This window comes from Primulina eburnea, chromosome 4 (assembly GCF_022965805.1).
Source record: "Primulina eburnea isolate SZY01 chromosome 4, ASM2296580v1, whole genome shotgun sequence".
Lineage (NCBI taxonomy): Eukaryota > Viridiplantae > Streptophyta > Magnoliopsida > Lamiales > Gesneriaceae > Primulina > Primulina eburnea.
The window spans coordinates 3447261-3519349 of NC_133104.1; the positions used below are offsets into that span (position 1 = coordinate 3447261).

The following is a 72089-nucleotide window of genomic DNA, read 5'->3' on the forward strand; positions in this document are numbered from 1 at the left end:
AAAATTATGATTTAATCGATATGAAGATGGTTGAGATTTGAACTTCAAACGAATAGCAAAAGGAGGCAAGAGATCCACGCAGTTAACTTTATTGGATATTATGTTATTCTCATCCGGTCCTGCAGGTTTTGTACATCACCAAGCCTGAAATTGCTATAATTCACGCTTAGCGATGTTCCACACTCGAATTTATCACCGTTTTGTTCATGTTATCCATATAAATATATGACATATGTGTTGAGTTGATAAATAATGCTGAGTGGATAAATCATCGTCACTCATTCAATCATGATATATGAATGAGTGATCATTATTCATCACTCAATACACATATTATATACTAAATAAATAAAAACACCACCCATATAGATAATATCAACCTAACATTTTTTCACAAACAAATTAAAAGTCATACTTAAAATAGTAATAAAAGGCTGGTATTTCAATGTTTCTTATTTATTGACTAGAGTTGTTACCAAACCACTTTTTGAAATCCCACCTCACTCCAATATTATATTATATATATATATATATATATATATATATATATATATATATATATATATATATATATATATATATATATATTAAAGCTATTTAGATATATAAACGATTCGAGTCGAGCCGAAGAATATCAAGCCCGAGCTAATTTGTTTAGAGTATATATAGGTTTTAGCTCGATTCGAACTTTTATAATGAGGTTCGAGCTCAGATGATTTTAAAACTATTAAGCCAGCGAACAACTCGTTTATCATGTTTAACGAGTCTATCTCGAGCTCAGCTTCGAGCTTTTATAATGAGGTTCGAGCTCAGATCGTTTTAAAACTTTTAAGCTTGCGAACAGCTCGTATATCATGTTTAATGAGTCTGTCTCTAGCTCGACTTGTCGAGCGGGCTTGTTTTCGAGCTCGTTGAGTATTTTTTATCCAAAATACCTAATAAGACATGAGAATTTAAGGCGCTTCTCATTTTACAATATTTCAATCACTTCACTTATACTCAGATTTCAATGTTGGACAATTCAAGTTATTATTGTACACTCAAAGCCCAACAAATTAGTCGAACTCCCGTTCGTGAACATGCTCGCTATTTTATGTGTCGAATATCGTTAAACTCGAGCTTAGTTCGATAAAATTGTCGAATTCGATAAGCTTAAAGAACGATCTAAATCTCGAATGAGTTTTTTTACTAAGTCGAGCTCCAGTAGCTTACGAGCTGCTTGATTCGTTTACATCTCTATATTTATTTACACTCCATAATATTTATGTACGTCACTGAATAACTGAAAAAATATCTAAGCACATGAGGTATCATAATTAACCACTATATGAAACATGGTTTAATTTACTATCATAGGTATAACGTGGTGAAAAAAATTTATTAAATTTAATTGTCTGAGAGCGTACTTCACTTTATTTAAACATAATCATGAATCAGTAATCAAATTCATGGTTAACAAGCATCTAAAATTTAATAAATTAAATAAAGTGGGTGGGAGTTAGGCTAAAAGTCACATTTCCAGCCTAATCAACGTTTAATTCACATCACTTCTATCATGATCATACGAATCCCTACGTTCGCCTCATATCAAAAGAAAATCTTTTCACATTTGAGATGGAGATGAATCGAACTTTTGGAGACAGGGAATAAAATGAGTCAAACAATAATAATTAAATCGAAGGACAAAGTTCATCAATAATGTACCCAAATTGGTCCTAATGTTTTTTAATACTACTTTTCTCCTACATCGTGTTTTCCATGTTATATGTTAATTTCTTACTTGGAAATTAATAATAGTGTTTGATATTCCTTTAATCATCACTTTGAATAGAAAATTTGGGTTGATGTTGGAAAAATATGCTGCCTAATTCATAATGGTGATTGATTAAGGAATAAATTATAATTCCCGATTCAGTGATTTGGGCGTTGGTTATTTGTTAAGAAAAGGATATCCAGATTCTGTGCTTGAGTCAAAGCATTGTGTAAATGTATACATTTCAACCTCACTTATAGCTGCCTCATGCTGCCTATTTCATGTTGCTAAACAAGTCCTACAAGTTAGAAGTATGTTTCAGTTTCAAATCCGTCGTTGGCGACTACGCTCGAGCAGTTCTTCCCAATCGATGAAACGCTCCAGCAACTCTGTTTGGTTCAACACCAAACAATCATCGTCCTTCCCAAACCAGTCATACCGTCGTTTGGCAACGTAATCATAAACAACGTCTCTCAAAGGAGTGGGGATGATCATGAGGGAACTCAATGAAGAATAAGGAAATGGCAAGTAAGATAGAACCCTCAAACCAGCTGCAGAGAAATTGGAATTGAGAAATTGTTAGAATAAACTACTCCACCGTGGAGCTATCTGTTTGAAAATAAGTATGAAAACTGACAAATACTTCGATGAAGATAAGACAATACCTTTACGAAAACGACAATAACTACTAATTTAACAATATCGAACAAGAGTGTAAATGGAAGAAGGAGGATTCATTATGCAAACCAAGTAAAAGCAAAACCACAAATCAGCAACAAAAGCAATTAAGCGAGATTTATCTGAACGGGATTTTAATATTCAACAGATTATTTGTCAGCACAAGACATCGTGATCAGTTAATGTTAATGTAGTGTGAGGATCAGTAAAATAAATAAATTACCAGTAGAGCCTTGATGATATAAACCAGGTCCTTCAATAAACAGGATGCGACGAAGAACATCATCTACGATCAACTCCACTCACTCGCATGTAAGGCTCAGCAGCTTTTGATTGTAGGCAACAAAACTTAATTTTCTTATCCTTGTCAGCCCGAATTATCCATTTCACTCCTGCATATTGAAGTATTAATAAGAGGTGAACAGTTCTGAGCAGGAGCGTCCAAGCAAGATAAGAGTAACAATGATAAACAACAAGAGTTACTTGGTGGACCACAACATGTTAACAGTTAACACACAAAAGCAGCAATTGAGTCGTTAAATCTTGAAAATCTTTGTTAAGTGACATTGGAAGAGATTGCATGCATTAGAATCCTTTCAAATTTGCAAGAAACAATGTTTATCACCACCACATAACAAATTTTGGAAGGCATGATTTTGACACCTCGACAGAGTAGTATAAATACATACATTTTAAGGATTTCTAAGGATCAACCACCTAAATTGACTGATCCAAGCATCTTTATACAAAAAATCTATTGCTGATGACAAAGGATCGTAAAGTCATAAGCAAGACAATTAGGCAACAAACACCAACTTCTCACCTTAAAATACATTACCCTTTCTTTCTTTTTTTTTTCGTTTTCCATTTTTCATTTCAATACCAAGGGACCTACATTGGTGACTAACTGGAGATTCCCTTTGAACAATTATCAAATATGTTTGGAAAAAGAAAAACCGACACCTAATAAACATAATTAACTTCGATAGAAAAAATCATCATGTCAGCAAGGCGTGCCATTGACAAAGCATACCTATGCAATATAAATGACCAGTAACAATTGACATAGCAAGATAACATAGTTGGAGCAGCGACCATTTCAGATAGGAGACAACATATAAAGGGAGTCAATCTAGATTACAAAGGATGAAGCACCAATATTGGCGGCAGATTATGGATCATGCTGTAAATAGTATTTTTTTAGTTGATTCCATAATTTCAATCATGTCAGTGCCACAGATCAAATTAATGTACACAACAAGTAACTTGTATCATTTCTATAATTCTCAATGGTTCTTCTCCACTCCTTAATACCATGATATCTCTTCTGCTCATCAGAACTCCATTTTTAAGGAGTAAAACACTCACCCGAATAATGTTCCCGCTATCTACATGCAAAAATTTATCAAGGAGAAAGTAGGCCATATGATATCGGCCAGCTAGATTCCATTGCGAAGTCACTATACTCATTCATCGCCATCTCTTTATAGCTCACAACAATGAAAATGAAACAATGAGCTGAATCCATAGGTAATCTCATCACCAATCAGAAAGTGGAAGAATCTACTAGCAGACCATTATATTTTAATTAATCCCAATGTCCACAGTTCCACGTCTCCAAGAAGATTTGATTGGAATCATCCGGTAGCCCTTTAATCTTTCTCAAGCTCCAATAATACAATCAACTCATTTATCGCACTATAAGCAGTTACGCATCATAACTAATATTAGTATTCTCAGCTCTCATTTTGAATATTTATTCTCAATTCGAATTTATCAGCTCTCTAGACTCTAGTTATCGTTTTCGCTTTCTCAAGCACAAGAAAGTTGAAATTGAACTAATCCTATGCATTCGCATTTCAGAACTGAATAATCCGCCTGGCTCACAGCATTAATTCATGAAAAAAGAACACAGGTAAATGACAGAATAGGAAGATGATATGCGGACTCAAACACGGAAATAATAATAATAAAGTGAGAAGAGTACCACTGTGGCAGAGGTGGCAAACGCCGTCGTACACGACGACGCGTGGCTGCAGCAGAGTAGGCGCCATCTCTACCGCATCCACAACCACCGCAGCATCCGATTCTTCTAGCAACATCGGATCGGCCGGTGAGGACAAAAGCGAATACAGCGAATCCGTGGAATAGAGGCGGCGAATCAACGGCGTCGAAGTCGCACTCCAGCTCTCCCTTCCTACAATAAACGCCGTCAATGCAGCCCGGACGCCTCGCCTGAGCACCGCCATGTCTCTTTCTCAATGTGAAAATCGATCGAGGATAGAGTTAATCTTCAAACGATATCATATTCAGAATGGTAATCGATTGGATTCAATGCTTTTCGATTCTTTTCCCGAAGCTTCAACTCGATCTCGTGATAGAGAGAGTTGATCGACGGTCAGGATCACTTTCGCTGCTGCCTCAACAGAGGGAAACGAATATCCTATGCTTAAAACTGTAGGAAAAGAATTTCTTAATAATAACACATACATACATTATACATACATATACGAATTAAAAATACGTCTCCACACTCAAATAATTAGAATAATTTTTTTTAAAAAAAAATTAAACCCGTTTAGTTTTTTCCTATTTAAATAAACTTAAAAGTAATAATTACCCTCAGAAGATATTTTTCAATGTTTTGTGCTTGGAGATAGATATGCAAAATAATTAGTTCACCAGTTTTTCGAGACGAATTTAAATATATTTCAACTTTTTCCGAACCGGTTCACAAGCTTTTCAGGTCAAACTCGAATATATTTGAACTTTGTTCAAACAAACTCAAAAGTCAAACCTAAATTATATTGTTCGATAGTTGGGAACTTACAAACTTTGATATTTTAACATAATGTGAATATATATTGAATAAATAAATTTGATCATTTTAGATATTTATTTTCAAACAATAGTTCAAATAACGCGAATAAATTTCAAATTTTTCTCAAACTCGAACCCAAACCTTCAATTTTTCATCATATTCAACTTTCAATTCATTAACCCCTATTTGGTACTGCCAATGGTACTACATAGCAACAACATTAGTTGAATTAATGGAACAACCTCCTAATCTGAGCCAGTGAGATTCTAACGATGATGCATAATAGTTGATAACATAAGAATTCAACCGCGTTTTTAAGCATTCATCGAGGCTCACAAGCTTGTTCGGCAGCTCATCTTGCACATATGGTGGTACTTCTCTATCTGGCCACTATAAGTCAACTAGGCAAGAAAAAGGTGCAAAAGACTTGCTGCTACACTGTAACAAATTCATACCAAATTCGTTCATAACACAATTAAAATTCGCTCAAAATGAAAAGCATTATCAAAAATTAAAATTATAATAAAACAAAAACATTTCGAGAGTCGAAGTAGCGACAAAAAGCGGTTTAAACAGACTCCCAGCATATTAAAATCTTCCACAAAATCACTCAGTTGTGTGAAACACCTGACGCACGGGCTTCCGTTTGTGACCTATGAAAAACCAAAATTGGGAAGGCAGTGCATTTAAATATCTATGCATGGTATGAAAAGGAATGGTACACAATACACAGAATAAAATTAGTCTATTGCTTTTTTTTTTGGGATTACCTTTATGTAACTAACGTCTGTCTGTTTTCCCAGTGGAACGCTTGCCGGAGAACAAGTGTTTCGGCTTCAGTGTAGGAATGACTCTATCCGCCTCTCCTTTACGAGCATCTTGTTTCTCTTCTTGACAGACCGTTTAGCCATTTTTATGGCCTTCTGTTTCTGAGCAGTATCTTTGAAACCCTCTCCAGGCACAACTTCACCTGGTGGTCGTGACTTTGACCTAGATCTTGAAAGAGATCTTGACAACCGCATCTTCTTGTTTGGTTGGTTACCATCCACATCCATAGAAACGGCACGATCATTGCCATCTCTATCAAGGGATCTCTCCCTTTTACGACCCCTGGATTTACTCCGGGCACGGTTAACCGCCATGGTGGGATCAAGACCCAAAGATGATAATTGTCTGCCCATTCTTTCAGTTGTAAATTGTTTATCTTTATCAAACTTTCTGGGCACGACTGGTCGGCTCTCAGCAGTGCTCTTTTTGATCCTATGCTGTTGGATAAGCAAACTTTTCTTCTTCCTGATCTCTGCCAGCGCTAATTGTTCTTCAGGGGTCAACTCGGCTCCATCCATCTCAAAATCGTCATCCTGCCCCTAGCCCCTGTTGGACACCTTCTTCTTGCTCCAACTCCTCAAGCCTCATTAATATATCTGGGTCGATAAAGTCGTACACATTGTGCCCATCAAGAATTTCTGGCATAATATCTTCTTTCCACTCATCATCCGCTAAAATATAATGCTTCCTCAAGCTTGCGGAGTATACACCAGCACCTCCATTCTCTTCCTCGAGGTCTTTCTCTAGCTTCTTCCTCTTTTGTTTCTCTGAAGTTGCCTCGGCTTGCTTTCGTCGAGCTTCCAAAACAGCTTCAGGTATACAAGGTGGTCTCTCCTTCTGGTCACGAGGCTTGGGTATGGCGACGTGGAAGCGGTTCAGGCAATCATTTAACTTTTTCGACTTCATTTTCATTTCCACTCTCTGATTCAATAATCTCTCACAAGCTGCATTCTTTACAGCAATTACACCTTCCTCATTCAAAGTGCTCATACTCAAAAGAACACCTTCTTCATCCGTTGGCTCACCACCTTGACCTATTACAGTTTTCATAGCTTCTGCTTTCATCTCCATCACCAACTTCTTATCATCGTCAGAGATCCCTTCAATTGGCTGCAAATCAGTTTTGTTACAGACAATGATCAACGGTTTGTTCATAAATAATGACTTGATGCTGTGAAAAAGAGCTGCTTGCTGTGCAATACTGTATCCACATGAACCAGAAATATCGAGGAAAAACAGAACAGCAGCTCTCAAATGGGCAAGAGCTGTGATGCTGCACATTTCAATGATATTACGATCCTCAAATGGTCGATCCAAAATACCTGGAGTGTCAATCACTTGGTATCTAAGATATTTATAGTCTGTATGACCAACAAACAGTGACTTCGTGGTGAAGGCATATGGCTGTACATCAACATCAGCCCTCGTAATTTTGTTGATGAACGAACTCTTGCCAACATTCGGGTACCCACAGATCAAGACCGTCCTAGTATTTGGATCAATTGAAGGTAGCCTTGCCATGTGTTGTCGTATCTGCTCAAGATAAGCCAAACTAGGCCCAATTCGTTTAATCACGGTACACATACGACCAAGAGCAGCAACCTTCAGTGACTTACATCGATAAAGAGAATCTCCATACTTTAATAATCTAACATAATCCTTTGCAATCTTTCCAATCAAGTTCCTCGCTGTATTAATTTGTCCTAGAGCAAGCTTGTAATGGTCTTTGTTATATAGAACATGGAGAAGATCCCCATAAAAAGGATGTATACCATCAAGCCGAGGGAACTCATCAATAATGGCAGAAAGCTTCTCATGAAAATTCTGTTGCGTGAACTTCACTTTGCGCATGTAAAACCGGCGAAGGCGTGATATGGCATATCCTTTGTGAACTTGTGTTGGTGTTCTTCGTTGAGTTCGAGACAGGATAATATCAACGAATTCTTTCCCCGTGGGGACAACAGTAATCTTCTTGAAATTGTATTGAACCATCTTGCTTTCCTTCACAATATACAGGGAACAGAAAAAAGAACAAAATTAGAACACAGTATACAAATAATCAGCCTACTACATTTTTCATAATAAAAAAAAACAGTAATAACAAGGAAGCAAAAGATACCTCAACAGTATTGGAGATAAAATTATAACGACTAATTATAACTAGAGCCTGCATTTCATGAGTCATGAGACTCATGACTGAATATCGAGGCTTGAAAACAAAACCCAAAGAATATTATTAAAAATTAAACAGAAATGCTTCTAGTTTATGGATCCAAGTTCAATACATACAACTCGGAATCAAACATGTAACACGACACAAAACGAATAAAAACTATCAAATACGGCGAAACCGACTACTAACTAGCTGAATTCCTTGGAAATGATCAAATAGTTGTACAAATCTGTTTCTAATTCTCGTTCACAAGCCCTAATCAATCAAAGTTCATAGATACAATGTTACAGACGGTACCTTAGGCAACAAAAGGAACCACAGAGAAACTTGAAAACGCACGGTTGTTCGGCATTAAGAGGCACACGCTAATTTAAACACAAAATAAAACTAACATAGACTCCAGAAGATATCAACGTTACGAATCCTTACCGAAATACAAGCAATTCAGAAAAATAGGACTTGTAATCGGAGACTGAGCGAGAAGAACCGAGGAAATCTTCGACGGCGGCTCCAGGGTTTTTGCTTGTAGAGGTTTCATACTTATACTTGTCTAAGTGTTCAGGCTTTGGGCTCATATTGAGCAATTTTTATTTTTGGGCCGACCCAGTAAAATAAAAACCCAATAGACATTTCTTCGGGCCCAATCGAAAATTTAATTGATGGGGTAAATTGCATTGATATAATATTACGACACTTTGATCTAAATTTTTTTTTTTTTTACTAACATTGGAATACAACATGATTTAAATTATTAATATAAATTACATCTTGATAACGTCCTAAACACTATTACAAGATTTTTGACGTGGACTTAATGCTCAGCCACCCACTATTTTGAAGATTAACTAAATGGTACAATTTTTTGGTAACCAAAAACTGTGTCAACTCCGCGTATGCCGCAAGTGGTATGTCTGGTGCAATGGTAGTGCCGTTTACCCAACTAATATGATTTTTAAGCTATTGCGTTAATCCAAAAGTTTATACTATATACAACGAAAACAACTGTTAAGAATGGAACTTTGAGCTAACTCAACCCCAAAAGCTAGTTCAAGGGGAGAGGATTGTCTAAGCCCATATACACATAACGGTGGAACCCGAGCTCTGATACCATGTTAAGAATGGAACTTGGACCTAACTCAAACCCAAAAGCTAGCTCAATGGAGAGGATTGTCCAAGCCCATATATACAACATCAAGATTATTTATCCAACCTCTATAGGACAATTAACAACAACAACTGTGATTTTCATCGTTGTAAAAAAAATTTGTAGTTAACAAGGTTTTGACCACTCATCTAGACATTAATTAATTTTGGAATTAATTTTTGGGTTAGCCCAAATTTGTGGAAAACTGGGTTACACTAGGGCCGTAAAAACAAGAAACTAGCCCCGCGTATATGGATTTATATTTCCTTCGAAGTAATGTTTTCGGATTGAACTGGTCTAACCTTAAAATAAGGATTCAAGCATTCAAATCGATTCAATTAGATATTATATCATTTATATCGGAAAAAAATACGATTGCTGAAAGAAAATAACAAATCATTACAATATAGTTAGACACAGAAACTTTAATACTCAATTAAAAGAAGCAGACCGAAAAATATATAATATTGCTATCATACAATCATTTTCTTATTTTATTTGTAATTTAGTTACTTAAAAGTATTATATTTTTTAAAATAGTTATAAATATTACTTATGTGGGGACCCGGACGCTAATCATCTTTTTAATCGTGATTGGGACTAATTAATCAAGTATAATAAACAGGATCTAATTAATTTTTTTTTTTAAATGCGGAAAGTAATGGAATCCAACTCCTATACATATCAGTATAAAAGTATAAATCTGGTAAAATATACAAACATACATACTCAGGTTCAACAACTACTATCAAGTGTTTAAACCCTAGCTCTAGTCCAAGTCCGGTATCACCACTCTAATCTCAGTCTGTCTTCATCTCTGTGACCCTGTACCTGTCCCACCTGTTGTCATGCACACATACAAACAAGACAACAGCCAGATAACTCCGGTGAGATATAAATATCCCAGTATAAACAATGTATTAAATGCAATCATATAAAACATATATAAAAGCATAAACAAACATCGAAGCATGTATCTAATCTGACTACATGAATCAATGACTCGTGATCTAATCTTATCTTATTTCAACTCTAGGGATCCCAATCTAAATTAGACTTTGGTATGCTGTATCGAGTGTGTCTGAGATAGACGTCGATCTACATCTGAAGCTCGTCGATACACCGTAAGTCTAGAGTCTTATCGGTTCTGAGAAAGACTCGGCGGTTCTGCCCTAGCTAGGCTGTCAGCCCTAGACTCGGACTCTGACTCTATTCTAAGTCAATCCATTAACATATCAATCTGATAATCTGCAAATATCTATGCAATAAAATAAAGTATGTGATTTAGGGAAACTCAAGTCAAACCTAACTTGAGTTGTGCAATCCCAACTCAACATTAATTTATACCTTTCTTGCTGTCAATCTGATACAATCGAAGTCTCGATTCAATGTCTGTCAATACTCAATCTGGCAATGACAATACCAATATTCTGTATTAATATTCAAATCAAATCACAACACTTCTGTTTAATCAAATTCTGGCGGTACAACGGTACAATCTGACTACCCCGGTACTACTATATCAGTATATACCAATTCCAATAATTTACAATCAACCACCGTACAAATCTGACATCATATCTCAGTCAATTTCATTCTAAAATTCATAACAATTCCAGATGATATCCGTTTCTTAATCTGACTTCGATTTTATGATGTCTACTATGTCAGGAACACTATATATGAATCGTATCTGATTCTGGACATAGCATAATTTCAAATCTTAACAAAACGTAACAAAACTTACGTCATGTTGAAGCCTGCGTTGCTAGGAACACGGTGCCGTACTCGGATTTAAATTCAGACGGCCGGATTGCTCGCAAATCAAATTGAACCAAAATTCCTCTGAATTTCCGTTTCCTTCTTTTCTGAATGTTGCTTTGCATGTATATATATATATATATATATATATATATATATATATATATATATATCAACGTACATGCATAAGCCAAGTGGCTCAATTTCAGGCTGCATGCCGCGCGCATATGCGCCCTCTACGTCGCGCATATGCGCCGATCCTTCTGGACAGGTCGCGCATATGCGCGACTTATCTCGCGCATATGCGCCGAGATGTTCGGCCGAACATCTTGAGATGTTCGGTTGAACATCTTCGCTTTTAATGTAACGATGCCCGGCTTTTTCATTCAAGTTTGTATAACCTCAATCATGTCAATCAATCAACATCTGATTATAGCAATTAAATCTCGGGCATTACAACTTCAGTACCGAAATATCGAATTTTTCAAAACTCAATATCGATATAATACCAATAATTTCGATATCAATATTATTCCATATCAAAACTTTTATCAAAATATTTATATTTTAAATTGTTTCAATACCGTAACTTCGATATACCAAAATTTTTAATGTTTTTTCACTTTCCTCCGCCCCTATAATTGAATGTGCTTTACTTCAATATCATTGTGAAATATGGAGTTTTCAACACCGTGCATATACCTTCCAGGTTATATATAAATATTGAAAAATCTTAATGTTAAGTGTTGTTTGGTAGAGCGATCGAACATTGATACTTGAGCTGTTGTGCGGTTTAAAAGATTTGAGTTGCATCCAGGGACGGATCTAGGAATAAGAGTTGGGGTGGGCTTGAACTCAATATGATAAGTTATATATTATTAAAAAAAAAGTACATTATATCATTCAACGACGTTGTGCCTTACGGGATTTTAAAACATAAAATTCATCAATAATAGAATTTACATCAATATGTTTAGCTAAATCTCGTTCAATATAGAGTGTCAAACAATCGGCAAGAAAGTCATCCTCCATTTTATTGCGAAGTGCCGTCTTCACATGCTTCATTGCTGAAAAAGCCCGTTCAATAGTGGCAGTAGACACAGATAATGTCAAAACAAGATGAATCAATCTAGTCAACATAACATAAACACTTGACCGTCCACTCTCGGTCAATTGCTGACACAACTCAACAAGTGTAGAAACCTTTAAATTCTGCATCACATCGAGTTTATAAATGTATCAATTCATACTTCAAAACAACAATTACTTGATCTGTGAAATCTCCAGGATAAAACTTCTTCGCAAGCTTGCAAATATCATCACTGTTAAATGAGTCAATTGAATTTTTAGGATCTAAAGCTATACTAAGAGAAAGAAGTTTCACCGATGACTCATTGAACCGAGTATTTAACTCCATCAAAATGAAATCTATTGCTGCATTAAAAACATCAAAGTGGTAATGATGTTCTATTGAATAAACCGTCGCTAATTAAAACCGCTGATCCACCTTTTTTTATTTTTTAATAATTTAGCGACGGTTTTAGCAATAACCGTCGCTAATATTTGCGACGGTTTTTGATAAAACTGTCGCCGATCCACATCGGCGACAGGTTTACTAAAACTGTCGCAAAAGTAGCAACGGTTATCCAAAAACCGTCGCTAAAACCGTCGCTAAATAAAAAAAATGGGCTGGGCTACAGCCCAGTATAGCCCTAGCGTAGATCCGTCTCTGGTTGCATCATTACCACCAGCTATAGCTTTTGGTAAAGCGAAAAACACTCGGTCTTATAATTGGTATCAGAGCAAAAGTTACGGGTTCGATTCCCATTGAATGCAAGAAGTGTAATTATTGAGAGAGATTGTTGGGTGCAATAATTGTCCCAGCTTGGTAGAGCGATCGAACCGTAGTGTTTGAACTGATGTGCGGTTTAAAATATTTGAGTTGCACCATTACAACCAGCTATAGTTTTTGGTAAAGCTGTAAGCGTTCGGTCCTACACTTAATACAATTAGGATGAATTTTTTAATCGTCATATGATATTTATAAGGTGTAATTAAGGATCAATAACATTATATATAAGACTTTAGTACAAATAAAAACATTATCCTAAAGTCTTCGTTTTTTTCCCTTTTCCTGAGAAATGAATATTCAATCACCGTAACTTTATAATAAGCAAAATGTCATTTTCTATGTTACCTCATAATTCAACATTTAATATGATAGTCATTATCTTAGCACGAACTGTAGACTTATACCACTGAACACCACCTCCAAGTTTCATTGATTTGATGTTTCAACTTGCTCTAGACATAGTTACTACTAAAATATGTATTCGTTTACTTTTGAAAATATAAAAAAATAATTAAATGTTTATATTGATTACGACATTTCATTAAATTGTTATTTGGTTTTTGGGTTTTCTATAATTTGTAAAATTAATTGAATGTTTTATAATCAATTTAGTTGATTTTTATTTTAGGTAATTACTCAAACACTCAAATTTACTAATTTTAGTTATTCATTACATGTACTAACCAAAGTTCTAAAAAGCTTGAAGCGTCCCGAAGCGTGGATGTCGAGCTCCAAATTTTTCAAGGTTAAGCGAGATTAGCACAGACTTAAGCGTGAAAAAACGTTTTTTTATCTTTAGTATAATTGTAATCATTTCAAACCAATAAATAGATAAAATAATACATAGATATAATAAATTTAAGTCTGATGCATTAATTCTCATATTTATAAAAGCATAAAAATCTCAAAATTACAATCTTTATTTGTTTTTGCAACTATATCACATTAAAAAATACTAAATATTTGTCAAATCATTATCAGATATGCTTAATTATAATTAAATTTAAAAAATATACATCTAAATTATAAACCTAATTTATTATTTTAAAATAAAAAACATATTTTCAAAATAAAAAATTTAAAATAAATAAATACGATTAATTGTACTTAAGCACACTTAATTAATTAAACGTCTTAATTACGTTTAATTCGATCAAACTATAGTTTAACTGCTTTTTTTCGCTTTTCTCTAAAACATGACGTTTTTGTCGAACTTCAAGCTTAAACGGACTTTTTAGAACACTGATAATAACACTCTGTGTATCACGCGTATGATATACTAGCAACCGTAATAAAAATAATAGTATTTGCTCTGAATTTTGATTGAGTGTTATCAATTTGAGGGCCAACAAATAGTAATAATAGTAAAACATTATAATTATGGGTGATATATATTGATGAAAAAAGAAAGAGTCACAGGGAGCTGAATTATTTATTGTCTTGAAATTATAATTTATTTAGTATGTTACACACTAGTGTTCTAGTACTCCAAAAATTTGTCCTAAAATTACAGCTATAAAACAAAAAATGGGAAAATCATTTTCTTTCTTTTTGAAATTATGGATGAATAATATTGAGTGAAAAATTTTAAACCACATATTCTAGAGTTAATGCACTGACCTCCCAACCGTACAAGTGGATTGTACACAGTATTAAAGCATCGCCAGTTTTGCTTGGAGAAAATAAATAATTTAAGCCTAAAGGTTAAAAACAATAAAAATTAATATTGAATATTGAAACATATAAAATAATATAATGACCTACAATCTTGATGGATATAATTAAAATACGAATTTCGCATGCAAAAAATATGTAACCTTTTATTATATCTCTATTTGTTTAGGTGTTAATTACAAATTACTCAAGTTAAGGAAAAAATTTAAACATGAAATTTGAATTATATTATAACAACAACGGTAATTTATGGTAAATTAGTAAATATATTTTTACAATTGATATCAAAATTAATATCGCATATTTGATTATGATCATATGTGCGTGCACGTGTATTTATTGCAATAATTACAATTATTGAAAGAAAAATTGTTGTGGTCAATGATTGTCTTTATTGATAAAGTAATCGAAACATGTCGTTTGAACTGTTGTACAATTGAAAAGATTTTATTTGTACAAATAACTACTAATTGGTAAAATAATCAAAGCTTGATTCTAGAACGTAGGTTTTTTTTTATTCAATAACTTAAAATACGAAACATTTAAGAAATTTTATATTCCAACTATTATCATTATTATTTATTATTTCTCATATTAATAGTAAAAATAAAATAAAAAATAAGTGGTCCAAACACATACATTTTTTTTTCAAAAACTAAACAACACGTATTTAAATAAATAAAGAATTTTTAAAATATTACAAATAATACATTTTTTTGAAAGATAAATCACCTAATATTTTATAAATAAAGATTTTTTTGGAAAAAAATTTGTTGACCGATTCATCATAAGGTGATCTAACTTTCAAATTATTGAACTTGAGTTTCAAGATTTATTTTTGGTATATTGTCTCAACTTTCAAGTCCCATATATATATATATATATATATATATATATATATATATATATATATATATATATGTGTGTGTGTGTGTGTGTGTGTGAGTGTGTGTGTGTGTATAGAAATGAATGTGGGTATGCCATTGGACAACTTTTAAATGGACCAATGAGAATAAATGGACTCAACATACTCATCCTCCCGAACAGGACAGAAACATTTTTGAATGCTTAAAAGTCAAGCATGGTGGCCATGCATCAAAGAAATACAATAAATTCAGCCCTAAAAATTTTAATGAAGCATTGATTTTTAAAAGATTTGATGTCCGAAGATAAAGGAAAAATCCTCTGAATCTTTTTTGTCCAATTCTGACAGTAAGTTTCAATATCATTTCATTTTGCAGTAAACGTTCAAACTGTGTATGCTTAAATTGGGGAGGAACATAGATTTGCATTAATTTTTTTGATCTGACATGACAAAATATAAATAAATAGACAATCGCGCATGCCAAGTGAAATTCCTCGGTTTTACTAGAAATAAATAATATATGAAATATAATTAATTAAGTCGATTGCTTCAAATTTAATTTTACTACTATGAAAATACAGATTTATTACAACATCTTTTCCAAGGTTAATGAATAAACAAAACATATTTTTATGTATCCTAATATACTATATATATTCATCTACAAAAACTCACATGAAGCGATCTTGCGAATCAATTTTGTGAAACATATTTCTAAACAACCCTACCATCTCGTGAAAAATTATTAGTTTTTATGTTAAAAATATTATTTTTCAATATAGATATGAATCAGATCAATCGGTCGTATATATCGGTGTTCAAATCTATACATTTTCGAGGAGGAACGATAAGATATCATAAATATATAAACAGTATATATATAAATAAATATTATGAATGATAAGGTGTTGTGACATATAAATAAATATGTGTATATTATAAATATAAATTATCGTTACTTTGATGCTACAAAACAAACTTGTACAGTATATTATTTTAATAGAAAAAATGGTTGGAATAATACATGCCAAAGGTGAGTCCATGTGTTGGCAGGCATTCGGCTAGAGGTATGCGCATATTTTATATCCACAATATACGTAATAATAAAGATCTTTAAACTATATAATAATTATTATTTATATCCACAATATACGTAATAATAAAGATCTTTAAACTATATAATAATTATTATTTAGAATTTAATTGGTCAAATCATGTCCACGCTCCAAGAAAAAGCTGAATCGATGGGTTTGGATTCCCGAAGGACGATGGTGAGTTTTTTAATTAATTATTATGTTCTTAACATAATATATATATATATATATATATATATATACCCCTTCGACCAGCTGTTTAGTCGAGAAATGACGTTTATGAGTGATTTTTTTTTTTTTAATGAATGTATGTTTTTAAGATAGGTCCCGGTAAAATCATTTGTTGTTTAATTTTTTTGGTATATCTTTGTAAATTTTTTTATGTTTTAAAAAAATTCCATAAATAAAAATTATATTCTAAAATTTAAATACCTCATTTTCTTAGCTGAGTTTATTTGAATATGGTATATCGGTTGGAAACTTTGCGTAGCTGTATGTCTTGAGGTTATATGTTTTGAAGAACAAGTGCGATAGGTCTAACAATTGCACATATCATAATCAATTGGATTTCCAAGCGTAAGATGAAACATATATATATATATATATAAATATATATATATATATATATTGTGAATATTTAATTTGTTGATTGTTCCATTAAGGAAAAAACATGGAGATATTTCAAGGCTCATTTGAGTCGTCGGAAGATCGAACGTTTAATATTTTATTAAATTTATAATTAATTAATATTGATAATTTAATTATTTTTGCATGAGTGTGGTGGTTGGGAGGGATAGTAATGAATATGTTTACAGCTTACTTCCTATGATGTTTATGTCTGTGGTGGGGTCATGATTAGAAAATATTTAAAGATTGACTCGGTCCCAAATTAAATACTAATAGGTGTGAATGTTCGATTAAAATCGAATATAATTTTTTTTCGACAAATCGAACTGAACAAAATTTTATACGAAATTGAACAAACAAAACCCTAAAAAATCGGTTATTTCGATTGATAATTAAATTAACCGAACTCTTAGATTTTGTTTTTTTCATAATAAAATTTTGATTAAAAAATGTATAAGATCTAACGTTTACAGCTTTACCAAAATTTATAGTCAGTAGTAATTGTGCAATTCAAATAATTTAAATTATATAGCAGCTCAAATACTATATTTTGATTGCTCTACCCAACAAGATAATTATTTTACTCAACAAAATTTAATATTAAAATCGAATTAAATAAATTTATATTTATTATTATATATATATATATATATATATATATATATATATATATATATATATATATTTTTAGGTCTAGTTCTATTGTCCAATAAAATTTTATTAAAAATTTATAATATTTAAATACTCATAAACTTTATTACAAAATTGAATAATATTTTTTTATATATATAAATGTTCGGCTTATTTGGTTAATCGATGTTTTAAAAAACTGAAGTCGAACTTCCAAATAAATCGAACCAATTTCTCACATTAATTCAATTTGGTCGAAATCGTTTTTTTACTCACCCTTTACTGAATTGATATTTGCCATTATTTTTAATCCAAAATGGATATTTCAATTTTTTTGACTCTTAGGAGCCATTCTTGTCAAAGACCAAAGCGAGTTCACATCATTTTTTTAAGTTAGTTAAAAAAACTAATACATAAATTTAGACAAATAAAAATAATATGGACATTAATAGGAAACAAAAAACTTGGTACATTATTCAAACTATTATGCTCGAATTTCAAATCATCGATAAATTATAGAATAAAAAATATAATATATGATTCAGATTGAAATTTTGTATAATTTGAAAGGTTATTTACTTTATTTTCAAAAAATCAATACTTATAATTATAACACTAATTCATACCAAAAAGCTAAAATTCTATAAAAAATTTAGTATTAATATAAATAAAATAGATAGTAACTGGATAAAAATATTATCATGCAGTTAGCTCAATTTAATATATTTATGTGTTAATATAAAATGTTCTAAAAATATATTTAGAACTTAAACCTAATTTTAAGAATTAACTTATACTAAGTCCTAAATATTTAATTATATGTATTTGTAGAAGACCATTTAAAAAAATCATCTAGTTAAAAAATTCTTCATGTTTACATGAACTAGTATTTCACCCGTGCGTGAACGGAGTGTTATTTTATATAATTAATTATTCAATTAGTAATTATTATTGTTTGAATAATGATTTAAAATTATTGATTTAATATAATGAATATATTTAAATTTTAAATATTATTATCGAAAATTATTATATCAAAATATTAATATCATTTGAAATAACGCTCAAATGATGATAACAATATTTTGTCATTAAATTGACTTATTATCTTGGTTAAGTGGAACTGTTATAAATAAAAAGATATAAAAATATTTTTAAAAAATTATATTATTTTGTTTATCAAAATTTTATAGAATAAATAAACGTTTTTTAAAAATTCAAAATTTGTTTTTTCATTTATTATATAAATAAAATTTGATTAAAAAAGTAATTATTATTTGGACATGTTAAAAAATTATATTAAAATTCATATTTTAAAGTTCAATACAAAACAATAATAACAACAATTTACTGACATTCTTTTAAAAAAATTGAAAAACATAATATTATATAAAAGATTTTATATTTTATGTAGTATGATAGAGAATAATAAACATAAATTCTATAAAAGTAACACATAAATTAAAACTATAATCGAAATTAAATAGGATGATATAATCAATACAAATACTTAAATGTAGTTTATAATTTTTAAAAAAAACATCAAATTTAAGTTTTAATTTTAAAAAATAATTTGCAAACAATTCACATTTAATTACTTATTTATTTTCTATTTGTTTCAAATATTAATGTAGTATGTGAATACATTAATAATGATATTTTTTATAACATATTCTTTTTGACGAAAAACTTTCCATATATGAAAAAAACTTTATTTGTATATATGTGTGCGTGCGTGTGAACTATATAAAATAAAGAAAATATAAATAATACTCTTAAATCAAAAAATACAATGTCTGGAAAAAACATTAATAATAAAATTTTGATAATGAAAAATACATTTTAAACTTGGAATTTCTGTAGTATCCATATGCTGGTAGATCGGAACTAATCAGAGTCTAAGTGCTAAATGTATTTTTGAATGATTTAAAAATAGTTTATATTTTCAATTGAGTTCAGTTTCAATTTGAATAAAGAACATAAAAAACAAATAATTCATATATCACATTTAAATTGATATAAAAATGAATTAAATTCAAATTTAAACTAATAAAAGAATTGATATAATTAATTCAAACAATAATTGAAGTTTATATTTTCAAATTCAGTTCACATTTATATTTTTTAAAAAAGAAAATATATCATTCTTTATTACAAAAATATTAATAAAAATGGCAAAAATTAATTGTTTTCAATCCTTTATTGCAGTACACCTATGTCTAATTCTTCTAAACTCTCCAGAGATCTTAGAGAGATCCAAAAGATGAGGCAAAACTATGACAATCAGCTATACTATGTACCACATAAAATTGAAGAAATACTTGAAAAACAAGAAAAAACTATTAGAGCATTAAAAGATATTCAAATAAGAATCCAAACTGTAGAACAACAAAAAGTTATCGAGAATTTTTATGCAGGACATGTAGAAAAGTTCTTTGGAAAGCTTGGCCTAAAAAACAGAAATCATCATCTAATGTATAAAGTTTCCAAAAAAGAAATGGTAAGCCCAATGGAACTGACTGGAAACCGGATGGAGATGCAATTTATTCCTTCTGAAAAAATTAACGAGGAATTACAAAAAAAAAAAAAGATATAAGTAGCACGAACCATGTCTTGGATTCATATCGAAGCAATCCAGATTACGATAAAAGGTACTTTCAAAGAAGAAATAAATTATCCGATTGACAAAGCTTTTCGATAATATGAAAACTTAGACCACCGAAAGGATGAGAAATAAATCAAAGGCATATTTTATATTACAAGACAGAGAAATCAATTTCATTGTAATACTATATACTATTTGGAACAACATATGATATAAACTTACCAACGAATGATCAATACTGGGGAATTGGAAGTTCATATTAAAGAAATCTCAGAAAAAGAACTAGATCAGTTGGTCCTTGAGCTAGAGTTTCTCAAAGAACACAAACCTTGGAAATTTCTAGAGAATGAAATTGAATTCATGGCAGATGATAGAATGTGAAAAATCCAATAACCTCGAGCTCATTCTCGGTATATATCTCAGCAGGGATGTTATATGAACAATATAAGACATTTGCTGCTTATATTGATTTCGGAGCTGGAATATGTATGACAAAAAGAGGAGTTTTTTCAAAAGAATTGGAAAAAGAATTATCTTAGATTGCTCGAGGAAATTTCTCCAAGCGAATATTAATCTTATTAAAGGGATTATGATGACATAAATATTAATCAGATATACTGGACAAACACTTTGGTACGATGTGAAAAAGCCATCAATTTATTTTCATGATACAGAAGCAGAAACTCTACTAAGAAATAATTTATTACAAATGTTTAAATCTTATACACAAGAAAATGAGACTAGAAAATCAGTGTTCACAACACCATGTGATCACAAAAGTTATAGTCTAGAGACTAAAAGGGCATTTTACAGAAAATTATCAATCCAGTTTCGCAAAAAGCGTGTTGATGAAGGAAAACTTCTGAATTCAAAAATAAATGATTCTAGACTGTTTGGAGAAACAATGCTTCAATTAAGAGCATATCAAAACCTCCAACAAGAAGAAATAAAATTCCTTAAAATATCATTACACCAGAAGTATGTACAATTTTAATCAAAAGTATCTCTAGAAGATGTAAAAAAAATGATAAAAGAAAACTACAATGAAAATCTCTTGGCATGACAGGACATAAACCAACTCAGAGTCAGCATTAAATATAAGGAAGACAAGGAGTATGAGTTCGTCAGATGCATGCCTATCCCAATGTACATAATAGATCCAAAGGATATGCAGATTATTATCAATGAACATTTAAACCCTGGTATAATAAAAAAAACAATATCCGCATATAGCAGTCCAGATCATGTTCTCTAAATTCAATTATAAATCCAAATTATATCAAATTGACATAAGAAAGAAAGAAAGAAATTCACAGCTTTCTCCACACACAAAGTCATTATATTTGGGAATTATTACCATTTTGATGACTAATTCGCCCCAGATATTTAAAAGAAAGATGGATAATCTATTTAAACATTATTTTAAATTTATGTTTGTTTATATTGATGATGTTTATCTAAAAGTATGGATGAACATTTTATATATTTAGAGATTTTCTCTAAGCTTTGTAAAAAAAAGACTACTCTTATTAGAAAAGACAGTCATTACAGCAAGAAAAATTGAACTTCTGTTCATAGGAATCGACGAGTCGGAATAATTATGCAAGAACACATTGTGGAATGTACAAAATTAATTGAACTTCTGGGAATAGAAATCGACGAGTCGGAATAATTATGTAAGAACACATTGTGGAAAATGTGCAAAATTTTTCAAAAAAACTCAAAGACAATAAACAACTTCAAAGTTTTTAAGAGTTGTTAACTTTGCTGTAATGTTCGTAAAAAATATAGCAAAACAAATAAATTTGTTCAGTTCATTACAAAAGAAGGATGTAAGATTCCTATGAACAGAAGAACACACAAAATGATTAAGAAAATTACAATGGAATATTATTAGATGCAGAAGTGTAAGATGGAATATCAACGAAAATGAATTTTAAGCAGTAAAAATGGCTTTTGAAAATGACCATTATTTTTATTTGCAATGAAATTTACCTTAAAGGTTGATAATACATATGTAAAATACATCTTGAAAAAATAAAATTGTCTAAACCCGAGAAAGCTAGATTATTGAGATGACAGGATTTGTGTCTCATTTATAATTTTGTTATTATTATTATTATTATTATTATTATTATTATTATTAAATCTCATTAAAATATATTTGGATTTCTTAACAAGAGATGAACAGAGTTAATGTCGAAACCATCGTGAAAACGCAAAGACATTTGAGGGAACACATTGAAATGCTTCAAACCGAAAGTTTGCCCCAAATGCAAAAGTTGTTGGTAGGCTACAACAAGTAGATAAAACACTGTCTCTGATCGAATAACAGGTTGTTCAAATGCTTATACTTAGCTATGGTCTGTATTGCAAAAGCTGATCCTACAGGTATTTGAGAAGCCACTGGTTTCCCAAATGAAGAGTTTTCGAGTACTTGACTCTATACCTGGAGCAAGAGATTCAAGTACCCCTAGTACAAGTGTTAAGTCGAGATCATCTTTAGATGAGTCAGCCAAGAAAGATATTGAAGCTCCGGATCCTTATCTCGAGCCTTCAAGTCACTCGGGGATTGAAAAGTGAGATATCAACCTTAGACCTCGAACTGACAAGGAAAATCTAAGGTCGGTACTAACGAGCTTATATTTTATCCATTTCAAGTATACCAACAAAACTGAAAGAAATTGAAAATAATAATAAGTATCAACCCAACCACAATCCGAATTGATATAGTTGAAAAGTATCCTAGAATATGGATGAAACCAAAGTACTATCCCAATGAAGTAAACTGTGGTATGAATTTGGGGCCCTTGCTCAGTTAATACATCACCCAGCTTCTCGGAAATATCTGCACTACCAAAATGAATTCAGGAAGCTTTTTATGACGTGGGCAAATAATGATTAAGGAGAGATATTATTGAGCTTTACTTTATTAGTACAGCAACAGAACCAACAGAAAAAATTACATGCTTTGTAGAATAAATATTTGAAAAAAAAAAGAGAAGAAATCTTCTATATATGGAACAATAAGCTGCCGGGAAGTAAAGAAACTTGTCAAAATTCTGCAATATGGCTCATGTGTGAAGATTGTCAGGATAAATTTGCCCAGAATGCTCAAACCATAAAGTGCCATTATTAGGGAAAGTTTTTTGGCCCAAATCTGACCGAAAGCATAATGCAGAGACAAATCCAAATGGTAAAGGTCCACACAAGTCTGCTTTCCTTAGGACCATACAAAAACAAAAGGTTCTTTGACAAATGTACAAAAGACACGTGATCCAACCACTCTATTAGTGAAGAATGCCCCACTCAAGTACCACAACATGATAGACCACTAACTGGTGGTACACCAATTAAAAGATGTTTCCGGCCACAAATGGCAAAGCAATTCACACGTTTGAAATCCGAATTTTAAATCAACCAAGACTTCTATATATATCATAACAGAAGGAAGATGAAAATATCATTCAACCTCTTCATTATTCTTTCAAAATAAAATTTGTAATATTTAGATTTTATATGTGTTGTAATTCCAGCTACGATAAATAACTAAACAAATTTATCTTCCTCTATAGGAGATTACTATGTAATAATATGTTGTATATTTGAATAAAAGAACCAAGACTTACAGTCCTTATTATGTATTATTTTCAAAATTAAACTTCTTTACTAAACACCATGATGTATAAAACGATAAATACTAAGTGCAGTTAAAAGAATCTATGTCAGGAACCATATGTTGCGACATCGTGATTAGGCTGTGAGGAATAATCAGTAAAATCCGGTGGATAAATCCAATGACATTCTGGTCAAAGAAGTAAATTATTTAATTTATTTTACGGAACCATGATGAGTTAATAATAAAAAAATTAATTTAATATATAAGTTGGAAATCTTGCGAAATTATACATGTTTAGGCTATAGACCTTTAAAGAACAAGCTCAATAGTATAACAATACTATGTACCAAAACTTCAAATATATTTTTGGAAATTGTAAATAATTAGAGAGTTCAAACAAAATTTAAAAGATTAGAGACTAAAAATAAAACGAGTTTTAAGTCTAAGGAGTTATTGACTATTTGATGTAAAACACTTATTTTATTTTATTTTTATAGAAGAATAAGTTTAAGGAGTTATTGACTATTTGATGTAAAATACTTATTTTATTTTTTTATAGAAGAATATAATTTTAGAGTAGGTTTTTTGTGGGACGGTCTCACGAATCTTTATCTGTGAAACGAGTCAACCCCACCGATATTCACAATAAAAAGTAATGCTTTTAGCATAAATATTAATACTTTTTAATGGATGATCCAAATAAGATATTCGTCTCATAAAATACGATCGATAAAACCGTCTCACACAATTTTTTACCACATTTTAATAATAAAATATAGAATAGCAAGTCCTCACTATTTATATGTGCAGAGCTAGTAGAACGGAAAATTGGAACGAACAGAGTACAGACAAAACCATTGTCATCTTCTCTCTCACGACCCCTCTATTTCAATTTCATCCACGGTATATACCGGCGAATTCCCGGCAGCCTTCAAAATTATACCCAGGATGAACAGAAGAGAATGACGAGCGATTGGCGTTCTCATTCGCCATGTCACTTTCGTGCTCCGAATGCTTCTCCGATCTTCTCTGTGGGGAGGATTCCAACATTATTTTTTCCGATTATGGTGATGAAGCGCCGGAATACACATCGGACCTTGAATCTCGGCTGCCGGAAGTCGAAGAATCTATCGCCGGGCTGTTAGAAGACGAGAAGCATCTCACTGAAATAAACGTCCATCAATCGGTGGATGTCTCTGTTAGAGCTGAATCTGTTGCGTGGATTCTAAAGGTATCTTTCTTTTTCTCCTATTCCGATTCCGAATCCGTGGTGTTCCGGTATCCTGCTCATTCCTTAAGTGCCACTTCCACACTTGCTTTCATATGGGAGGCGCACTTTAGCATGGCTGGGATGCCATTGCTAGTATGTGCCTCTCAGACTCGGAGTATCGCGATGGAACAAGTTATCAGCAGCGTATAATAGACCTGTGCGCCGTTTATGGTTGGGATAGAGTCAACTGATTATTTTACTTATGCAGGTTCATCAATATTATGGGTTTCAGCCATTAACGGCGTATCTCTCCGTCAACTACTTCGATCGTTTTCTTCACTCCCATAAGTTGCCGGTATGATTTCCGTCACCGTCAAGTTAGTGTATCGTGCCATGCGTGTCTTATTCAGACGAGTATTATTGGATTTTATAATCCTACAGTAGAAGATATCTTTAAAAAATAAAAACAAATTAAAATTTTTATATTCTCTTGATATAATACCCGGACAAAAACTTGTGTGAGACAGTCTTACGGATTGTATTTTGTGAGACGGATCTTTATTTGGATAATTCATGAAAAAATATTACTTTTTATGCTAAGAATATTACTTTTTATTGTGAATATGGGTAGAGTTACCCGTCTCACAGATTGTGATCCGTGAGACGGTCTCACATGAGACCTACTCTAATACTCAAACAAGTTTTTTACATAAATGTAAAATTTTTTTGGGTTTCATGAATGTTTCATTTGGTCTGGTCAACTGCAATATATGTATATATACACTTGTTACTGATGAGCTAAATTAATGTGTGTGTGTGTATATATATATATATATATACACACACATTAATTTAGCTCATCAGTAACAAGTGTATCCCACCAAACTATGGCTTCATATATACTAATATTTGTAGTGTTCTCATTTACTCAACGACTCAGTCCATGTGAATATCATGAACAAAACCCCAAATTAGGGCGTATTTACTTAAAGTACGTAATGTACAATAATAAATTATGAGTTGAAAATTAAAGTACGTAGTACAATAATAAAAAATGAGTAGTACTAATTGGTGAGAAAATTGTCATCTCTATTTGTATTATTTAATTTAACGTTGAAGAAGGTAAGTTAACCTTTGGTTTGTGTATGAACTCACTGGCTATTTAATAATATGCAATGTTTGGTGAAATGTTGAACATTTAATTGTCACACTTATGGCATACATATAATAAATGGAGTTTCTGTTCATTATTTAATAGAAAATAAGATAATAGACTCACGTACTTTTCATCTTTTTTACATTATTAATCAGACATATATTACTGTGAACTAAATTATTTCAAATTATTCCATCTACCAGTTTCATAGATCCACAAGAATGACCGTATGTGTGTGTGTGTGTGTGTGTGTGTGTGTGTGTGTATGTATGTATATATATGTGATATATATAACACGCATGTTGAATAACTGCAGATATTGAATGGATGGCCGCTGCAATTATTGTCCATTGCATGTTTGTCATTAGCAGCTAAGATGGAGGAGCCTCTGGTCCCTTCTCTTTTGGATCTTCAGGTAAAATATTATTTAAATTTTTTTCCCCATATTATTATTTATTATCGTATATATTAAATAAGGCGACTCGAAATTTAATTTATCCGAGAAAAAAAATATGATTAATAGGTTGAAGGTGCAAAGTTTGTTTTTGAATCAAGAAATGTCCAAAGAATGGAACTTCTTGTGCTGAAGGTCTTAGATTGGAGACTTCGATCCATTTCTCCATTTTGCTATCTCTGCCTTTTCGCACTCAAAATTGACCCAGCTGGAAGTTATACCGGGTTCCTTATATCGAGGGCCAAAGAAATTATTCTGTGTTATATTCAAGGTACTTGATTAAAAAAATAAAAGAATATGTACGTATTTTCATATCTATTCTTTTTACAATACAAGCACATGCATCTCTGACTGCAAATACAGACAGCAACCTCAGATATTTTAGTTGCAAGGATGGTATAATATAATTAAATATCATAATTATAAAAGTGTTACATATAATATTTGAAAAATATTGTACACCATAGTGCATCAAATTTTTTATTACTTTAATTATTTAGCAGTCTATGACTCATAAAGCTAATTTTGACTTGAAATGTTAATTCTTTTATGTCGCCAGCAACCAGCTTCCTTGAGTATAGGCCATCATGTATTGCTGCTGCAACAATTCTTTGTGCAGCAAATGATCTGCCTGATTTCTCTTTAATCACAGCGGAACACGCCGAGTCATGGTGTGATGGACTTGACAAAGTAAGCCACTATTGATTGTACGTGTAAATTAAGGGTTTTGTGTTGCATGTATTTCAAGATTTTGTGTATTGTGCAACTTTAGTGAAAAATATTACATTATTTTGCAGGAAAATATAATGAGTTGCTACCAATTGATGCGGAGAATGGTGTCCAATAAGCCGAAGAAGCAACCGGTGGTGTTACCACGTTTCCGGGTCACGACTTGCTCAAGTACCACCTCGTGCAACTCATCATCGTCATCATCCTGCAAGAGGAGGAAACTGAGTAATAACTATTGGGCTGATGAAAACAAAGGGGAGACCTAATTGAATGGGTCTTAAACTTAAAAACAGAACCAACAATTAAACAAAATGGTGGGCCAAAGTATGTCAGAAATCCTCAATATTTTTTGAAAGAGGGTAGTTTGATTACATTGACATGCATTGTAGATAAATAGTAGACATATAAACCTATGCACTATGTTTGGACGATTTGGGATATGTTATTGTGGCCCTTTATTGGTGGGCAATGGCCATACATGAATGTCCATGCAGATTCCCTAGGGAAGGGGATTTGCTACATTGGATTGTTTAGTATGTAGTGGAGTTATATATGGAGTGTGAATTAAAGTGGGGGAGCTGTTGAATTCAAAGGTGTAATGAGTCCTTCTCAATTGGAGGAGGATATTCAAATTGGTGGGGGCCAAATTCATAGTGAAAATCAACAGGGTTGGCAAATGGGAACTTTGAAGTTTGAGCTAAAGATGAGATGCAAGTCAAGTTCCTCTTATAGACTACGTTGATTATGCTACAAGCTCCTGTTTGCAAATAGAGAAGCGGTAAAGGAAATGAGAGAGTTGGATGAATTATAAATTTGTGTGGTGTTTTTGTGGATTTGTGTGTGCGTGTGGGAGAGATCAGAGGAGAGGAGATGAGAGTCCCTTTCTTGTATGGCCAAAAGTTGGCCGAAGAAGGTCTTTGGGGCCTTTCTTTTTCTGTACCTTAATTGGGATGTAATGTAAACTCATGCTTTATTTTCTAGTGAAATTCCTTAATATCTATATCCCCTTCAAATTAAGGAAAAAAGACTTGAATGTTTGATCAAGTATGAATTATATATATGTTTTATAATTGTTTATTATTTATTAGTGTGGGAAAACTAGTACTCATTTTATTTGGGGGTAAATGTGAGTTTTATGATTTCGACTATAATGAAGTAAGCATTAGTCGTATCTTTACACCAAATTTTTTATTCAGGCCATATTTATAATAGTTGCATGCTAAGGAGGAGAGGAGAGGATATTTGGTTGGGAAATCATTATTTTTTTGTTCATTAACTTGTTTATAAATTTTGGGTTTTGGTTAATTAAGTTTTTAAAAGTTAGTTTTGATGCACTAAATTTTAATTTTCGCATGTTTTAGTCCAATTTTCAATTGCTGACATGAAATTTGACACGTCAAGTAGTTTTCGATTTTACGTTAGCAATTTTCAGCGTTGTGTGGCATTGAAAATTAACATATTATCAGATGTTATGTTAGCAATTGAACCAAAATAGCAAAAAATTTAAATTAAGTATATAAAAATCAAACTTTTAAAATGTAATCGACCAAAACCCAAAATTAGTCAAATTAATGGGATACAAAATTCATTTTTTGTATTTGATTTTTATTCCATAAAATGCCAAAGCAATTATATTAAATAGGCGGAAAATCATATCACAATCATACCTTAAGATATGAAAGCCACTCATCGCGTATAAGGACGTAAACAAATCGAGTCAGTTTGTGAGCTTTTCGAGTTGACTCAAAAAATATTTGATTTGTACTTTTAATAAATCGAATTCAAGATCAAATTATTTTGATTAATAGTTTGCAAACTTCAATATTTTATTAATATAATATAATTATATATTAAATAAATATAGATTTTTTTTATTTATTAAATTTGACTAATTTTTTTATTTTGAGTTTTAGTCCACAAAGCTTTTAAAGTTTAGTTTTAATGTACTAACATTCATATTTTTTTTTTGACTTACAATCCTATTTTTCTGGAGTGCTAAAGTGACACAATTAAATGTCGATTTAGCACCGGAAAAATTGACATGACATTGAAAATTACTGACTTTTCTGATACCACCACATCCACAATTGGACCAAAACAGTTGAAAATTTAAAATTAGCGTATCGAATCAAAATATGAAAACTTAATGGACTAAAACCCAAAAGTAGAAAATTTAGTGAACCAATTTTTTTTTTCACATAAATATTTTTGAAGTGCAATAATTATAACAGCTTGTTAGAGCAATCGAAACATTTCGCTTGGTTTGTTGTACTATAATGCCCCATGGTCTTACCGATCTTTTGGGCTTGCAATCACATCTCTCACAGTATTACATGTCATTACTCATAGTACTATCTCACTCATGGCAGTTGTTTATTTCGTCTATTCCAATACTCAAACTCACCACCATGTTAAATACATAGGTTTTTGAGTGTGAGTGTCAATTGAGCTACCATTCTATTACGCCTCGGGCCCAGACCCGTGCCTGTGCGACCATGCAATAGGCGCTGGCAAAGCATAACTGAGATATACTCGAAGTAGAGTTTAGGATGCTTGAGTCTAGAAACAAATAAAATGATTGTTTATGTATTTGAATTATTTGCTATTATTTATCTGGACTTACTTGAGTTAGAACTATTAGTTGACTAGGCTTTAAACTTAGTTTATAAATTGACTATTAGTGTCACGCCCCGAGACCAGGGTTAGTTGACACCGGCGTTATCTCGCAATCACATAATTGCAAAACAACTAGCCTCGTAGTACAACATATACCAAACCAGTTTATTGTCATAAATTTCCCAAAAGTGCAACGTTTTTACAACTCATAAAGAAATAGAAACATGCGGAAGCGTAAATACATAATGCTGAAATCGTAAATACATGATACTGAAATCATAAGACTGAATAATCAATCGATCACGAATTAGACTGCTCTTCACCATCCCCAAAAGTATTCTTGCTCCTCATCCTCAATTTGCTTCTCATTCTTATCTGGGAGGGGAGGTAAGGGGTGAGTATTTTGGGGGAAAATACCCAGTAAATGGGGGCCAATCGTGCATGAAAAATATCGAGGTTATACATATAAACGAATTGTCACAATTTCAATATTTAGCATGTCGAATCAGATAAAAAAAAACGGAAACAACACTGAAATCATCTCATTTTCGATGGTTTTTTTAACTGATCAGTCCCCTATATGTTACTCCTCTAAGGGGCGAGGCCAAAGGAACGGTTATTATAACCCACCGCATCAGGGCCTAAACAAAGATTTCAAAGTTCGGAATTTCCTTTATCATTTCTAAGTCGAATCATTACAGTGCTTAACAAATACTCAACATGCTTTCAAGAAACGAAAATTCCAAGAAGCAGAACGAATATATAACGAAAATTCCAAGAAGCAGAACGAAAATTCCAAGAAGCAGAAATTTTCCAGAGCCATAGCTATTTTCGAAATATAATATGCCAATCGAATTAGTAGCAAAAACCACTTACCGTATTTTGATTGCTCAAAGAAACGTAAACACGAACGGCGAGATTGCGGCAGAGCTTCTAGAGGGCGAAGGGCTTCGAGACTACAGAGTTGCTAGAGAGGATTTCGAGAGTGGAAGTGCCAATTCGAATGAGGAGCCCTCCTTTATATAGGCATGAACAACCTTCTACAAGGTAGGCTCCAGTCGCTCCATGAATGACGCTGCGTTGATGGCTCCCTGAATGACGCTGCGTTGATGGCTCCATGAATGACGCTGATGGCTTGATCAATGGTTGGTTGCATTAACTTCTCCCGGATGAATGTAGCCACTTTTTGGTCCAAGGTGCTCACTCGATTTTTATGCTGAAATGGAGTGAATTCGGCTGGAGTGATTTCGGCTGGTGCATGGTCTTCACATTCTCCCCTCCTTAATGTAAGTTTCGTCCTCGAAACTTGGATCATCTCGTCCTTCGAAGAGGTAAGGGTAATGGTTTCTCATTTTCTCTTCGAGTTCCCAAGTGGCTTCTCTTTCGGTGTGATTGGACCATTGTACTTTGACGTATGGAATCGTTCGTCGTCTTAGCACTTGGTCCTTGGCATCCACAATTCCGATCGGGACTTCCTTATAAGTAAGGCCTTCATTCAAGTCTCCCTCGATTAAGAGTGGTTCAGCTTCGAGGATGTGGCTTGGATCCGAAACATATCTTCTTAGTTGTGACACATGGAAAACATTATGGATTCTAGACATACTCGGTGGGAGTGCCAATCTGTATGCAAGTGTCCCCACTTTCCCTAGAATTTCAAAAGGTCCAACATATCTAGGGTTCAGTTTTCCGGGTTTGTTGAATCGAACCACACCTTTCATTGGTGATACTTTCAAGTATGCTTTGTCTCCCGCTATGAATTCTACTGGTCTTCTTTTCAAGTCAGCCCAACTTTTCTGTCGGTTTTGTGCCACTTTAAGTCTCTCCTTGATTGTAGCGATTTTATCCACTGTTTCTTGGATCAATTCGGGTCCAGTGATGGCCTTTTCTCCTACTTCATCCCAATATAGTGGTGACCGACATTTTCGCCCATACAGAGCTTCATACGGCGCCATTCCGATGCTGCTGTGAAAACTGTTATTGTAAGCAAACTCAATCAGAGGCAGATGTTCACTCCAATTACCGCTAAAGTCTAGGTCACATGCTCTCAGCATGTCTTCTAAAGTTTGAATTGTCCTCTCTGTTTGACCATCGGTCTGAGGGTGGTAGGCCGTACTGAGGGTGACCTTAGTTCCCATGGCTTGTTGAAAACTTTTCCAAAAACGAGATACAAACCTCGGGTCTCTGTCTGACAATATGCTGACTGGGACTCCATGTAATCGTACGATATTATTCATGTACAACGTGGCTAGCTTGTCCAAATTATAGTTCATGCGGACTGGTAAGAAGTGCGCAGATTTGGTGAGTCTATCTACGATTACCCAGATGCCATCATGGCTTTGTCTAGACTTTGGTAGCCCAACCACAAAGTCCATGGAGATGTGTTCCCATTTCCATTCTAGAATTTCTAGAGGTTGAAGAATTCCTCCAGGCCTTTGGTGCTCTGCTTTGACTTGTTGGCACACAAGACATTTGGAAACAAATATCGCAACATCCTTTTTCATTCCACTCCACCAGAAATTCTTCTTTAAGTCTCTGTACATCTTGGTACTGCCAGGATGGACTGAAAATTTTGACTTATGTGCTTCTAACATTACTTCTTTTCGAAGGTTATCTACGTCTGGTACGCACAATCGTCCTTTCATCCAAAGGACTCTTTTGTCGTCGATCTGAGTATCTTGAGACTTTGCTTCCTTAGCTTGTTCCTTAAGTTTTGTTAGAACTGGGTCTCGATCCTGGTTCAACTTGACGATTTCTCGCAGACATGGTTGAGCGGAGAGTGCAGCTAAGGTAACCTTACTCATATTCCTCCGACTCAAAGCATCAGCTACTTTGTTTGCCTTACCTGGATGGTACCTTATAGTCAAGTCATAATCCTTCAACAGCTCAATCCATCGCCTTTGTCTCATATTTAATTCTTTTTGGGTGAACAAGTATTTGAGGCTCTGGTGGTCCGTGAAGATTTCGCACTTGGAGCCATAGAGATAATGTCTCCATATCTTCAAAGCAAAGACGACTGCTGCCAGTTCGAGGTCGTGAGTGGGATAATTTCGTTCATGCGGCTTCAACTGCCTTGAAGCATAGGCAATCACTCTTCCTTCTTGCATGAGTACACATCCCAACCCTTCCTTCGATGCGTCACTGTAGATGGTGAAATCCTTATCTTCAGTGGGCAAGACTAACACTGGTGTAGACGCGAGTTTTTCTTTCAATGTCTGGAAACTTTTCTCGCAGTTGTCATCCCAAATGAATTTAGAATTCTTTTGAGTAAGCCTTGTTAATGGTACCTATGGAAGAGAATCCTTCAACGAATTTCCTGTAATAGCCCGCCAATCCAAGAAAACTTCTAATGTCTGTGGCGTTTCTCGGTTTCGGCCAATCTAGAATTGACTCCACTTTCTTTGGATCTACTGATACTCCTGCTTCCGATATCACATGCCCTAAAAAGGATACACTGTTTAGCCAGAATTCGCATTTCTTGAACTTGGCATAGAGTTCTTTCTCCCTTAAGGTTTGTAGAGTGAGGCGGAGATGCTCTTCGTGATCTTCCTTGCTAGGAGAGTAGACAAGGATGTCATCAATGAATACCACTATGAATCAATCCAGAAACGGCTTGAATACTCTGTTCATTAGGTCCATAAAGGCTGCTGGTGCGTTTGTCAGACCAAAAGGCATCACCGTGAATTCGTAGTGTCCATACCTTGTCCGAAAGGCCGTCTTTGGGATGTCTTCAGCCCTGACCTTCAATTGGTGGTAGCCCGTTCTCAAATCCAATTTGGAAAACACTGTGGCTCCCTTAAGCTGATCAAACAGGTCATCTATCCTTGGAAGAGGGTACCTGTTCTTGATAGTGATCTTATTCAATTCCCTATAGTCAATGCACAGTCTCATGCTCCCATCTTTCTTCTTGACGAAAAGTACTGGAGCTCCCCATGGAGAAGCACTTGGTCGAATCTGCTTTTTGTCTAGCAATTCTTGAAGTTGCTCTTTTAGCTCTTTAAGTTCAGCTGGTGCCATTCTGTACGATGCCTTGGAGATGGGTGCCGCTTCGGGCACTAAGTTGATTTCGAACTCAATTTCACGATCCGGGATTGCCCCTGGTAGTTCTTCCGGAAAGACGTCTGGGAATTCTCGTACGATAGGTATGTCCCCTGGTTTAAGTTCAATCTCCTCCTCCACTACGTTAATCATTGCTAGATAGATATCTGCTCCGGATTTCACAGCTTTCCATGCTTGGGATGCGGAAAGAAGTGACTTCCGTTCCTTGGATTTGCCATGATACACGACCTCTTTTTGGCTCGGGGTTCGGAGCCTAACACTCTTTCCCTTGCAATCTACCATCGCATTGTTTCTTGCTAACCAATCCATTCCTAAGATGATGTCGAATTCCACCATTTTCAGTTGTATCAATTCTGCTTGGAATAGGTGCTCATGGATACAGATCTTACACTGTCGGTGTACTCTATGTGTTTCGATTGTCTTACTAGTAGGAGTTGCTACTCTAAATGGTTCGACTAGTAATTCAGGTGTAAGCCCTAGTTTCTTAGTGAATCTTTTAGATATGAATGAATGAGTAGCACCACTGTCAAACAACACATAAGCTGGCATTTCATTGACAAAAATGGTACCTGCCACGACATCGTTTGCATCATCTGCTTCTTCTTGGGTTATTGCAAACACACGAGCGTTGGGTTTATTTTCCCTTGGTTTGTTGGGGTTAGCATCGGCATTAGGCTTTGTACTTCTCTTCAATGGCTCGGGGCAATTAGCAATTCGATGCCCTAATTTCCCACAATTGAAACATGCTCCCGTCTGTCGGTGGCATTCTCCAGAATGACGGTTATTACATTTGGGGCACATCTTTGGTTCTTGATAAGTTGGGTGGGACGAAGCACCTTTGAAGGGTCAACTGGACTGATTCGGTCTCTTGAATGGTGGCTTCCCTTGAGATGGCTGTCCAGTAAGAGGACGTTTATTCTTGTTCTCGTCCTCCCGACGCTTGATGTCGGTCTCAGCTCTTATTGCTGCTCCCATTAAATCAGCAAAGCTCGTAGGTTGATAAACTGCTAAGGATGACTGAATACGGCTGCTCAATCCCTTTTTGTATCTGTGCATTTTCAGATCTACATCTGCCATGATTGTCGGGACATAAGTTCCAAGGTCATTGAATCGGGAGGTGTAATCTACCACTGACATTCCTGGAGTTTGCGAGAAGTTCTCAAACTCGCTCAATTTCTGTAGTCTGACTTCTGCTGGGAAATATTGTTTGAGAAAGACATCTCTGAATTGTCGCCAAGTGATTGCTCCGGCGGCTGTCAGGGTAGGTGAGACTGTTTCCCACCACTTGCTCGCCTTATCTTCCAGGAATGGTGTTATTACCTCTACTTTGAGTGCCTCGGATATCTCTAATAATCGCAGCTGGATTTCCACACTTTTCAACCTGTTCTGGCTACTTTCAGGGTCGGCGTTTCCCTTGAACACTGGGCAACGGTTCTTACGAAGGGACTCATAATGGTACTTGATTCCATTCTGTGCCGGTGGTGGTTGAGGCTGCTGATTACCGTTACCATTGGGGTTTCCCAAGCCCTGGATAGTTGTTGCCACTATGGTGGCTATAGCCATCAAATCTGCTTGGCTCAGGCCCATTCTGGGAGGTGGTGGCGGTGGATTTCCGTCAGGATTCGGATTCCCATTATTGTCATTGTGGTTGTTGGCGTACCGTGGGTTGCGATTGGCTCGTGGAGGTCTTCCGGCCATTTCCTACAAGCGTACAAGTTTCTAAGATATTTGTTGCACAATTTGATAGAATGCATTGAATAATTTGTGCGAAAATAAATTGACGCCAACAAGTAATCGAACTAACAACTTTTATTGATTTCTCAATTAAACATAAACAACTGAATGCGAATTTATTGGAATGGAAAAAATGGCAACAACGGAAATAAACAAAAAAAGGTTCACTAAAATATTCTAATCTGATATCTCTCCATTCCCCACAGCTACGTCAGGTGGGGCTTCCTCCTCTTCGGAATCCTCCTCTGGCATCTCCGGGTCTAAAAACTCTGCCAGCTGCATCTGCAGACTTTGATTCTCCGATTTTAATTCAGCAATCTGTTCCTTATGAGTCAGAATCTTCCCTACCGCGTTGTCCAACTCATTCTTTGCACGCGCGCAGTTGGCTTGATCCTTCTGGATGAGTGCCTTCTCCCTTGCCTTCCTTTCGTCTATCTCCCTTGATAGCCTTTGGTTATTTTCTGACAATTGCATGACCACCTTCCACGACTCTTCCACTCTCTCCTTATCTCTTACCCGTGCGTGACGAGCTTCAGCCAATTCTACGGTACGTCGGTCCAATTCATCCATAGCTCGTTTGGTTTGGACCCTCATCAGTTGTAGTGACTCTCGCAGTTCGCCGTTATCTTCATTAACGAGTTGAAACATCTCATATACCTGATCGATCCTCTTTTCTGCTGCCAATAGCTTGGTAGTCAGATCCTCCACTTGCTTCCTCCTCTCCAGGTTGCTAGCTCTTAGCCTCCTAGTCGTCCTATCGTGGCGTGCTAGAGTCAAATCATCTGAACGTAGAAGGGACTGGGCGCGCGGGCGAGGTCGGGGACTGTCTAGTTGGAACGTCTCTCTATGAGTAATCGAAGCTACACTCTTACGGGCAGTCAAACGTGTGCGAGCCATTTCCTGGAAAAAGAAGAGAAATGCTCAGAATATCAAAAATAGGCCAGAATAAAAATGTCAGAGTCGTATAGAGTCAAATAACGGAAAATAAAGAAAACTTTTCGAAAATTTCCAAAAATGGAAAGTTTCGAGATAGACATATGGATTCGAAGCATATGTCGAGAGGATTCCAGAACATTTGACGGAATCGAATTCGGAGTTTCCTACGAAAAGTTATAGGAGTTACGAAACTTTCCTAAAACGGCAAAATCAAGGTTTCGGAGGCCTAAACGAAGGAATTTCGCTGGGTCTCCCGATAGGGTGGGGAGTCTTGATCGTTGGGCCGTTTCGGAGGGGATAGCATTGGCCGATTTATAAAATTCCACCGAAATTTTTTTTGAACATTTTTCCTTCCCCAACCGGATTATGAACCTGGCGGCTCTGATACCACTTAAATGTCACGCCCCGAGACCGGGGTTAGTTGACACCGGCGTTATCTCGCAATCACATAATTGCAAAACAACTAGCCTCGTAGTACAGCATATACCAAACCAGTTTATTGTCATAAATTTCCCAAAAGTGCAACGTTTTTACAACTCATAAAGAAATAGAAACATGCGGAAGCGTAAATACATAATGCTGAAATCGTAAATACATGATACTGAAATCATAAGACTGAATAATCAATCGATCACGAATTAGACTGCTCTTCACCATCCCCAAAAGTATTCTTGCTCCTCATCCTCAATTTGCTTCTCATTCTTATCTGGGAGGGGAGGTAAGGGGTGAGTATTTTGGGGGAAAATACTCAGTAAATAGGGGCCAATCGTGCATGAAAAATATCGAGGTTATACATATAAACGAATTGTCACAATTTCAATATTTAGCATGTCGAATCAGATAAAAAAAACGGAAACAACACTGAAATCATCTCATTTTCGATGGTTTTTTTAACTGATCAGTCCCCTATATGTTACTCCTCTAAGGGGCGAGGCCAAAGGAACGGTTATTATATCCCACCGCATCAGGGCCTAAACAAAGATTTCAAAGTTCGGAATTTCCTTTACCATTTCTAAGTCGAATCATTACAGTGCTTAACAAATACTCAACATGCTTTCAAGAAACGAAAATTCCAAGAAGCAGAACGAATATATAACGAAAATTCCAAGAAGCAGAACGAAAATTCCAAGAAGCAGAAATTTTTCAGAGCCATAGCTATTTTCGAAATATAATATGCCAATCGAATTAGTAGCAAAAACCACTTACCGTATTTTGATTGCTCAAAGAAACGTAAACACGAACGGCGAGATTGCGGCAGAGCTTCTAGAGGGCGAAGGGCTTCGAGACTACAGAGTTGCTAGAGAGGATTTCGAGAGTGGATGTGCCAATTCGAATGAGGAGCCCTCCTTTATATAGGCATGAACAACCTTCTACAAGGTAGGCTCCAGTCGCTCCATGAATGACGCTGCGTTGATGGCTCCATGAATGACGCTGATGGCTTGATCAATGGTTGGTTGCATTAACTTCTCCCGGATGAATGTAGCCACTTTTTGGTTCAAGGTGCTCACTCGATTTTTATGCTGAAATGGAGTGAATTCGGCTGGAGTGATTTCGGCTGGTGCATGGTCTTCACAATTAGACTAAGTTTCAAAAGTTTTTTAACTGTTTGTGCTTATTAAATTATTTCTGCATGTTGATTAAATCTTTATGTCTTGTGGAATGACATCCGGAGGACGAGATAAAAAGAAAGAAAGAAAGAAAGAAGTTGTGCAGGATTTAAAAACACATAATTTGGAGGGACTTGATGAAAGTATTAGGGGTAGACATGGTCGTCCTGCAAACCATGCCGTTAGAAATGTGGAAGTAGAGGTGGATCATGAGCCACCAAATATCCAGAAAGGAGTAGAGTCAAAATTTTTTGGGATTGATTAAGAAATAGAACAGTTGACTCAAGAAGTGTGAGAAATTCAGTTAATAAAATCCCCTTGGGCCTACCGATCTTTTGAGACTGCAACCACATCCCTCAGAGTATCTTATGTGCACTACTCACAGTGCTATCCCATTCCTGATAAGTTCAATTGGTAATCACTCTAAAAAAAACATATGTATTTGAATAGGAGGTACTGTGTTCGAGTATTGGTGAATGCGAAAGAAACTACTGTCAGAAGTTGGACAGCATCATGAGTAATGCACATGAGTTATTGTGAGGGATATGATTAAATGCCCAAAAGATCAATAGACTCATGATCATTACAATACTAGCTCAATCGGTCCTCACATTCAACAACCTATGTATTTCACCTGGAGGTACAAGTTTCGAGCATTGGAGAAGACGTAAGAAACCACTATCAGGAGTGGGACAGCACTGCGAGCAGTGTACATGAGATACTGTGAGGGATGTGATTGCGGGATCAAAAGATTGGTTGGTCCATGGGGAATTATATGTACTATTTTAAAAATTTAAGTTGTGCATCATTAACATCATCTATAATTTTTGGTAAAATGGTAAACAATTGATTCTACAATTGGTATCAGAACCAAAGTCACGAGTTCAATTTTAATTGATCAAAAGTTATACAATTATTAGGAGTGGGATTTTGAGGTGCAATAATTATTTCTACTTGTTAGAGGAATTGAAACGTGGCGCTTGGGCTGCTGTACGATTTAAAATATTTGAGTTCAACCATTACCAACAACTATAATTTTTGATAAAACTACAAACACTCGGTCCTAAAAATATATTTCAAACTTTTCGAGTATTATTTTCAACCAATAGTTCAAATATCTCGCAAATATGTTAAAATCTTCGAGCTGAACTTAAATTCGAGCTAAAAATTTTAAACTCTTCTATTTAATCTATAGAATATACAGGATATCAATACACATACAAATCACTTAAAAAACACATATATACAAATGTCAGTGCTCAACTACAATGCACAAGTTTCTACTTGATTTACAATCACTAGACATGAGACTTTTATGATCCTCTTGAGATGGAAAAACAAACAATAAGATGGCACTTGTCGAATAAAACCTATAGTGCATGACCAAAATGACAAATTCTCTACTTACCAAGGAGAACCGGTTAAATAATTTATGATGATCACTATTAAGGGAACTCATCCTGTTGGGTTTGGCCCAACTTTATCCCAAGCCCAATAACCCAAAGCCCATTTCCTTAAAGCCTTGGCCTACTAGGTCGTTATGTCTAATATTTGAATACTCATTGCTCCTCAGCAGCCAAGCGTGAGAGAGACATAGAACTTAGAAGGCAGTAGTGAGAGATTGAAAGAAATCTGTTGTGTGCTCTTCACTCTTCTTTTGCATGTAGTGCTCGTTGCTCGGTGCATGTGAGCTCTTCTCTTCTCTTCTTCCTCTCTATTCTTCAAGAGATATACGAGGGTGTGTGTGAGATTGGAAGCTGCCCTCGGTTCCTTGTGTTCTCTGAATCAGTATCGTTTCTGGCCTTGGTTGAGTTTGCCTACTGTGCGTGGTGGGCTTCGTGCTTCGGGGCTATTTGCTTAGGGTTGAGTTGGTTATCAGTAACCAGGGTTTTGATTGAAAAATCTTTGTGGTCTTCTCTTTGGTTTATTGCGTATTTGGAGAGGCCAAAATCAGTTCGTCTGAGCCTCTTTTTATCCTAAAATATCATATTGTATTGTTTCTGGTTTTGGTGATAGTTGCAGGTTGGCCAGCCAACTATAGAATGTACGGGAGGACCGATGGACACCTAACAGCGGTATCAGAGTATAACTCTAGGTTTTATGTGTTTGTTGGTTATTGTTGTGTTCCCATTTCCGTGGCTAAAAGTTGATTCCGTTGTGTTCGCTTTATTTTGTGTGATTTAAATTTTTTTGTGTGAAACTTTGTTGTTTTTGATTAACTGTTGTGTTTTTTGAAAATGACTATGATTGGATATCATCTCGAACCTTTTAACGGAAAAACATATTTTTCATATGGCTGCAAGAAATGAAAAGGTATTTTGATACAACAAAGGTTTTCAAAGCGATATATCTCTCATATTCAGCTACCGAAACAGCCGATAAAAAGGCTGAAAATGACGAGTTTGGTTAATCATCTATAATTTTGAACTCGTCTGACTCTGTGTTAAGAAGAATTGGTAAACTGAAATTGGCTAAGGAATTTTGGGAAAAATTAGAATAACTTTATGCTGAAACTTCGTTGCCCGGTAAATTGTTTTTGCTTGAGAAATTTTTCCGGTTCAAACTTGATTTAAACAAAGACGTTAATGAAACTCTTGATGTTTTTACCAAATTAGTGCAAGACATTAAGCAAACTAGAGAGAAACATATTGATGATTATACCCCTATTGTTCTTTTAAATGCTATACCTGATCCATATAGTGATGTTAAATCTACCATTAAGTATAGTAGAGATCAGATAAAGTTAGAAACTATTGTGGATGGCTTGAAGAGCGAAAAGATTGATTTGAAAACCAATAAGTGTGGTAATAATTCTGGTGAGGTAATGTTTGTTAGAGGAAGATCTCAAAATAGATTTCAAAATCAAAAACCTTCAAACAACCATAATCAGTCTTTCGTTAAAAATAGAGGTAAGTGTAAATCAAGGTCTAAGTCGAAGCCAAGAATAGAAAATGCTATAATTGTGGTGAAATTGGTCATTACATTAAAGAATGTTCTAGGCCTAAGCAAAACCAAAACCAAAACCAAAATTTTAAAAATCAGCATGATGACCATTCTAATATGGCTTCCTGTAGTGAAAACATGAGTGATATTTTTATGGTGACTGAGATTTGTAATGTGTCTATTGTGAATTCTGTGCATTCAAGTTTTGTGTTTGAAAACGAATTGTTAGTTGATTCTTCTTGAACTTTCCATATGTCTGTTTGAGTAGGTGTCCATCGAGCCAAGTGTTGGCCGATGATTCATGTTTAAACTCTATGTATAAACAATCTTTATTTTAATAATATTTGAAAGTATTGCTTTGGCACATCTTTATCTGCATACTCATGCTAGATGCATAGATAAAGTCCTTGAATATACAAATAGTCAAAAAAATATGAGATGCTCATATGATGAGAATCATGAAACTCATTTTTGGAATACTGTATATTCTAAACAGTTCCTAATCGATTCAGCCACCATTAATAAGGATAAAGGCCGCTTGAGTTTGAGACTAGTATCTGCGATGTGAGTACCGTGTTTCATTGGTAGGGGACGTTGTGATGTCCGAGCATGCATGTAGGTGCTCTTTGTAGAGTGCACTGAACAGCCCTCCATAAAGGACTTTCCAAGTGGTTCTCATTTATCGAGTGGAAACGTCTTAGTTTATGGTTGTACACCATTAGTCCTTATGACTCGGGACAACATTGTGACTCTATATGCTAGCATTACACTTTGACTTGTTTACTGACTCATATGGGGTCATCAAGTGGCAAGGTTGGGTGTTCTGTCGAAACATATGAGAGTCTATGCATTGTAGTCGGGGATTAACCGCTTACCTTCGGGTATGGATATCCTATGTGATCTCATGTGTATGTACTTTGAAATCTCTGATCAGATTGTTGGTGGTAATTAAGAAAGGGGTTTCTTAGATTACACTATTGATGCAACTACGACATGACACATAATATTGATTCTTTGACAACTCTCGATATACCAATAGTTGTTGAATCGGTCGAGATGTATGAGATGAAGGGACCGTACTGTACGCTAACTATAATAGATTGATTCTTTCAGGAACTATCATTTGATACCTAGGGAATCATATAAGCGATGCTGCTAGGCATTTAACATGATTGGTTGGGTACTATCAGACTTGATTTCTGACGTTCTTATTATTAAAGAGTTGATAATTAAGAATGGAGCAATTGGGGTATGCTCATATAAAGACATGTTTAGTACCGAATAACATTGAGATGTGAACCCACAACTAGTTGTATCATTGAACCGTTGAGGGTCACACAAGTGCTAACTTTCTAGATCATGTTGAGAAGTAGAATAGTTCAATGTATTGACGAAAATAGAAGTATGACTTCTATAAGAGGATTATGGGGAATGCAACTTTTAATTTGTGGAAGTTTTCCAAATTTAAAAGTTGGCCAATAAATAATGTATTTGAAAATGGTGGTGTTTACCATTGGCAAGCTGTCAAATGAATTTTGAGATATCTGAATGGTTCTGTGAAGCATGGTTTAAAATTTTCAAAATCTGATGTTGGTGTTAAATTGGTTGGATATGTGGATTCTAACTATGCAAATGGTTGGAACAATAGAAAATCAACAACTTCTTATGTATTTACACTGTGTGGTGCTTGTATTAGCTGGAAATCTCAATTACAACAACACATTGTTGCTCTTTCAACCACTGAATCTGAGTATGTTGCTGTCACTGAAGCTTTAAATGAAGCTATTTGGTTGAAAGGTCTTATTTCTGAAGTTTGTTTTCTTGAAGGTAAATTTGTAGTATTTTCTGATAGCCAGTCTGATATAAAACTATGTAAGAATCCTGTTTTTCATGATAGAACTAAACATATTGATGTCAGATTCCACTATATTCGTGATGTGGTTGAAAAAGACATAGTCTATCTTGAAAAATTCCTTCTCAATTTAATCCTGCTGATATGGGAGCTAAGTGTATGTCTGTTGAAAAATTCAGATCTTGTTTAAAAATTTTAAATTTTGATACTTCTGACTGATGTGTTCGGTTTCTGTTCTTTTATGTATCTTACTTGGTGTTTGCTATAAATTGGTACTTGTAGTAACTATGTGTTTTCTGCAAGTGGGCAATGATGGTGGCTGTAGGTGACTCTCCTGTCCAGTGAACCGAAGTTGGGCCAAAAGGTGGAGAAATGTTGGGTTTGGCCCAACTTTATCCCAAGCCCAATAACCCAAAGCCCATTTTCTTAAAGCCCTGGCCTACTAGGTTGTTATGTCTAATATTTGAATACTCGTTGTTCCTCATCTGCCAAGCGTGAGAGAGAGGTAGAAGGCAGCAGCGAGAGATTGAAAGAAATCTGTTGCGTGCTCTTCATTCTTCTTTTGTGTGTAGTGATCTTTGCTTGGTGCATGTGAGCTCTTCTCTTCACTTCTTCCTCTCTATTCCTCAAGAGATATACGAGTGTGTGTGTGAGATTGGAAGCTTCCCTCGGTTCCTTGTACTGTCTCGATCATTATCGTTTTCAGCCTTGGTTGAGTTTGCTTACTGTGCGTGGTGAGCTCTTTGCTTAGGGGCTATTTGCTTAGGGTTGAGTTGGTTATCAGTAACAGGGGTTTTGACTTGGAAATCTTTGTGGCCTTTGCCTTGGTTTACTGCGTATTTTGAGAAGCCAAAATCAGTTCGTCCGAGTCTCGTTTTATCCTAATATATCATATTATATTGTTTCTGGTTTTGGTGATCGTTGCAGGTCGGCCAGCCATCTATAGAAGGTACGAGATGACCGATGGACACCTAACACATACTCTAAACACATTCATGTGGGTAGACGTTCCTACATTTGTGTTGATTAAGCAATATAATAAAATGACACAACATAAATATTGGTCTCAAGCGAGTAAATATGTTTCATAGCCAACGACAAATCGACTAAGAGAAAATTTAGATATTTCAACCACAAATAAATATATATTGTGATTAAGGGACACTGCAATTTTAGTCCTGTAATTTTATATATTTTGGTTTAATTCCTGTAATTTGTCAATGTTTGATTTTCATTTAGGAACTTGAGTTTTTTTTGTTTTAGTCCTTTTTTTTTATCCAAACGTCACTAACTCTATCAAATATTGTTTATTTGTATCACTGATTATTCTGATTCATTCTTGGCAATGTGAGCAATCACGAAGCCATTTGGTGATTTGAGTTACGTGTGTTCGTGTGCTTCATGAATTCAAGCTTTGATAATCACTTAGATCTAGCATGATTCTACTATGCATGAGACAACCAATGAAGTAGTCCACTTTTTAGCAAAATTTACTTGTTCTTTAGTTGCAACATTTTACTGGGAGCTTGAGAATTTTCTGCCTTGGCTGATTTTTGTAATGGAATAATATAATTTATCATGAATAAATTTAAATTTTTAACGTTCAAAAAAATGTCAAGACCAAATTATCATTAATTGAATGAAAAACGAGTGAACTCAGAATTTTTGAGACCACGTATGCTTAAAATTTTGAAAATTCGATTTTTATTTACCACCACTCAATTATATCTAATTACAAATTTACAACACATAAATTTTAAATTAAGATGCATTTATGATAAGAGTAGATCTCTTGTGAGACGTTCTTACGAATTTTTATCTTTGAGACGGGTCAACCTTACCGATATTCACAATAAAAAGTAATACTCTTAGTATAAAAAATTAATATTTTTTCATGGATGACCCAAATAAGATATCTGTTTAACAAAATACGACCTGTGAGATCGTCTCACACAAGTTTTTGCTTTATGTGATAAAAGTGGTATAGATCACGTTCAATTTCTTTTAATACCTCAAAGTATAAAAAAAACATCTTTAAATAGAATCCAAAGCTACAACCCCAAAAGCCAAAATTACCTTTTTCTCTCCCTGTCCAAGCCTGAAACGTAAGGCTGCTTAATTTGGAGGGCCGGGTGGGCGTAGATACATGCAATCTATTTTTTTATTTTTACATTTTTAATTAACACGTACGGAACTTGCCATCGCTATTCGTAGGTATGAAATGGAGAAACCCTCGGACTGAATTCAATAGCTTGCAAACCACATCAACAAAGTAACCATACAAGACAAGCGTTGTGTGAGAGGCTCGCGTAATAAGATGTTAGTATGGAATAAAACATGTGAATAATTGATCACAAATACACATACTTTACCAATATGGATATCTCTCACGAGGTAACACAATCTAAATTTTGATTTCATTATATACTTTTCACTGATATCGGATAAATTTTAATTTATATTATATTCATATTTATTTCCATATATAAAGAGAGAAATTTAATTAAAAAATAGAAAAATTAGTGGGATTTTTTTTTTGTTTTGTGAAAGAGAGCAAATTGGTGAGTAGTGGACATTGAACTGCACTGGAAAGGATTCAAAAGTTGGAATGATTATCATAGTTACAAGATATAAAGCTTAGTTCTTATGCTGCTGAATGCAAGGCATTCAACCTTTACTTTGATCATTTCGTTTCATAAAGCCAATGATGTCCACATTTTCTCAAATTTTTCGATCTTCGAATCGCTAAATACAACATGATTGTATGTATTAGAAATCAGTCCATTTGTTGCTGAGAACAAAAATACGAACGTTGTAATCGAAACAATAAATAAGGTCACATGACAATCGAATGAATATGTTTAATCGCATAAACTTCACTTATAGTTGCATGCCCTTGTTCCAAAGTCCAACGTACGTTTCATGGAAAACTAGGAAAAGATGATATATTTTATTTGATTATTTCGTAAGAGTGCTGAATTTTGATCCCTTTTAGATGCTCTTTTTTACAAAGGTAACCAGGTTTGATTCCTTGAAAGATGAATAAAAAATTTCTTGTTTATCAAAAAGTTGGCTATATATTCATCTATGTTTGAAACTTTACGCATGTCATGTGACTTTGAACATAGAAAGAGGGTATATGCGATATTAAAAGACGAGATGATTTTGCTGAAAGTAACCGCAAATTTCTTCCTCTTTGGAAGCCCATTTGGGAACCATTAATAAAAGCTGATGAAATAAATGGCTGTGAAATATATATATATATATATATATATATATATATATATATATATATATATATATATATATATATGTGTGTATATATATATATATATATATATATATATATATATATCATATCAATCAGATTATTTTTATATTAATTTCAATTTCACATGTATCTATACGAAAATCAAATGAAATAGAACATCAAAAAGATGGTGGAAAATGTTATATATATTGATAGCGAAATTCCAGACTTTTATTTTTCACTTATAAATTACAAGAAAATTAAAATAAGATTTGATATTAATCATATGAAATAGTTGTTCGGGGCAGTTGGGCACTTGATCTAGACAAAAACTTATATGAGACGGTCTCACGAGTCGTATTTTGTGAGACGGATATTTTATTTGTGTCATCCATGAAAAAATATTACTTTTATGCTAAGAGTATTACTTTTTTATTGTGAATATCGGTAGAGTTGACGCGTTTCACAGATAAAGATTCTTGAAATCGTCTCACAAGAAACCTACTCTTTGATCTATGTATTTCAACACATGGGAGAAGGATATTTTAAAAGCAAAACACATAATGAGTTACCGGAGATAATTTCCTCATTGATGAAATCAACACTCCCGAGAAAATTACAAAGATTGCCAAACTTTGAGAGATAAATTATTGAGATTGAAAATGAAATTCAGTAATATAGATGATCAAAATAGTAGAGACCAAAATATAAAATCAAACTTGCATTTTTTCCCTAAATATAAAGCTTGTTAAATTAGAATTACATAGTCAATAATTATTTAAAAATTTTAAATAACACATATTGTACAAAGGGTGATGGAACCTTGGTGACTTACTCGGGTGAATACGAAAAACTACTCGAGCAAGTACCCGATTTAGACAATGTCATGTGTTTCATCCTTAATGCTCTTCGGTTTGGATGCTTATCTTCTCCAGGCATGAGAAATCCTACTTAGAACTGAGGATTTTGTCGGAGTTCTTGTATTTTGGTCTATGAAATAAGCCTTAGTCTTGAAAGTAGGGTTTCACTGTCTGTAGGGGTTTGAGTCGGACGTTGTCTGTGATTATTGTGTTTGCCGCAGTGGAGTGATATCTCTATATTTTGTTGAAGCCTAAATAAAAACTTTATAGCCAAAGACTTGTGTGAGACGGTCTCACGGATCGTATTTTGTGAGACAATCTCTTATTTGAGTCATCCATGAAAAGGTATTACTTTTTATCGCAAGTACATTACTTTTTATTGTGAATATCGGTGGGGTTGACCCGTTTCACAGATAAAGATTCGTTAGACCGTCTCACAAGAGACCTACTCAACTCCATAAGGGTGAATAATAAATTCCAATATTTAATTATTTCTTGTTGGCTATTGGTAAAATAAAAATAAAAATATAAAGATTAAATTTTATTTATGTTTTCTCTTTAAAAATTGAAATCTTAACAAATCTAATAGTAAACTAGATTAATTATATCGTTCAATATATTTTCCAAGCCCAAAATATGCATTTAAAAAACATATTTTACAAGGCTGCAGAGCTACCTGCAGGCCAAGGCCCAAGTTCTATAAAAAATTTTGAGGCAAGAGATCACTCGTTCTATTCAATAGTTTAAAATCATCAGAATCACACGAAAAATTCAATAAATCTAGAGCAGAAAAAATACGGGGCAGCTTCAAAGACCTCTCTTTCTACCCTAAGGCATTCTCTGCTATTTACGAGAGTGTGACGGCGCTCGAAGGCGAAGGATTCACTCGGAGTAGTCAAGCATACAAAATGTATAAGGATGTCAATTGGAAGTGTTTAATTTTGAGTTCATTTATATTTTTGCAAAAATTGATTATGTATCATGTTATTTTCAACTCTATTTGATTCATAGTTGTCAAAGTTAAAAATCATGAGGTTTAGAATTCTTTTGAAGATATTGATCATGGTGGGCTTGGGTTCAAAATACTTTTATAAATTAGAATTAAAGGATCTATTTCAAGGTGAATTATGTTGTGATTAGCAATGATGGTGTGGGGACCCGGACACTAATTCATTCCTTAATCGTCGTTAGGAATAAGTCAAACAATTATAATAAACAGGGTCTAAATTTTTTTTCTTAAATTATACAGCGGAAACGTAATGTAATTAAATTCAAATTACATATTAAACATAACATACAATTATTGTATGATCTACAATAATCCAACTAGGTTCAACTACAAGTCAGTGCTGAATTCTAAGTTGCTTCAAAGCCCGGATCTCCATGCTATCTAGTTTCGTCTCGTTCTCTTCTTGACCCTGATCCTAGCCCACCTGTTGCCATGCACACATACAAACAAGACAACAGCCGGATAACTCCGGTGAGATATAAATATCCCAGTATAAATCATGTATACATGCCATCATATAAACAATATAAAAGCATATAACAGAAAATCATATCCCATATCAACATCATGACATGAAATAATAACAAGAATAAATCATCTTCTAAACATGTACCCTATTCAGGAACATAATCAATATCAAGAATAATTCCTATTCTAAACCTGTACCAATATCAGGAACAGCAAGGAATATGAACCATATTCAGGAACATAACCAACATCAATACATATAAATCAATGTAATTGTCACTCAGACTCGTGACTTCACGTTTTAGACTAGACTCAGTCCTAGCCTAGGGATCCCGGTTTCCAGACATTGGCATTCCATATCGACCAACAGTAATAGAAAAGACTCCAGTTCTATCCACGTCGATATCGTATCGATCACCAGTAATAGAGAAGCTCTGTTTCTATCCACATCAGTATAGTACCGATCAACAGTAATAGAAGAAACTCCGATTCTATCCACATCGATATAACATCGATCAACAGTAATAGAATCAAGTTATAATTCTATCCACATCGATACAATACGGATCACCAGTAATAGAAGGAGCTCTAATCCTATCCACATCGATAGCCAATTATCCAGCGACAGACAATGGCACTTCCGCCAATACAATAAAGAAGCTCTGTTTCTATCCACATCAGTATAGTACCGATCAACAGTAATAGAAGAAACTCCGATTCTATCCACATCGATATAACATCGATCAACAGTAATAGAATCAAGTTATAATTCTATCCACATCGATACAATACGGATCACCAGTAATAGAAGGAGCTCTAATCCTATCCACATCGATAGTCAATACAATATCTTATGACATCGTGCAATGTGCCCGGGGTGATCCCACCACTATCAGGCACTTCTGTCATAAGACTACTCGTCTAATACCTGTCATCTATAATTCAAGAGGACAAGTATATCAATCAACTTAATGCAAATATCAATGCAATAAAGTAAAGTATGTGATTTAGGGAAACTCGAGTCAAACCTCACTCGAGTTGTGCAATCCCAACTCAACATTAATTTATACCTTTATCTCCTCGCTCAGAAGAAGAAGAAGAATTCCCGACTCTATCTCGGTCCATCCTCAATCTGGTAATAACAATACCGAACAGATATAATATCAATAAACAACTCAATTCAATACCTGTTCTGATCAATACTCAAATCAACACGTAATCTGATCAATGTCAAGTCAAGACACAATCTAATCCATATCAACGATATCACGATATAATCGAAATCACTACTGAATCTGATCAATATCAATCAACTGATGTTTCAACGGTATATCAATACAGTCTCGATAACCCCGTCAGTCCAAACATCACCGATATAATACCAGAACTCATAATTAATGTCGATACCAGTCATAACCATACATATCTGATATGAGTTCTCAGTCAAATCGATTCCAAAAATCATAACAATTACATAATCAGTCCGTTTCTTACTCTGACTTCGATTCTATGATGTCTAACATGACAAGAACATCATATATGAATTCTATTCAATTCTGACAACATCATAATTTCAAAGCATATCAAAACGTAGCAAAACTTACGTCAAGTTGTAGCCTACGTTGATAGGAACTCGGTACTGTACTCAGATTCAAAATCTGACGGACGGATTGAAATAAAAAGGCGTAAGGATTTTCGTGAATCTTCCTAGACCCTTTCTTCAATTCTCAGAAGAATTTACGTTTGTATGCATATATATATATATATATATATATATATATATATATATATATATATACACACGTCGCTCATATAACCCAAGTGGCAATCCGACATTTTGCATGACTCGCGCTCGGGCGGTAAGAAACTACCGCTCGAGGGCGGAGGTTTCTGCCCGAGGATTTTCTTATGTGCCATTGGCGCTCGGGCTGTAATTCTTTACCGCTCGGGCGCCATACCTTCTGCCCAACTCCTCATTTTATTATCCTCTCGCGCTCGGGCGGTCAATAACTCCCGCTCGGGCGCGAGACATTCTGTCCAAATCCCTTGAAGTTCACATGTAGTCTTGTTTTCGTGTCCCGATTAATCCTTTCGTAATCATATCAATTATAAATCAATAATTACCGATTACTGGGATTAAATTTGCGGGCATTACAGATGGAGCTATGGTGACATGTTATGGTGCATTTGAAATGGCAAGTGCTAAGTGTAGCTCAAGTTCCATGTAAGGTATGTGATGTATTTTGTTTAACAATAAAATTAGTAATATCGTATGTGACCGTAAATTTGTGTTTATCAGAATTAAATGTTATGTGAATGCTATAACATGTCAAAAAACATACAGCGAAATATATAAGTTTGTACAACAAATTAAATTTAAGTAAATACGATGGAACACAATAAATTTTGCATAAGTATAAATAATCAAGGTAAATTAATCACTAGAAAAGCAACGAGTTTACACAAAAACTATCACTAGTGATTTAAATCAAAAACCAATTTTCTTAACACGTTAAGAAAATAAAATGCTTCCTAAAACTAAGAACCATATTAAAAACAGTATATAAGGTAGCAAAACATGATGACAAAACTGGAGCAACAAAAACAAATTTCCATCCAATTCCTTCACAGTTGTTGTCTGAAGATGTCTCCAACAATCACGGCAACACGTGGATTCAACACTCTTCGATCAGCAGCAACCTTGTAGATTATTTTCTCTAAATTTATGGCATATAAGGTACAAGAGTATGTATGTGCTTCTGCGTAAATCACCCACAGTTTTTCATGAGATGAATCCTCATAGCCCTAGGATTTATCAACAAGAAAACCTACACAATATATAAAGTAAGATTTTTATTAGAAACAAACTCTTTTTAAACTAAGATACCATATCAAAAATATCTTAGCATAATTATCACGTTATCTATAAAGGCAAAATCATATTTAAATATTCAAAATCATATCAACAAGGAAAATTAATCTTGGGAAATAAATTTAATACGAAAATTATATTTCCCTTCATACAAGATCTAGAGCTGATCACATATTACATCAACGTTTGGATGACAAAATTCAAGTCAATTTAAGATCCATTCATGTAATTTTGATAAAAAGTGTATGGGATATTAAATATAAACAAAATCAATTTCGTCTTAGATCTGTCTGTAAAACCTGCAAATTTTAAACTCAATGTATTGTTTTTGTACTCGAAAATTGTATTATGTAGGACTGAGTGCTTACCTCTTTACCAAAAGCTATAGCTAGTGGTAATGGTGCAACTCAAATCTTTTAAACCGCACAGCAGCACAAGCACCATGGTTCGATCGCTCTACCAAGCAAGGACAATTATTGCACCCAACAATCTCTCTCCCAATAATTGCACTCCTTGCAATCAATGGGAATCGAACCCATGACCTTGGCTCTGATACCAATTGTAGGACCGAGTGCTTACCGCTTTACCAAAAGCTATAGCTAGTGGTAATGGTGCAACTCAAATCTTTTAAACCGCACAGCAGCACAAGCACCATGGTTCGATCGCTCTACCAAGCAAGGACAATTATTGCACCCAACATATTACGTTATCAATTTTTTTTTTGGATTGTCAAGATTATAAGAAGTAGTAGGTAATATAGATACATGTATGTATATACACAGTATCTCCCTATCCAAATTCTTGAATATTGAAGAATCTTGACCTATGTAAATATAAAGAGGAATAAATAAAAGTCTACACGATAAAAACAATACTGCTTGGAAATTTCAAAATCCTATTTATCAAAGAATCAATAACTCCCAACCACGAAGATTAAGAATCCTATATTGAGTGCAAATCATCAAAGAAATTCGAAAACTTCAAAGGGATAATTTGAATTTTGAGGGTACATGGATTAAATTTACGCGATTTCAGCCCCTACCTCACGACGAAGTGGTGATTTCCACTCATTGGGCCATTTCAGAGGGATAGCATCGGCCTTACTCAAAAATCCCACTGAATTTTTTTTTTGTAAGAATTTTTCTCATTTTTTCCAAACGGATTATTAACATGGCAGCTATGATACCACTTAAATGTCTCGCCCCGAAACTCGGATTTGACACCGGTGTCGTTTAACAATCACACAATTGAAAACAACCAGCCTCGTAGTATAGTGTAAACCGAAACCAGTTTATAATCCATAATTTAAACGTAGTAACAACTGTCTTTACAATACCGAAATCCAAACGAATAGTAATTAATGTGAAAGCGGCTTACAATTCATTAAATCATAAATTTGAAATAAAATCTATTATTGGTCTTGCACATCACCAGCCCCAAAAGTGTTCTGATTCCTCCTTCTCGAGTTCCTCTTCGGATTTCTCTGGAAAAGGTTGTAAGGGGGGTGAGTATTTTGGGAAATACCCAGCAAGTGTGGGCGTATCGAGCACAACATAAAAATATTTAAACAGTTTTCGAAAACAACACATACATACATCATGCTTTTCGTACCGTAACATCATATTCATAACATAATAGCACTGCGATTTTTCCACCTTCTATGGTTTACTGATATCAGTCCCTAATTTTTAATCCTCTAAAGGGACGAGGCAATAAAACGGTTCTATCCCACCGTGAAGGGTCATATGTTGGAATTCCACTCATTTTCAGGGAATCCTCACAGTGTCAACACGTAAACGTACCAAAATTAAAAAAAAAAACGTAGAGACATGACGACGGTGCTCGACCGTATTTTTGAAAAGAACGAACACATGCAAACATATGAAAATTTAACATTTAAAAACAGCCTACTTACCATATTTGAATGCTAAAAACGTGGATGCTTGGCTTCGGGAACTGGCGCTACTCGTGCTTGCTCGGACAGTGCTTCGGCTTGATTTGTAGGCTAACTTCGGGATGATTTTCGGGCAGAGTTTTGGCTAGGACAAGTTGCTGGAATTTTCGAAATATTGCAGCTACGGGGTTTCGAATTTATGGTGTGAGCATGGCTAGGGTTGATGCACTATTTATAGGGGAGGAGGATGTAGCTAAATATGGTGGCAAAATCATGCCAAAATTGCCTCAAATTTCACAATGTTTGACTCCAAATATCCTTGTCATTCTTGAAAATTCAGCTACCTAAGTTGAGAGATTTATTTCTTGATCCCAATCCCTTTTATTAATTTCGAAATTATGGTGGCTAGGTGTAGGGATTTGCTTCCAATTTCCTTGTGGTTTATTCTTGCATGTGATTGTATCTTTAGGCACCACAATCTTTAAGCACAATAATAAGTGGATTTTCGAAAATTACTTAAATGGATGTTAATGTTTGTAACATTGTAAGGAATTCAAGTTCAGTTGACTGACCGATTTACAACAATAGAACAATTAGAATTTATTTCATTCTCTCTTCCCTCGTACTCCCTCTTGTGATGCTCAGTGTATCAATTTGATCATATAATTCGTCAAATTTTTTGTTTTATTATATGAAATCGGATATTGATTATAATTTATACATCTGTTTGACGCCATATATATAACATTTTGGCAAACAATGAAGTAAGAGTGGAAAAAATTAATTAATTGTATGAAAACCAGATTTTGAATATTAATGAACCTAAAACTATTTTTCCATAACTAATTATGTAGGATCGAGTACTTACCGCTTTACAAAAAGCTGTAGTTAGTGCTAATGATGCAACTCAAATCTTTTAAACCGCCCAACAGCTCAAGCACCACGGTTCGATCGCTCTACTAAGCTGGGACAATTATTACACCCAACAAATTAATACCTATAACTATACAAGAGTGGTATGTGGATTTTTCCACTTCAATTTTCGCATCTGATCCCTTCAATTTCCAGTATAATTTAAGACTCTGGGATTTTAATCATATCATCAAATGAGACTGGACACTAATGAATTTAGAGTTAACCATTTAATCATAACTACAAACACAATGTTAGGCCTTAAATCATCAATTTACAACATTAATCACACTAAAAAAAATATAATTTGCATCCATATTTTTACTCCTTTCTTAACTCCCTAATTTTATGCTTTGTGCATTGTGGCATATGCATTTTCAGTAGAAGTTGAACTGACATACATCCATTCATTATTTATAAACCTATACAATATTATACTACAAGGCTGCGTTTGGTTGGAAGGATAGGATAAACTAATGATTAGTATATAAATGATAAAGAAAATGATTGTGATAGAATTGTAATATATGATGTAAAATAATATTATGTTTGGTAAAATTTTTAAGTGTATGATAATTTTGAATTTTTTGATGAAAAGACGAAATTGTCCTTCCCCTTCGCTACGGCGACAGTGGCGGCCGGCGGCCGGCGGAAATGGTCGATCGGAAAAGGTCAGCAGGTGAGACGGCCGGAAACGGCTGCCGGAAACTTACCGACGGATTCTCAAAAACCGTCGCTCATAGCGACGGTTTTTGAGAAAACATTCCGCCGCTAATAGCGACGGTTTTTGAGAAACCGTCGCCGATCTTGTTTTGAATTATTTTAATTAATAAAAATTAGACATTTAGCGATGTTTTTTAAACACACCGTCGCTAATTGCGACGTTTTATAAACTAACCGTCGCTAATAGCAACACTGTTTTGACAAACCTTTCTACACAAACCGTCGCTATTAGCGACGATTTTTTGACAAACCGTCGCTAACCGCTGTCGGCCGGTGTTCGGCCGGTGGTCGGCAGTTCGTCGCTGGTCGGCCGGTGCTCGCCGCGGTCCGCGGTCCGTCTGTGGTTGGCCGGCGGCGGTCGGTGGCGGGAAATGGTGGTGAGTTTGAATTTAGGAGAAGGGTAAAATCGGAAAAATAAGAGGTATTAAGAGTGGGATAAATAATCCTAGGGGGTGAGGATGTATTATTTTAACCTACCTAATATAACCTAATCATACTTAGGAGGGATAAGGTAGGTTTATTTAAAATTGAACCAAACACTTGATTGGGCCGGATAAATTAGTCTATCACTCTTAATCCCTCGAACCAAACGGGGTGCAAGCTTAAATATGTTGAATCTAGAGAAATAAATCAATGAAGACCTAAATCTCGCTTTTGCTGATCCTCTGTACAGAACCGTACCTGTCTTCGATGGGAAATGATACGAAAAGTAAAAAAAGAGATATCTTATTAAGGTAAATAATTGTTCGAAAAAAGACAGATAAAATAAACAATACATAAATACACTATAAACAATATATTAAATCAATAATAAGTCAACATATATATGAAATAATTACACAGATACTATTTTTATAGTTGTTCAAATAATTTGTAACACACAAAGAATATTTAATATATAGAGAAAATTGAAATCATTTTGAATGTTTACATTTTTGTAATTTTGGATGTTGTAAAAATCAATTTTAGTCTTTTACTTTTCATTTTTTTAATATTAATTTTAGTCATTTTTAATTGAGAATATTGACGTGACATAACATAAGTGAGTGTTAATGAAATCGAAGAGATACCAATATACGATATCAAAGTTGCATTTTTTTTATTTAATATGTACTAAACATGGCTTAAAAGCAAAAATTTGAGATGAAAAAGAATACATTTAAGAATTATATTAATAAGAGAAGATCTGCCTACCTAAAACTATAAATCCTTTTAATTATAATGTAATAAAATAAAATAAAATAAAATATGTAAAAAAATAATTTGATGAAAGAAATTTGAAAATAAAGTAATTCAGGATTAAAAGTAGAATTTGAGAACGGATTATTTTTTGTGGAGATGACAAAATTTGTTTACTCCAGAACAAAATTGTTTATATAATTTTGCACATATTTTTTCCATCACAAAATTTTAATTGTTTTAAATATGTTTTTTTTTTTGCAATAAACAATTTTGTTCTGGAGCAAACAAATTTTGTCATCTCCATCACCTACTAATTTTTCCGAGTCCCTTGCTATACAGTCTTCGCAAGTTGGTCTGAATATCCAAACACTACCTAAAATCATTCAAGCCCACATTTGAATACTAGTTGGGAATGCGAACTAGGGTGCTCAAATGTTCCAGTCAACTAGTCAAATTATGAGATCAAGTATCCAGGATATTATTATTTTTTTTTTTGTTGTTGTTGTGAGGGAAAAAAACCATTTTATTGGTCCACTATCTTGTGTAATTTAAAGTTTTGATTTAGTCATTTTTTTCAAAATTTGGTTTTTGTATACTGCTTTTAATTTAGACTATTTTGATCTAATTATTAACTGTTTTAAAACATTTTCTATCGAGAGCAATAATGACTCTCCAATAATGTCCTTCAATAATTGACATTCCCCGCGATAAATGTGAAACAAAAATAATATTATAATAGCTGCGAGTTTTTCAAACTGTACAGTTGTCTACACGTCTTATGTCTACCACTCTTCTGCTCTTAAAAAACGAGACAATTAATTAAAACATGACGATTAGGTTAAACATGCACGATTATAAAACCATATTTGCCACAAGGAACATGATTATTTCTTACAAGATTTGTTGTGATTCAATTACATATATTAATCCCAATTCTATCACACAGCTTTACTCCCCAAGATCTGCGGAATGTTCCTTAATTATTTAGATTCTTTATCTACTAGCTAGCTACGTACCCACATTTCAATACAAGCTAGAGATATCGATAGCAAACTTTTTGTATTCATTTGTTTTTTAATTAATTAATGATATTTTATTCCATCGCCATCAGGCTATTCATTTTTTACTACAAATGAGAAGAGAATTCAACTTAGGCATGCCGTTTAGCGTTGCGTGCTGTACTAGTAATTGATACACAAAATTCTATTTTGTTGTTTGTTGTTTATTGTTAGGATAAGAAACGTATAGAGGGTTGATAAACACTTTAAAATATTTTGCGATTAAAAAAGCTACAATAGTTTGTTATTGAAATTTTTAACAATCGAATATCGAAAAATTAAATCGAGTTTTTTTCTAAAACAAGGAGAAAACTCAAAATAATCTTTTTAAAAACTATTAATCATTTTGTAAAGCATTTAAAAACATGGAAGTTGAAATAATAAAAAAATAGTTTGGTTAAAACAATTTATAAAACACTTGGTATACTATATTTGGTATTTGAAAGACATCTAAAAATACTTGGGTAAATTTTTAAAAAAAATGCATATGTGCATATTTGATTTAAGATTCAGTACCTATGTAATTTTTTTTACAAATCAATATCTGACAACACTACAAACTTAGTTTTAACTCCTTACAAAGATAAATTTATATTTTTTCACTTTTATTATTTAAATAAATATATAATTTTATCCATAAAATAATTGTGTCTTCTCCATCTACTAAATTAGTACCTATTATTGGGTTTCAGATACTTGATTTCGCTATTTGAATACTCAAAATTTGTAAAAAAAACACTATATTTTCGAGCAATCACCATAAATCCAATAGTTGTTGGTATTGTCATTAAAAATGCACTATGATGACTTATTCATGTCATTTTATTTTTTAAAAAACATAATTCCTCACTCATTATTAAATAAGATTAAGTACTTATTTTGACTTATAAAATATCTATTTTGGTGTTTCAGATGCTTGATTTGACTCTTTTAATACTCCAAATGTGTAAGAAAATATTGGATCTTCGAGCGATCATCATAAATTCAGTTATTGTTGGTCTTTTCATTGAAAATACATTAAGATTACTTATTCATGTCATCTAATTTTTTTTAAAACACATTTTTTCACTCATCACAGAATAAGAAAAAATGCTTATTTTGACAGATAACAAACCTATTTTGGGGTTTCAAATCTTTGATTTGGCTATTGAATACTCCAAATGTGTAAGAAAATACATGAATTTCAATTAATATTAAGTGACTTTTGATTGTGTCATTTGTGAAGTTAAAATGTAATACTTAAATTAATACAAAGAGTATCTAATTCGAGTCTACAAATATTTGGTTGTACTCCATAGATACCCATATCCAATTATTTGGGGATGTCAAAATATAGTTTTAAGTGAATATTGAGTGGCCTTAATGATGACATTCGTGAAGTAAAAATTTGATACTTAAATTAATACAAATAAGATATAATTCGAGTAGACAAATAATTGATTTTATCATTTAAATACTCAGATTCGATTATTTGAGGATGTCAAAATATATAGTTTGAAGTTAATGTTGGGAGACCTTTGATGATGAGATTTGTGAATTAAAAAATGTGATATATTCTAAATTGGTAAAAAAAAAAAAACAGTACCTAATTCTATCGCACATATAATTGATTTTACCCTTTTAGGACTTAATTTTGATTATTTTGGGATTTCAAAAAATAAAGTTTCAAGTAATATTGAGTGATTTTTGATAATGTCATTCGTGAAGTTAAAATGTGATACCTAAATTGGTGCAAAGAGTATCTAATTCGAATCTACAAATATTTGATTTTACTCCCTAAATACTCATATCTAATTATTTGAGAATGTCAAAATATAACTTGAAGTTAATATTGAGTGACATTGACGATGGATGACATTCTTGGAATAAAAATATGATACCTAAATTAATAAAAATAATATATAATTCAAGCCTACAAATTCTTGATTTTATCTTTTAAATACTCAAATTCGAGGATGTAAAAATATATAGTCTGAAGTTTATATTGAGTGACCTTTGATGATGAGATATGTGAATTAAAGGGTAAAATCAAGTATTTTTGTATCAATTATTTAAAGGGTAAAATCAAATATTTTGGACTCGAATTATGTGTTATATGTATAGATTTAAGTATCACATTTTTGCTTCACGAATGTCATCATCAAAGGCCACTCAATATTACCTTCAAACTACATATCTTGACATAAATAATTAACTGGGTTATAGTATTTATGGAGTAAAATCAAGTATTGATAGACTCGAATTAGATACTCTTTATATCAATTTATGCATCACATTTTAACTTCACAAATGACATATAAAAAGTGATCACTCAAGTATTGTGATATCAAATTAGGCACTATTTGTACCTACTTAGGTACCACACTTTTAATTCAAAAATATTAGGTACCACACTTTTAATTCAAAAATATTATCATCAAAAGTCACTCAATATTAACTTCAAATTATATATTTTGACATCTCAAATAATAAAATTTGAGTATTTTAAGGGTAAAATCAAGTATTTATAGATTCAAATTATATCTTATTTGTATTAATTTAAGTATCACATATTTACTTTACGAATGTCATCACAATACCACTCAATATTAACTTCAAACTATATTTTGACATCCCCAAATAATTGGTTATGAGTAATTAGAGAGTAAAATCAAATATTTGTATACTCGAATTAGACACTCTTTGTACCAATTTAGGTATCACATTTTAGCTTCATAAATGACACCATCAAAAGTCTCTCAATATTACTTGAAACTATATTATTTGAAATATCAAAATAATCAAAATTAAGTCTTAAATGGTAAAATCAAGTATTTGTGCGATAGTATTGTTTGTACCAATTTATGTATCATATTTTTAATTCACAAATCTCATCATTAAATGCCACTAAATATTAACTTCAAACTATATATTTTGACATCCTCAAATAATTAAATTTGAGTATATAAAGGGTAAAATCAAGTATTTGTGGACTCAAATTATGTCTTGTTTGTATTAATTTAGGTATCAAGTTTTTACTTGACGAATGTCATCATCAATACCATTTAATATTAACTTCAAACTTTATTTTGACATTCTCAAATAATTGAATATGAGTATCTATGGAGTAAAATCAAGTATTTGTAGACTCGAATTAGATACTCTTTGTATCAATTTAGGTATTATATTTTAACTTGACAAATTACTCCATCAAAAATAACTTAATATTATTTGGAACTCAAGTATTTTCTTACACATTTTGAGTATTAAAATAGCAAAATTAAATATCTGGAACTCCAAAATAGGTATGTTATCGGTCAAAATAAGTATTTTTTGTTATTCCATGATGAGTGAAAACTGTGTTTTTCAATAATTAGATGACATGAATAAGTCATCTTAATACATTTTCAATGAAAAGACCAACAATAACTGAATTTATGGTAATCACTAGAAAATTCAGTATTGTTTTACCAATTTGGAGTATTAAAAAGTCAAATCAAGCTTCTGAAACTCCAAAATAGATACTTTATATATATATATATATATATATATATATATATATATATATATATATATATATATATATATATATATATAAGGCACATACGGAAGTGTAAACTCCAAGTCACCCTCACTGGAATGGACGTCGCAGACAGCTCCATACTCTCTTCTACTAGCGGTCCAAGAAACTCATACGTAATTTCTTCAACAAGACGAGTATATGTCTCACTCCCTTCCTCACTAAGTAGAACTATTTCAAACACTACGATTACATGCTGTATATTATCCGATAATAATATACCTCTTTTTTTCAAATTACTTGAGGTATAGATCGAGCTTGTAATCACGAGAACTCTACAAGAGTGTCTCAAAATCATTTACTTATATCATAATTCATAGTTTGTTTAATAAAATATAGAATTTATACTTTCTATAAGAATCACTCTTTTAACTTAACTAGTTATAAGTCTTGAACCATTCAAGTTAGCATTGTCGAAATAATATATTTCAAATATATAAAAAATTTTATACGTAAAATCAAAGTGTAAATTTATTAAATTATGTTTTGCATAATAATATCATTATTATTTTCCAATATTATCTAAAATTCAAAGGGACCATTAGATTAAACCTTAATAGCTACTTATTTAGCACTAATCTTGATTATCATAGTCATTATATCCTATAGTTTATTTACATGCTTTAAGATTTCAAATCCAGTAAGTTTCAAAGGAAAAGTTGAAGTCATATACGTGGCATCATATTTTGAAAACAAATAATTCAACATGTTATCATGTACATATATATGATATATATAGGGTTGCAGCTTGAATCAATCCAGGCTATATTATTTTAAAACTTAAATTTACACAATTGTAAGCATAATATTTCATACTTCATTTTTCTTAATAATAAAAAATGCGAGTAGATAATTATTACCTTCAGTCTAGGCTTGCAACTTAGAGGAATACTTAGGGTGAATACGTGTGATGTGATGGTTTCACTTTCTTCCCTGTTTCTTCCTTTGTATAGTAGTTTATCCTAGGGTCTAGATCAAACATAATGATTGTGGAGACAATAGATAGACAACCATATATTTGCTTACAAGTTGGATGCGACATTTATTGTATTATATTATATTATATTACATTTACCTTATCACTATACATGCATTTTTTTTTATTGTATTATGGTGTGTATTCATACACATTATATATATATATATATATATATATATATATATATATATATATATAAATTTAGAATATTTACTTAAATTTCACATATTTATAAAAGTATATATTAATTAATCTTTATTATTATTTTGTTTTTATTTTTGGGTCTTACAGTATTCAAATAACGAAATCTAATATATGAAACTCCATAATATGTGCTAATTTGGTAGGTGGAGAAAACATAATTATTTTGGTGGATACAATTATATATGTAGGACCGAGTGCTTATCGCTTTACCAAAAGCTATAGCTAGTAGTAATAGTGCAACTCAAATCTTTTAAACCGCACAGCAGCTCAAGCACCACGGTTCGATCGCTCTACCAAACAAGGACAATTATTGCACCCAACAATCTTCCTCCCAATAATTGCACTCCTTGCAATCAATGGGAATCGAACCCGTGACCTTGGCTCTGATACCAATTGTAGGACCGAGTGCTTATCGCTTTACCAAAAGCTATAGCTAGTAGTAATGGTGCAACTCAAATCTTTTAAACCGCACCACGGTTCGATCGCTCTACCAAACAAGGACAATTATTGCACTCAAAAATATATTTATTTAAATTATAAAAGGTCAACAATGTAAATTTATCTTTATAGGGAGTTAAAACTAATTTTATAGTGTTATCAAGTATTGATCTGTAAAAAAATTACATATGTATTGAATCTTAAATCAAAGACGAACAGATGCATTTTTTCAAATTTACCTAAAATACTTCAACAATGCATATTAAAAACACTAGAAATAATTAAATGCAATAAAGTAAGAGATAAAAATTTATTTATGGATATTCGGATGTCCTACCTCTTCTTTCACTTAGAAATGATTCACTAGAAGATTTTGATTTATACAACTTTTTGTACAAATTCATTTCAACTTAAGACTTATCCTTTGCCTAATCGAAACTCCTAGCACACTCTCGATTATAGGTTGCAATCTCATAATCCACATAAAGTTTAATGTTTTTTATGTCAAGACTATAAACATATTTTTAATGTCTTTGTGGTAAGACTATAACTCAGTTATTTTTGAAGCTCAATTTTCTTTCGTGTGAGTGAGGAAATTAATCCATTATACTATATATACTATCAAATACTTTCTCACATACAAGAAAAAAGCTCTTATTAAGCTAATATATTTATTTAGACTTCCTTTCTTAGGCTTGCTCTCATTCTAGCTTTTTTTTTTTATATAGGCTGCCTATGCTTTGAATCCACATAAAAAATTGTTAGTTTGATCTTCAAAGTGTTTTATTTATGGTATCCAAGAATGATATAATTTTTAAAACAAATATATGACCATTTTGGAAAAGTTTTGTATTGCTTCTGATATTGAAATGATCATATTTGATTTTCTGGTCATTTTTTGATATCGGGTTGGCGGCTGGGCTATCGGAGTGGTCCGATCGGATTTTAGCGGCTAGACTTCTGGATCAGTCTAGTTGGATTTGAGTGGCATGACTATGAGCTACTGGATTATGAGTAAAGTCTAGCTAGCTGGTCTTTTCTCTTGGTTATAACTATTGATTTATCGATTTCTGAGTAAGATGATAAACATGAAAGTTACAACTCTTTCACTTAGCTTTCTACAAAATCAGGAATCACTAAATTTTAATTTCATATTTCATATGAGAGAGATATGCTTGAAATATTAGAACTGCTCAAAAAAATAAGTTCGATGAACGATTAAAAATTTTGTAGTCTGGTCCAATTGTCACGCCCCGGGACGGGGGTTGGTTGACACCGGCGTTGCTCTCAAATTTACATTCGAAAACAACAAACCTCAGAAGTACAAAATTTCAGAAAAAACCAGTCTTTTATTCATAATACTGAATATTCATTGTCTGATACAACTCAATAATAATGTTTTACAGCGGAAATGTAAAACCAATTACAACATCGTCTTAACAAATGCAGCGAAATAAACATAAATAAGAACTGATAACAACGATCTTCATCACCAGCCCCAAAACTGACGTTGCTCCTCCTCTTCTATCAATTCTTCCTCGTTTTTATCGGAGATGTGTTTGGTGGGTGAGTGATATGATTGTCACTCCGTAAGCGGGGGCGGGAATAACTCATAGTTTCAAAATCGTTTTCAACAGAAACAGTAATATAATAATATACAGAAAACTCGTATTTTCATAACAGAAATCAGAATTCAGAATTTACAGGCTTCAGAACAGAAATCAGAATTAGTAAGCACTGAACACGTTAGTAAATTTCATGGCTAAACTGATATCAGTCCCCTATATGTTTTCTCCTCTAAGGGGTGAGGCCAGAATTAGAATCAGAATTCAGAGTTCAGAATATATATTCCTACCATTAGTTCACTAGGGAGTTTCAGTACTTCAAAATCATATATCAGAAATCATACAGAAACTGAACTTTAAAACAGAATTATCAAACGGATTGCAAGATATTTATACATAAGCCCACTTACAGTAATTTGCTAAAAGTGTTTCGGTAGAAGTTTGAAATCTGCTTGTTCTTCAGTACTCTCTTAGCTCGAAAATTCAAGTGATACTCTCAAGATTTGTGTAACCCAATTCAGAGGTTTGGGAGTGTTATTTATAGGCCGAAATCTGACTGTTAGGCCCCCTATTAATGGTCATGATCTGCATTTAACAGCCTTGATTCTATTTTAATGCTTCAGTTACAAGTCTAAGCTGAATCAGTAACTGTCTGCTGCTTCTTTCTCGCTCTTCTGCTGCTGCTGATTTCTCGTTCTTCTACTGCTGCTGCTGGAAAACACATGTCTGCTGGAAAAATACCAGCTTCTAAATATTATCTTCTGCTGGAAATTTTGCATTGCTTACTGAAATGTTTTTGCTGGAAATTCGGGTTCTCACACCAATGATTATTGATATTGATTCATCGATTTTTGTGTAAAATGGTAAATATTAAAGTTGTATCTCTTTATTTTAGCTTTGCATATCATCAAGAATGCTCCACATAGTGTCACTGCTCATATCTAGTCGTTTATTGTATCCGCAACTTCTAGCTGGATATTGCGGTGTCCTGTTAGTATAGATAACGTCCAAACTAACTCAACCGATCCGAAATATAACTTCTAGATAATTTAGTTGGCTTTCCAATCGTTTTGGCATCTTGTCATTTGAATCGTTGTTTGTGCAACAGATAAAACAATGTTTATGAAAATATTCATAACGAACATTTTCAATGGGTATTTATATGAACGATAATGTAAAATATCATATTTTTTGATGGAAAAGTTGACCTAGCAATTGACAGAATGGTGAAAGTGTCAAATTATAAAATATGAGGAATGTTAGTACCAAATATACGACGTATAGAGGAGTCGGTCAATTCAAAAAATCTCTTTTAATAAATAAAAAGGACAAATTGTTATCCTGAGATTTGAGATTCCAAAATTTTATGAATTCCGAGGAACGCCATCATCAAACATGGTGGCTGGTGCAAATGAATTCTTTAAACAATTATACATTTTAAATAAATTATATTTAACATCAACAGAACCTCGGAATTTATTCAAAACTTCCGATGACATGATATGTAGACAATTCGTCCAACTGAATTCGTTTTTTCTAGAAACTGATGTGATTTGTACACAAGTAAATATACTATAACATTAAAAAATTATTAATTCACTTTCTCAAATTGTTTTTTTTTTAATCAACGTGGTCTTAAATTCATCCGACCTCAACTTTGAATATTCAAACGAGCAACAGGCATGCACTTGGCCTACACCGCTACACGTACAATGAATAACATACACAACATAAATTTGGCTTAATTACTAAAAATTGAAAAGTACTTTTTCCAGCAGATGAATCTAGAGACTGGTCATTTTAGTACCGTGACTGAAAGAATATTTGTCTCAGTCTATAAATAGAAGCACAATTTCGGACCTTAAATCACACAAATATATCTATACATACATACATATATATATTTACTAGGTAGTACTTGAAAGATTTCTTTTGTAATATGATGGCATCCACGTTTTCTGTAGAAGTAGAAATGAAATCTAATCCAGAAAAGGTATGGGATTGGGTGTACAATTTCAGCATTTGTGCTCCAAGGGAGTTTCCAAAAGTGTTCCCGAGCATTGAGGTACTCGAAGGGGATGGGAACAATGCAGGCACCGTGCGTTTGGTCAAATATCCACAAGGTACGTACGTACCGTTTTTCAACTCATGCATGCACATATTTTACCAATTGGTTTATAATCTATAAACCCAACGGAATCAAGAGTGCATTTGAACGTACAATGGAAAATCGGTCTTGCAAGTTCAAATGATTTTGATTTTAATAACTTTAGTCGTTTTACAATCAATGAATGTCGTTGGACATTGTTGATGTATTTGATGTCGCGTCATTAGTCTGACACTAAAAATGCCAAAATTATTGTACTGTCATGTTCATTATATTTATAATTTGGTATACATGGATCCAGGATCGCCGATAGCGAATCTCGCAGAGAAGCTGGATGTGGTAGATGAAGAGAATAAAACAATAAATTACACTTTTGTTGGTGGGGATGCCCTCAATTTCTACAAATGGTTCGAGGGCACTGTAGCTGCGAGTCCCTTGAAGGGCGATGGAACCCTGCTGAAATATTATGGAAAATTTCAAAGGGTGGACGAAGAAAATCCCATTCCAGAAAGCATCGAGGAATTCCTCAATTTTGGTTTACGTGCTTTGGATGATCATCTTTTCAAGCAAAAATAAAATAAATTTCTTTACATGTATCAAAATAAAAGTTAAACTAGAATTCAAGATCTTATATATCCGCAGCAGTCAAAATAAATTTCAGGAGTATGAATCAAACAAAATAAGCCTTTACTTGTTCTTGAAATATTTATATATTTGTATTTTGTTTTGAGTCATAATATTAATTCTCATGTATTTTGCGTTTGATATGGTTTTATTTTTTGTTTGAATCTAAGCTCTTCATATATCAAAATAACATGGTCACCATATTATTGTAGGGAAGTATATCTGGTAATTAACCGACTTGTAATATAATTATAATAAAAAATAAATAAAAGTACGACTTATGCCATTTCTATTTGTTTAACGAGATTGTGAAACTTTAAGTTAGGACAAAATTCGTATAGTCCAAAACTTAATTGGAACAAATTTTTATCACCATGTATTATTTTGTCTCCTGCAGTGATAATCACTGCACCAATTAACATTAGTAATTGCGCGCGTAATTTTTTCATAATACTAATTTGAAAGGGTCTCATGTGAGACCGTCTCATGGATCTTAATCTGTGAGACGGGTCAATCTTACCCACATTCACAATAAAAAGTAATATTTTTTCATGGATTGTCCAAATAAGATACCCGTCTCACGAATACGACCCGTGAGACCGTCTCACACAAGTTTTTGCCTACTAATTTTAACAATTTTTAAAAACAATTCGGTTAACCAAATATTTGTAATAATTGATATTACATACACGTATAAAAATTATTAATTCAGGAAGCTATCAATTATCATCAGTCTAGTATAATTAAGTTCATTTAAAAATTACTCAAATATTTCTGTTAGAATAAAATTTCTAAATTTTGGTGATAACAAACAACATCGAGCTATTTCAAGATCCAGTTTTTAATTTATAATAATTACAAGTTTCGAACTGGATGCCCTATATTCAAGCCAGACTGCTTATTAGTCATGATTTTAGCTGGAATGCCTTCAGCTAATTATTCTAAAATCAGGTTGGATCTTTTTACTTTAGCTCAAGCTGTTCGAGACTGATACTAGATGTTTTTAACAGTACTCAAGCTGCAAATTGGTCTCTAGCTGATATAATTGTGTATCAGTCGTCAGATTTTCAAAAGATCATTTGATCAATAAATACATATTAGTCGATATCTTCGGTTGGTCAAGAATGTATTATGATAAAAAAGTATGAAAAATACTGTTCAGAATTGCATTGCATTTGGGTCCAGACTTTATCTCCACGACCACACGAGAAGACCAACAATTCGAAAAGCTAATTCTGATGGCCATCTTTGATGGAGTATATGTAATGGTCATACGGGCCCATTATTTTTGGGCCATGTATATAATAAAAAATTAATTATTTATTGAGAATTACAAGACTGTATATTTTGATACCCATGTTCATAATAAAATTGGATATTATAATTTTCGATCTTGTATGCTTTTTTTAAAAATATAATTTAATCCTCTATGTTTGCGACAAGTCAGAAAAACAACTGAAATTTTTAAATAAAACAAAGATGAAACACTAAAATCGAAATTTGACAACATAGATAACCAAAATCGTAAATAAACAGATATGTGCTAAAATTGCAATTTTTATTGGGTGAGAAGATATTTATCGAAGACACCGAAAGTGAAATCGATGAAATCCTGGACACAAAGTGCAAAAGCCTCGACTGTGGACTCCATTTAAAACTTGCCACGATATTTCATTATGGTCCTGGAGTGGCCTCGAAGCTTTTGTAAATGTCGAAGGAGTAGGTCTTTTTTGATATGATCTCATAAATCTTTATTCGTAAGATAAGTCAACCATATTCATATTTACAATAAAAAGTAATAATTTTACATGAAAATTAATAATATTTCAAAAGTGACCAAAATAAAATGTATGTCTCACAAAATTGACTTGTGAGATCGTCTCACAGGAATTTATGTGATGTCGAAGATACCCCCACCTAAAAATGTATAACTTACTATTGTCTTCTTGTCATCTACTAAATCCAATCTCTACTTGATACTTTTTACTGGAACCCGCAAACATCAACATACGTATGCCCTACTTGTGAAAAGAAAACGATTCGTACTTGAAATTGTTCGAGTATATCAGAGCATGGAGAATTCTTGATGAACAACAATCTTTAATGGATCGAGAGCCGTAAGTGGACCAATTGGATTCTTCTACCTAAAAGATAAATTGCATTGCACAATACAATCTCCAATATCTGTTACTAAATATTTTAAAATTATTGAAAAAAAGGAAACATTATCTAACTTTCTATTCTTGTCGGAAATTGTTTGCTAGTTAATTTTTTTAAAAAAATTGGTTAAACTTGTATAAAATAACTTATAAGCTCTTATGTTGTTTTAGTATTTAGGAAGTCGTATTCTTCGTGATAAGGATAGACTACCCTAGAGTTTTTCATGCACCAAACTTGAAGTAGAGCATTAACGTCGTTCTTGTGTTGTGTTTGGATCGATCTATTTTATTTGAATGAAAATATTTGATTTGAACAAGGGTTTGAGAACGACTTTCAAAAGACATTCATCCGGAATGTGTCACGCCCCGAAACTCAGGATTGACACCGACGTTGTTTAACAATCACACAATCGAAATAACAAGTCTTTGTAGTACAGTGTAAACTGAAACCAGTTTATATATCATAATCTCAAATGAAATAACAATTGTCTTTACAAAACCGAAATCTCAAAAATGACAGAGTTTAATGCCGAAACGTAAAAACTGAATAACATAATAAACTTTAAACTTAATCTAAATTCTTGAATGTTCACCATCCCCAGAATTGTTCGGACTCTCCTTCCTCGAGTTCTTCTTCAAGCTTATCTGGGAAGGGTTGTAAAAGGGGTGAGTATTTTGGGAAATACTCAGTAAGTGGGGGCATATCGAGCACAATAAAACAACATGCATAAATTTCAAAATTTCACATGACTTGCATACATACATAATCCATAGCACATGCATAACATTGACCAAGCACTGAGATTAATCTACTTTCTATAGTTTACTGACATCAGTCCCTAATTTTTACTCCTCTAAGGGGGCGAGGCCGTATAGCGATTATATCTCTCACCGCATAAGGGTACGTCATGGTTGAGATTCCTACCCATATACAGTCGACTCCTCACAGTGCTTAAAACAGTATGAAAATCAACACAAAAAAGGAGTAGAAGAAGAACATGTACTCGAACGTATTTTCAAAAACACACGAAGAATGCATAATCGAAATTAATTCTTTAAAACAGCCCACTTACTGTATTTTAATTACTAAAAAAGTGGATGCTTGGCTTCAGGAATTGGATCGCTTCTCGTTCTTGCTCGGACGGCGCTTCGGCTTCGATTTTTACGCTCACTTTGGGACGATTTTTGGGTAGAGTTTTGGCTAGGGAGGAGCTGCTGGAATTCGAACTTTCAGCATGGATTTTCGAAATTAGGTGTGGAGGAATGACTAGGGATGGTGTGGTATTTATAGGTGAGGGGGAATGGAGCTAAACATGGCATCAAAATCCCACATATTTGCACTCAAGATCCACACGATTTTTGCCAAAAAAATTATTCCATGATGAGTTTATTTTGCTACCAATTTGTGAGATTCATTCTTTAATCCCTTGCCCTTGATTATTTTCGAAAATATGCTAGCTAAGTCAAGGATTTTGTGCACAAGTTTGATGATTTGCCTCCACTTTTCCTTCCAAGTTTCCATGCATCCATGCATCACAACATCTAGGCATATATTTTACGAGGATTTCGAAAATATCTAGCAATATTCATGCCTTAATTCTTTTAATTGTATGATATTCAAATCTTGCAAAATTTCTTTCCCAATTTTCGAAATTGCATGCCTTGGTATAAATATTATTGACTTAATAAGAAAGATTTCCAATATCCATATCTTACTCTTAGTACAAAGATCCTAGATCCTAATTTTCTTGACTAGAGATCAAACGAATGAACAGAAAACTCAATTTGAGACAAGTCATATTTCACGTAAGTTTGGCCAAATGGATGTTATCATGGCAAATTGATAGTTGTAAGACCAAAATGGTTGCAACGAAAACAACTATCAGTTTGTCATGAGCAGTTACAATATTTTGGTTAGCTTAATCAGCTCGATTACCCAAATGAAATATTCAGTATGTGTTACATAGATAATACAATGATTTACAAATAATATTCACAAGTCAAATTTTAATCAGAGTTTAAGAAGTTGATAAATGACGATGAATCTACTAGTTCTGCACATGTAAGACCTCATCAGCTTGGTTCAGTCTTGCTGACGAGTCCAACTAAATGAACAGTCTAGCTGACGATCCTAACTGGCAGCGGGCCACAAAATCATTCAGACTTGGGAAAAGTGTCCAACAAAGTAGAAATGACCGTTTTAATATCAAAACCTATCCAGAATCTTCCCAAACTGTCATGTTATTGTGTCTAATATATCATTTTTAGAGCCTATAAATACATATTTTTTTTAATTACATTTCAGTCAGCCTATTCTTTATAACCCATTTGTTTTTATTACTTAGCCAATTTTTAGTAGTCAATATGTCAGTTTAGCTTCCTCCCACACAAAACTTATTGATTAGCTAGCCAACAAACATTGATTTGGAGAAATTACTAAATTCAAAGTTGTTATCTCAACCGAATTTCGGACAAACTAGTATGATTGTTTATTCAACCCCATCTTCTAACCAAGAACTCGATCTTATCGAGTGGTATTAGATACGGTTGTTCTTGAAAGAGCATTTGAAATTGATTTTGATCTTTAAAATTCAAAATTTCATATTTTTTCTAACATATATATGCCAAGTTTAATTTTCGAGCAGCTTGCAGCAACCGTGGGAAAAATGGAATAACTCTTTGTTCGTGTGTCGAAATGACAAACTGTTTTTTTCATTGCAAACTAGGCTTGCAGAGAATAGCAACAATAAAAAAATTACAGCCTAATCATGTACAAAGAAAAATAGTCTATTCATTCAAGTCAAACCAT

At 33.4% G+C, this 72089-nt stretch overlaps 4 protein-coding genes across 4 annotated transcripts; 2 read left to right on the forward strand and 2 right to left on the reverse strand.

Annotated features, from left to right (window-relative positions):
* Positions 1–1930: 1930 nt before the first annotated feature.
* Positions 1931–4900, reverse strand: LOC140830659 (uncharacterized). Its single transcript, XM_073194077.1, is given in 4 exon segments — positions 1931–2304; positions 2655–2718; positions 2720–2823; positions 4419–4900. Coding segments are annotated over 4 exon segments (657 nt in total). The 5' UTR covers positions 4681–4900; the 3' UTR covers positions 1931–2077.
* Positions 4901–6023: 1123 nt separating this feature from the next.
* LOC140830660 (nucleolar GTP-binding protein 1-like) lies at positions 6024–8796 on the reverse strand. Its single transcript, XM_073194078.1, is given in 4 exon segments — positions 6024–6130; positions 6133–6616; positions 6618–8081; positions 8683–8796. Coding segments are annotated over 3 exon segments (2037 nt in total). The 5' UTR covers positions 8073–8081; positions 8683–8796; the 3' UTR covers positions 6024–6032.
* Positions 8797–24931: 16135 nt separating this feature from the next.
* Positions 24932–28667, forward strand: LOC140830661 (cyclin-D1-1-like). Its single transcript, XM_073194079.1, has 6 exons — positions 24932–25355; positions 25603–25689; positions 26807–26905; positions 27014–27215; positions 27504–27634; positions 27742–28667. Exons 1-6 carry the CDS (start codon positions 25116–25118, stop codon positions 27937–27939), a joined length of 957 nt encoding a protein of 318 aa, XP_073050180.1. The 5' UTR covers positions 24932–25115; the 3' UTR covers positions 27940–28667.
* Positions 28668–66270: 37603 nt separating this feature from the next.
* Positions 66271–67241, forward strand: LOC140829703 (MLP-like protein 423). The gene is made up of 2 exons (XM_073193009.1): positions 66271–66513; positions 66799–67241. The coding sequence occupies exons 1-2, from the start codon at positions 66330–66332 to the stop codon at positions 67071–67073; spliced, it is 459 nt and encodes a 152-aa protein (XP_073049110.1). The 5' UTR covers positions 66271–66329; the 3' UTR covers positions 67074–67241.
* The last annotated feature ends 4848 nt before the right edge of the window (positions 67242–72089 follow it).

What these genes read in the sequence shown, in the direction of transcription:
- LOC140830661 (XM_073194079.1), top strand. Translation starts at nt 25,116, where the DNA reads ATGTCACTTTCGTGCTCCGAATGCTTCTCCGATCTTCTCTGTGGGGAG. An exon ending in CTGTTGCGTGGATTCTAAAG is followed by an intron (nt 25,356 to 25,602) that starts GTATCTTTCTTT and finishes TTACTTATGCAG; the next exon opens with GTTCATCAATATTATGGGTT. An exon ending in CTTCTCTTTTGGATCTTCAG is followed by an intron (nt 26,906 to 27,013) that starts GTAAAATATTAT and finishes TATGATTAATAG; the next exon opens with GTTGAAGGTGCAAAGTTTGT.
- LOC140829703 (XM_073193009.1), top strand. Translation starts at nt 66,330, where the DNA reads ATGATGGCATCCACGTTTTCTGTAGAAGTAGAAATGAAATCTAATCCA. An exon ending in TTTGGTCAAATATCCACAAG is followed by an intron (nt 66,514 to 66,798) that starts GTACGTACGTAC and finishes ACATGGATCCAG; the next exon opens with GATCGCCGATAGCGAATCTC.